Source organism: Brassica napus, chromosome C6, assembly GCF_020379485.1.
Source record: "Brassica napus cultivar Da-Ae chromosome C6, Da-Ae, whole genome shotgun sequence".
Classification (NCBI taxonomy): Eukaryota; Viridiplantae; Streptophyta; class Magnoliopsida; order Brassicales; family Brassicaceae; genus Brassica; species Brassica napus.
The window spans coordinates 24,889,448-24,940,535 of NC_063449.1; the positions used below are offsets into that span (position 1 = coordinate 24,889,448).

General features: G+C 34.1%; 2 protein-coding genes and 1 pseudogene across 3 annotated transcripts; 1 reads left to right on the plus strand and 2 right to left on the minus strand.

The window, feature by feature from the left end:
- Positions 1-26,638: 26,638 nt before the first annotated feature.
- On the minus strand, positions 26,639-28,893 carry LOC106406975 (uridine 5'-monophosphate synthase). The gene is made up of 6 exons (XM_013847741.3): positions 28,040-28,893; positions 27,863-27,946; positions 27,516-27,598; positions 27,349-27,436; positions 27,012-27,266; positions 26,639-26,919 (listed from the first exon to the last, which is right to left on the minus strand). The coding sequence occupies exons 1-6, from the start codon at positions 28,808-28,810 to the stop codon at positions 26,788-26,790; spliced, it is 1,413 nt and encodes a 470-aa protein (XP_013703195.2). The 5' UTR covers positions 28,811-28,893; the 3' UTR covers positions 26,639-26,787.
- Positions 28,894-29,658: 765 nt separating this feature from the next.
- Positions 29,659-33,431, minus strand: LOC106410622 (protein LNK2). Of its 2 annotated transcripts, XM_013851166.3 has the most exons (9): positions 33,319-33,431; positions 33,088-33,181; positions 32,557-32,836; positions 32,328-32,457; positions 31,941-32,217; positions 30,926-31,576; positions 30,667-30,818; positions 30,082-30,321; positions 29,659-29,895 (listed from the first exon to the last, which is right to left on the minus strand). In XM_013851166.3, exons 2-9 carry the CDS (start codon positions 33,109-33,111, stop codon positions 29,877-29,879), a joined length of 1,773 nt encoding a protein of 590 aa, XP_013706620.2. In that variant the 5' UTR covers positions 33,112-33,181; positions 33,319-33,431; the 3' UTR covers positions 29,659-29,876. The 2 variants fall into 2 exon arrangements, with proteins under 2 accessions (XP_013706620.2, XP_048616599.1); XM_048760642.1 differs by having other exon boundaries at positions 29,659-30,321.
- Positions 33,432-39,161: 5,730 nt separating this feature from the next.
- LOC125588807 lies at positions 39,162-40,988 on the plus strand (annotated as a pseudogene).
- Positions 40,989-51,088: the final 10,100 nt, after the last annotated feature.

Below are 51,088 nucleotides of genomic sequence, written 5' to 3' on the forward strand. Positions count from 1 at the left end.
TTCCGAGGAAGATAGGAATTCCGAGGAAGATAAGGGTTTCCTCGGAATTCCCTCGTATTATTCCGAGGAAATTCCGAGGAACTAGGGGTTTTTAACCGAAAACAACGTTTTGCGGATTGAATAACACGTATATAACCTTCATTAAGTGTCTTAACCAGATTATGAAGTCAAACTTCGGTGTTTTACCCAATAACAAACACTTTTACGATCATGAACGAAAACCACACAACATAAGAGAAACACTTATACACTTTAATAAACGGTAGAAGGAATACTTACAATTATTTTTGAAATTTTGTTATTTCATGGTTTATGATCATCTATACAAAGAATCCTCAATGGTATGCATTACAATTGTATAAGAAATGAAATACGGCAAAAAAATCGATGTTTTGAAACCCCAAACCCTTTTTCCTCGGAATTTCCTCGGAATATTCCGATGGAATTCCGAGGAAGATAAGGATTTCCTCGGAATTCCCTCGGAATATTCCGAGGAAATTTCGAGGAACTAGGGGTTTTTCACCGGGTAAACCAAGCCGCCAAATATTTTGTGAAAATTGAATTAATGATTTCCGAGGAAATTCCGACGGAAATATTTAACTAGTCCGAGGAAATTCCGACGGACATTTTCCGTCGGACGCCTCCATTTATTAGGTCGAACAAGATCTTCTTCCCCATTTCTCTCTTCCTCTCTCCGCCGAACGCCGAAGCTCTCTCGCGATTTCCAGCGAAATCTCTCTTCTCTCTCGCGATTTCCGCCCTAATCCTCCTCAATTTCAGTCACTGATCATGTATGAACCCTATCCCACTCTCTTAGGTTAGATTTGTTAGGTTTTTAAGTAGATTTGATGATTTTGGAATTATATTTATAGATTTTTGTTAGGGTGAATGGTAGGATTGTGTAAAATCGAGTTTGATTATGGTATTCACTTGATTTGGAATTTTTTTTTGTTTTTATTAATTTTGTGGTTATAAAAATCTAATTGATAATTATGTATATATAATATGAAAACATTTTTTGTATATAAAATCTATTTTTTGCATTATAAAATCATTTATATATTTATTAAACATTTTTAATGTCTATAAAACTTTTTTTGTGATTAAAATATATTATTTGGGATTTTTTTTTTTTTTTTAAAAATATATATATATATATATAATATAAATTTCTATATTTATTTAACATTTTCAATATTATTAAAACTATTTTTTTGTAATTATTAAACTATTTTTTATTTATTAAAACTATTTTTTGTAATTATTAAACATTTTTCATATTATTGAAACTATTTTTTGTAATTATTAAACTATTTTTTATTCATTAAAACTATTTTTTTTGTAATTATTAAACTATTTTTTATTTATTAAAACTAGTTTTTGTAAAACTATTTATTTATTTGTGATTAAAAACTATTTTTTTAAATATGTTTTTTTTATTTATTAAAATTATTAGAACTAATTTTTTAATATATATTTTTTTTTAATTTAGAGGTCTAATGATGATCAGACCCGGCCTCGACATCGTCGTGGTCGTGGTGGTACGGGGAGCCAGTCTCGGGATTCCGCTTTGCCCCACAGCTCCTACCATACATCTCCCTCTCCATTTCCCGCTTCTACTCCTCTCGCTCCCCCTGCTGCACCCGCTCCTGCTCCTCCGGGTCCTCCGGGAGTGATGAGTGTTGCGGAGTTGGTTCGACAGCCCGGTCGTGACCATCTTCCCTATCTCACTCCGTATCCACATGGACGGGGTCAAACATGGTAATTAAACGTATTTTTTTCATTAAAATTTAATTCATTATTAATAATTTGTTCTTTTTATTAGGTTCAACCGATCCGGGAACGGGATCAGCGTATGGATCAACCGTATGATGTACTCGGCCCTCAACAAGGGACATCCGACTTTCACTGACTTCCCTACCGAGAAGCAGCATCTGTGGTTTCGTCAGTTTGCGGTAAGTATTCTAATTTTTTACTTATATTTTTAATCTTTAATATAAATTTTCAACTAATTGTGTTTTTTTTTCAGCAAGAATACAACTGGAATTCCGATGAGACGCTCTTTATCTATCACCACTTTGTCCATAAAGTTATGGACAACTATGGGAAGCAGATCCACGAGTGGAAGAAGAAGTGGGAAATCAACAAGGTTGTTTTTAATTTATTAAAAAAAAATTTAATTTATCAAACTATTTTTTAATTTATTAAACTATTTTCTTTTTTTTTATTAAAAGGTCCCAAAGTCGATAAACAACACGGTCTGGACGGAGTTGTGTGCGCATTGGGATAATGAAGAGACGAAATAAACTTCTTCCACCAACTCCACCAACCGCAGGAGCGACCGTAAAGGGAAGGGCATCTTCAAGCATAACTTGAGTGCTCAATCTTTTGCCACTCTGGGGGATTGCATGGTAAGTTCAGCCGTTTTTTTCTTCAATTATTTAAGTTTTGAAGTTTTATTTTTTGTGCATTTCTTCTAATTTCTAATGTTTGTTTAATTTATGTTTTTTTCATGGCAGAAGAAAATGATGGCTAGCCGGTTGATGATCTCGCCCTAATGAAGAGGGCGTATACCAACAAGAAGACCGGTTAGATTGATGACGGTCTTGTGAGGGAAGTGGTCACCCTGGTCCAAACTCAGGTGCAAGACGAAGTGTCTCAGCTTCAAACCGAGGATGACGATTCGACGGCTTCGTCCAACTTGTCCCGGTTTCGAATCAACGAAATCGTTGAATCGGTAAGTTCTTTTTTTAAAGTTCAATTCATTTAAATTTGGCTATTTTCTATTTCAGTCGGTTCCAAAGAAGAAGGGACGTTTGGTCGGTTTGGGTCGTCGCACCCGGTCGGTTCCTCCTTCTTCTGCACCACCGCCCTTTGTTGATCCAGAAGTACTTACGGCTCAGTTGAAGGACAAGGATGATCGCATATCTTTGTTGGAGACCCAGATGGCGGCTCAACAGGCGGGCTATGAGGCACAGAAGAGGCTGAACCAGCAAATTATGGAGATGATGCAGAGGATGTACCCGAACGAGGTGTTCCCGAATGTGCAAGACCCGTAGTTTTTTTTTTTCAAAAACTCGGAATGTTTTATTTTTATTTGTACAACTTCGAATATTATCTAATATGTTTTCAATTTTAATTTTAATTTTATATTTTCGAATTTAAATTTCAAAAATTTTATTTTTTTTTAAATTTTTTTTTTTTTTTTGAAATTCCGAGGAAATGAACCCTCGGAAATTTCCGATGAACATTTCCTCGGAATATACAGAGGGACTCCTTCCTCGGAATATACCGAGACTCATTCCTCGGAATTTTCCGAGGGCTCCGTTCCTCGGAAATTCCCGATGAAAATTCCGAGGAACATTTCGTCGGAACTTCCGAGGATTGGACCATCGGAAAGTCCATCGAAATATCCCGAGGAAGTTCTCCCTCGGTATATTCCGAGGACCTTACCGACGAACTGGTGGTCCTCGGAGTTTCCTCGGAAATTCATTTCCTCGGAATTCCGTCGGAAATTTCCGAGGGATTTCCGAGGAAAAATGAATTTCCGATGAGTTATTTCCGAGGACTTGTTTCGTCGGTATGTCATCGGAATAACGTTATTCCGACGACATACCGACGATTTTTTCCCTCGGTATGCCGCTGTTTTCTTGTAGTGACTCCTATTGCTATAAAGAAAGCAAATACATTTGAGATAAGGTTCTTAAGTCTGTTTAGAATATCCTAAGTCGGTTAGGATATCCCTAATTATCCCTTCCGCCTCAAGTTGGAGCGTATATATCAAGAACGCCCAACTTGTAGAGGAAAATGTCAAATTCTTTTCGTCCTAACGCCTTTGTTAGTATGTTCGCAGTTGTAAGTATCCGTTGATGATGTAAACGCGAATGAAATGGCACTCTACTTCTACATGTTTTGTTCTTTCGTGAAAGACGGTATTGGAGTTGAGATATATTGCTGATTGCTTGTCACACCGTAGTGTCATGGGAGTCGTATGTTTGATGCCGAAATATAGTAGCAATCCCTTAATCCACAAAAGTTCTTTTAGAACTTAAGTCATTGCTCTATATTCTGTTTTCGTTGAGGATAAAGAGACTGTCTCTTGTTTCTGGGATTTCCATGAGACCATGGAGGTGCCAATTTGTACGAGCCAACCCGTGACTGATCGGCGAGACACAGAGCAGCTAGCCCAGTCTGAGTCCGACCATCCAGTAATGTGTATAGGAGAAGCAGCGTGGAGCATGATTTCTTGTCCAAGTGTACCTTTCAAATATCGTAGTATGTACAGCAGCGTCCCAATGGTGAGTTCGTGGTGCATGCATGAATTGTGTAAGCACATAAGTGGAGTAAGCGAGATCATGTATTTTTATATGGTCTATAATTTTAACGTGAGATTTTTAATGCAAATTTCAAAATTAATATATTAAGATCACAATATTTTTTCAATGAAAAATTTTAAATTAACATATTTATGTATTTTTATATGGTCTATAATATAAATATCTATTAAATGAGACTTCTTATTCATATGATTTATGATCATTTGTATTTTGCTTAAACAAAAAAAGTTAAACCATTGATCACAAAATTTTCAATGTGAGACTTTTTTCATTTTTAATAATTTATTGTCATTTTAAAAAATTCAAAATATAACATATGGATTGAAGATTATTACAACATGTTTTTGGATCCAAATCGACTTTATGTATTTACAACATTTGATTACCAAAACATGTTATAATGTTCCTCAATTAATATATAAATGATTTTACATATTCATATTATAAACGTAAAAAAAATAAAAGACCAAGATTATTTCATTTGTTATACATAAAATCTATTTGGACCCAAAAGAAAACAATCGATTTTAATCTGGTCGGCATATTTTTTTAACTTTACGAACATAATAAAAAAAGGAAGGTCCATCAAATTTCAAATCAAAGCTCCGCTCCACTCATGATGTTCTTGTCTTGGACTCATCCACCTGTACTCTTTCTTACTTGGGTATCTTCACGTTTCTTCTTGTTTAATAATAACTTGATTAAGATATGCGCCTTGCGCGGAATAAACATTATATATAAATTATTTTATATATTATATGTTCTTACATATTATGAAATAATAAATATATTGAATAATTAAAAATCAGTAACTATTACATATATAATTAAATTGGTGAACATTTTTTTTTAAAAAAATTGATAGGATATGTAATTAAATTTAAATGATATTAACATACATAGTATATTTTTAATATTAATGTCTATTTTTTTAAAATGATGCTTTCTACTCATATGTTTTTTTTATCATATGTATTTTTAATAGCAAAAAATTTAAATTATTGATAACAAAATTTTCATTGTGGGATTAATAATTTTAGTAATTAATTATTTAAAAAAATTTATCAATGTTAGTTCAAAACTTTTATCAAAAAAAATTATTCAAAGTAAATTTTGAAGCTAAAATATTTATTTATTCAATATGGTTTATTGTTTAATTTAGAATGATATATATACATATATATTTTAAATCTTAATGATTAATTAAATTAGACTTTTATTTATATGTTTTTGTAATCATTTGTATTTTGTCATAACAAAAATTTTAAACCATGGATCGCAAAATTTGAATGTTAGACTTTTAAAAGTTTTAGTAATTTATAGTCATTTTTTTAAAATTCAAAATATAAAATATACAGAAAAATCTAAAATTTTATAATATAGTTATTGTGTTTTTTAAAAAATTATTTTAATAGTTTTAAATTAAACAAATTTGGTAGAAGATACATTTTTTATCAGATCTTTATTATTCAAAATCATTAATTGTCATATATATTTTACCCACATTAGGCAATTCCGTAATCTTTATTTAAGGAAATAATAAATGACATTAATAATGAATTTATGGTTAGTTTAATAAAAAGCTTATTATATAATTAGATAGATCAACCTAGTTCTCTAATAATTCTAAGAATCATCCTAATGATGACATGTGGCTACAAAAAGAAATTGTAATGTTTCACAAATAATATATAGGGGATAACAACGAATAACAAACATAAACAATATAAGCTAAGTACTAATATAATCAATCGTATTATTGCTAAAAAGTTTGAACTCTTACAAGAATTCTCTTCCCTTCAATTAGGTTTTAATTAGTTCATTTGGAAGAATATAACTTTTTTACGGAAAAAGATTCTCTGCTTCAAATCAGTTGAGATGATCAAAGAAATGTCCACATAGTTCCTAACCCAAAATGTGCAACGTAATTTGAAGTCTTCAATTTTAGTTAACGGAGAGAATAAAAAATCAAATAGAAGCAACCACCAGATCAGCTGTGGTTAAAATATAGCATTGACCATTGCTAGATAGGTCTGAACTCTTAGCAAAATTATCTTCACTCAGGTTTCGATAAAAGATCATTTTTGCTAGCTTTCAACAATTTGCTAGTCATGACATAAAGGTGTGGTATTTTGCTAGATTTAGGCTTCGAATGGTAAGGACAACTGCGGGATAAGTACGGTACGGTTTAAATAGTAACAAGTATGTATAGATATATAGGTATATGTAGAGATTTTTATTACTATTGAGGAGCGGTTGGTTACCATTCAGAGCCTTAGAGTTTCTGAAATGTTGTGGGTTTTGGACTATGGTTTGGATTAGAAAGTAGAGTTGGAACTACTCATTTCAAACAAAAAGATTTATCTTATTGTACAAAGTGTAACAGTGGAAGACAAAAATTAATCTATGTAACAGTAAATAATTTACGAGACTACAAGATCTCTTTGGTGTTGAGAGAATGTTTCCTTGGCTCTTTTACGATGCTACTAGTGGTTTGTTCGTGCTTCGCGCTAATGTGGTTTGACTGCGGGTTGTATTTTTATATATGGATACTTTAATTGTTAAGTAAATATGCTAAATGTGTTCTATTAGATTTATGGAAATTTGTATTTACATGAACGCATTTCAAAACTTAATTACATCATAACAACAAACATTAATAGCTTTTGTTGATGATATATAAAGACACTATCGAGTTGGTGCCACTGTTGAATATGCAGTTGAACATCTCAAAGTATAAACACGTGGCTATCGTTTTTACGATTTGCACTTAGATTTAATTAATAAACTAGAGATAGATCTGCGCTGTGCGCGGATATTGTTCTTCTAATTATTATATATATTTAGTGGTATATAATATATGTATATAATAATTTTATGATATTGACTTCTATATAATATATGTCCGTACATATATTGAATTGTGATGGTGTTATAAATATGTTGTACATGGTGGGTTTTTTTAAATGCAAAAGGTTAAAGTGCTGTACATGTACATGGTATTTTTTTTTCTTTTAGTTTTAGATGTTTTGTTTATAAATTATATTTTTAAAACTCGATAAATTTCAATTTTATTTTATTTAATATAAATTATTATTTTTTATTTATAGTATTTAATTAAACTATGTAAAGAAATACATATGACATATTCATAGTTATTTTAGTTGTTAAAAAGATCAAATATATATGACCCAAGATTTTATGGATTTACTTAGAAGATAAAAAGGATTGGGCTAACTCATTAGTTTATGGATTAAGCCCAATTCTTAACAGAATAAAATTTAACATATAAACATATAGTTTTAAGCCCAAAGTGTAACGGAATTTATTTCGGGAAAAAACGTGTAAAGTGAACAGCTTTTGTTTAACTAATTATTGTCAATGTAAAGTTTCAAATCTTCAATTTCTTCGTGTCTCTCTCTCTTCTTCGATGGTCCGATCTAAAATTTCTCTCATCTAGACAGATACAATCTACGAATAAATCCATCTTCTCATCTACAATTTATTTGTTTATAAAGACATGCATGAGGTTTAATCTATCAATTGGCAAAAAAACAAAGGTTATAATCTTCACCCTTACTTTTAAACTTAATTGGATATGAAACGTTTTAAGAGTAGGGTTTGTTCATCTTTTTGTGGATATAGATATACAAACCATGAGGTACACAAAAAAAAAGATATACAAACCGTGTAGATCAGAAGGAGAATTGATAGATCGAGTATGGGATATTAAAACGTTTGGATCAGAGGGAGAATTGAGAAAATGAGTTTTAGATAAGGAAAACTCATATTTCAAAAATACCAGAAGCAAAATCAATCTCATATATCCGCAACATGTTTATTTCAATTGTGGAAGAATCAAAGGCATTTGTAGTCTGAACTTGTCCTGAAAAAAAAAACAAATTATAAAGTGAATCAAAATTACATTATAATATATATATATACTAATCAATTAGTAGACAACATGCCCTTGTAAACTTGATCAACTTTGTATGCATACAACATTTGTTCAGCAAACCGATTCCAAAGACAACGTGTGCTAATTGATAATAGCTGTATAAAAAGATTAACATATTAAAACACACGCCTATATAATATATGAAATATATATTTGCAAAAGGTAATATATAACTTATTCCGTATCTGTCAAAGTTAGTTCAAGTTTCTTTGTTTCTTTACCTTGCACAGACACAACCTGGATATCCCCAATATTTATAGCTTAACCAATAACATCTACAACCATATTATTAAAAAATAATAAGATTAGTTCATATAACCCGAAGCATAAAACGTTATAAGGAAAACATTTATGAGTTACCAATCAAAAATTTTGAATCAATATTTCCGTTAATGATATCTGTGGAAGAGGTTAGTGATAAAAAAAGTTATCATCAGTTTTCAGGGAGGAATTGGTGATGTTGGAGTTACTTATGATGGCCATTTTATACTTATGACTCGTCGGTTGGTACTTTCCGGCAGCTGCGGTCAGTGTGAAATTTTCAATGAACCTCCATTGTCCAACCTGAAGTTTCTGAACACGAGCTAAGAAAAGTCTCTTGCAGGTACAATGTATGATCTTAACACCCTAAATTCACAGAGGATATAAATCTCAGTTTAGATATTCATTTAAACCAGTACCGAAATGATAAAATAGAAAAACTTACTGTCTTATTTGTGATTATGAACGGTCTTATCTTCGAGTATGAACTGCAGCTAAGAAGAGTATCCATGAATGCAAGAATTTTACTTCAACCTTCCAAGTTGGTTTGTATGGTTTGACATCGTTTAGCAAAGTGATCGTGTCTGAGGTAACCATAGCCATATGAGTCTAAGTTTTTTTGTATCGCGGGTGTAGAAAGAATAAATTGATGGAAGCTTATTTATAGTGATGTGCAAACGATTAGGTATAATGAATGTTCTGAGTATATTACAATTTCCATTTTTAAAAGAATGGATATCATACTCTGATTTTCATATTTTGTTGGGGTTGTTATACGGAGTTAAGATATGCAAGATTATGAATGTATATATGGAAAATTGAGTAATAGGGAGTAGTCATGGGCATTCGGGCGGTTCGGGTCGGTTCGGTTTATTCGGTTTTTGGGTTATTCGGGTTGGGAACCGTTTAGGAACCGGTCATTTTTTGGATCGGTTTGGTTCGCATAATGTCGGGTTCGGGTCGGATTTCTATTTTCTTATAAAATTCGAAGTGGGACCGCATTAAAAATAATTTGGGTTTGGTTTGGGTTTAAAGCCCAAAAATCCCGAAACCCCGAGTTAAACCCGAAAAAATACTCAGGTTATTCGGGTAGTTCATATTTTTTATATATATTTTATTTATAAATTAAATTTTATATATATTAAATTTTAAATTTTCAAAATATTCGGATGCCCGTTCGGTTCTCGGTTTGGTCTCGGTTCGGTTTCGGTTTTTTGGATTTAGAAATATAGGAACCATTTGGTTTTTTGTAACTTTCAGTCCGGTTTCGGTCTTGTTTTTTTTGGTTCGGTTTTCGGGTTTCAGATAATATGACCATGACTAATACGGAGGTCGTAATAAGGAGGTAAATCTTGTTGAAAATTTAATATTAAATTTTTTCGAATATACAGTTTGAATCAAATCCTATCAAGTTGTTATCGATTATTTGGTGTGAAAGTCAAGTTAGTGTAGATTTGATCAAATCTTTTCTCAATGATATATTTCAAATGTTCTTTAAGGTAAGGATTATATTTACAGAATTGGTAGATATGAATATTATATATTTAAATTCAAAAATACATATGATATCTAAGTTCTAATCTTATTAGAAGAAGACTTGTTAAAACGTAAAATAGTGAACATGAGATGATTGAAGTTTATATACTGACAATATTGTGTTCATAATGCCAGGTTTCTCTAAGTCTAAGAAAGAATCAGCCAACTTGGAGCCAACTATTATCTATACGAAAATGAGATCGAATAAGAGTTATTGCATTGATAATCTAATTATGAGGCAAAGAGAATAAAAAATATTTATGTCTTCGTATGATAATGATGTTCGTAAGATATCAGAATCAATCAACTTAGAAGCAAAGAGTATAAAAGGCGCCAAGTATCATCTATACGATAAGAGGTCCAATGAGAGTTATTGTATAGATACCTAAATTGTATATAACACTCGGTCTCGATTTAAATTAATTCGTGTCAATATATTGGTTTACTTTTAATAGATAACGGTTTAATTTTAGTTATCCGGTTTTATTTGTAATAGCAGCGTGTCATATAATAATTAAATTGTAACAAACTTGAAATGATCCATAAATAAAGCAGTTTTCTAACAGACTTCAAAGAGTCCAAAATTTAATGACAACTTTTGTGGTAGATAAATTTAGGACTCTATTTTAATAAAGTAGATACGAAAATTACTTATCTTTTAACTAGTTATCATAATAGATTCTAACGCTTTTCGATTGTGCCAAACTGTGTTTTGAAAAGTATTGTGATGACAGTCAGAGTAAAATATCATTTTCAATGTAGAACGGAGTTTGTCTTTCCTCTCTTTCTGCAGAGCCTGCACACATTTCCCATCCATATTTTCATGTCGAAAAGGTAAAAATTATTTCTTCTTTAAGCATTTGCTTTCTGATTTCAGGCTTTGTATAATTCAAAATCAGCTTCAATTCATGCCAAATAAGTAAGTGCAAGCTTCCCAACGTGTTCTTCAGACTTCGCTTCCGAAGAGTAAACCAATACAGTTGCACAATCAACCTTTGCATCCCTCAAAAACCAAAATTGAACCAGTTTAATCACTACATTCTGAACTGAAATGGTAGATAAAAATGTTGTAAAAAAAGACCAAAAGCTTGATGTTTAACACTTTTACCATAAGCTGTTTGCTCCGGGTTGCTCAAAACCTGAAAAATCTCTCCTAGCCCATTTCATCACAAAAGGAGACAAAATAATGCAAGAGAGAATCCTCAGCATTACATCCATGAGAGATTCAGTAAACAATAGAATAAACCTCAAGAAACAGTAGCGTTTTAACAAAAACACCTTCTCATCAGCTGAAAGTTTTTAACAGTTTAAGAATAGCCAAAGTTCTTGAGCCTGAATTAGATTCCAAGCAGGAAAAGTTTCAATTTTTTTTTAACTCATACTATATTTTTTAAGTAGCAATCTTTTTATTCTCAACTTCTAAAGCATCAAATTTGAGGTACACAATCTCACAGCGCATTCCACTCACAATTTGCAATCTTAAGTTTATAAGGTAAAAATGCAAAAGTGCTTAGAAGCTTTTCATATACTATTTTACATCTCGAGCTTCCTTCAGCTAAAAACTGATATCAAAACATGACTTTCATATGCTGTATACACAGAGAAAAGTTTACTGTTGTGTGGATGCCAATATATCTTTTGCCCATCTCTTCTAATATAATCCTACCTGATTAACCATCTTAAACATGGTAGCTGAGGACCTGCTCAATCGTGTTAGCTAAATTGCATTGAAATTTAGATAATCAAAAAATTAATCAAAGTAAGAGTCTTAAAAATGTAAGGGTTCATGAGACTAATAATTTGTCGATAGTGAACTATTAGGATATATTCTATATATCGGAAAGTAAATATTTGTATATCTTCCATTATAGATTTGGGATTGCCTAGCAACCGACTTTGTACGTGTATATAAACAAGGTCGTTGACCTAATGAATGATATCAGAAATTCCCTACTCTAATTTTTCATGGTATCAGAGCTCAAGATCTGAAGACCTAAAATTCATATAAACGGTTCTTGCTTCTCAAATAAGTAACCGCTTCTTTTAACCTTATCCTATACTCTGTTCTCTTTCAACTAGAAAACAGAGATGTCGATTGTTTCATCTGATCAAAACACAAGACAATTTCACCTTATGATCTCACATCGAACGATAACCCAGGAGCCGTAATCTCACAGCCCCAACTCAATGGTTTGAACTACGACGAATGGGCTATCAACTTCCGTATGGCTCTCAGCTCTCGGAAGAAGTTTGGGTTCCTTGATGGGAGTATTCCTAGACCAGAAACAGGATCTCCTCATCTCGAAGATTGGGTAGCGAATAATCATCTACTGGTCGGATGGATTAAACTGACGATCGAACCAAAGATACGTTCTACGATCTCCACACGAGAGATTGCTAAAGATTTGTGGGATATCATAAAGAAGCGGTTCTCGATCAAAAGTGGCGCTCGCCTACAACAACTTCGGAACTCGCTAGCAACCTGCAAGCAGAATGGGTCCACGGTAGATGACTATTTCGGACGTCTAACAAGGATTTGGGATGGCATTGCAGAGTGCATGGAAACAAAACAATGTGTATGTGGAAAGTGTGAATGTGACCTCAACACAGCACACGACAAGGAAAGAGAGACTTTGAAGGTTCATGACTTTCTGGCGGGTATGGACGATTCCGTTCATGGGGTTATTAGATCCCAACTGTGCGCTATCACACCTCTGCCAGACCTTGATAGTGTCTATCAGACGATAGTACAGAATGAAACAATACGTGCGGCTGTATCTCCTGATGTCCCTGTTATGGGATTTGCAGCTCAAGCGTCTGGAGCTAGAACCGCAGCTCCTGTTTGGACAAAAGACATCTCGCGACAGGGAGGAGCACATGGAGACTTCTCTCGTAGTGGACCGGGAAATCGTGATCTTGCGCGAACCTGCACGGTTTGTGGTAAGAAGGGACATGAAGCTAGCTCTTGCTTCAGAGTAATTGGTTATCCGGAGTGGTGGCCTGACAAACCTCGAAATCAAGTTGGTGGTAAGAATTCTCAAGTAACTTCAACAGGACGTGGTAGGGGTATGAATCCTCAAGCAAATATCACACAGATACCTGCCGCAAAATCAGCCGCGATGAGCTCGAATGTGGGGATTACAGACAGTGACAGACTGGGCTTGCTAGGCCTAACAGATGAGCAATGGAGTGTTGTTCAGAAGATGATCAACTCTGGCCAGTCAACTTTGCCGTTTGTGGGTAAGAAAAATGACGAATTATGGATTCTAGATACAGGTGCAACACACCATATGACGGGACGCATTGAGTTGATCGAGGATGCTAGAGATATTGCTCCTCTTTCAGTTCTCTTACCGGCCGGCAAAGATTCACATGCATCAAAGCAAGGGACAGTGAGACTGACATCGACATTGTCCCTGCAGAATGTTTTTTTCGTTGAGGGATTTCACAAGAATCTCATATCCTTTGGACAACTCATCACTGAAACTCTCTGGTTGGACAGGTCACTGATAAATTGATGATTTTGCAGGACCGCAATACGAGGATGCTGATTGGAGCGGGTGAACGAGAGAGAGAGAGACTGTACCGGTTTCGTGGGTTTGAGCAAATGACATCTTTTCAGGCGACTGTCCAAGCAGATTCAGTTTTGTGGCATCATCGATTGGGTCATCCATCATCTCAGATTACCGGGGTTGTCTCAGGAGTTAGTAGTAGTAGTAATGATTTTTTACTTAAAGATTGTGACGTATGTCTTCGAGCTAAACAGACTAGACAGTGTTTTCCTACCAGTTCTAATAATGCAAAAGAAGTTTTTGATTTGATACATATTGATTTATGGGGACCATATCGTACAACTGCTTTCTGTGGATCAAAATATTTTTTGACTATTGTTGACGATCACTCGCGGGCTGTCTGGCTTTATCTTCTGCCTGATAAGCAGCTTGTATCTCAGCAGATTCGTAACTTTCTGGTCATGATTGAGGACCAGTTCTCGAAGAAGGTTAAAATTATACGAAGTGATAATGGTACGGAATTTACATGTCTATCACGATTCTTTAGAGAAGAAGGAGTTATTCATGAGACATCGTGTGTATACACGCCGCAGCAGAACGGTAGGGTTGAGAGAAAGCATCGACACATTCTCAAGGTTGCTCGAGCACTCCGTTTTCAAGCTAATCTATTGATTGAGTACTGGGGTGAGTGCGTTCTTATAGCAGGCTATCTCATTAATAGGACGCCCTCAGCTTTACTTGGGAATAAGACCCCATTCGAGAAACTCTATGGTCATGCTCCAGGATACAAACACTTGAAGGTTTTTGGGTGTTTGGCGTATGCTCATAACCTAGATCATAAAGGTGACAAGTTTGAATCTAGAAGTCGGAGGTGCATCTTTCTAGGCTATCCATACGGGAAGAAAGGGTGGAAACTGTTTGATTTAGAACGACAACGTGTTTTCACATCTCGTGATGTTGTCTTTCACGAGAAGACATTTCCGTTTGCGAGTAATGTACACTCCCCATTGTTGAACGAACAACCTTTATTGCCTCCGGTGATGGCAGAGACTGAAGGTGTATTGGACTCTGCAGACGTTACCTATGACTCTGACTCAGCGAATGAGAATACTAAGACAGTTGAAGTAGATGTCACACATGATACGGAGCAGGTAGCTCCAGTTACTGAGACAAACATGCCCCCAATAACAGACAATGCTGAGAATGTGGAAGTAGCTCCCGCAGATGAATCACTTGGTCGTGGTCGTCGAACTAAGACTCGGAATGTGAAGCTCCGTGATTTTATTGTTGATACTATTCCATCTTCTCCTCCCTCTTCCTCTCTCGTCTCACTCTCACCTGCTCCTCAGCCTACCTCAGGTAAACCTTATCCCATATCGCTAACTATGTTTCTTGTGATAGATTCTCACACAACAGTTTTTGATGGCTTTATCGACCAATATTGAACCAAAGACGTTTTTCGAAGCCATGAAAGACAAGCGTTGGGTGAAGGCGGTTGATATAGAATACGACTCACTGGTTGTTAATCATACTTGGACTCTTGAGGATTTACCACCTAATAAACGAGCTCTCGGGTGCAAATGGGTGTTTACAATCAAATATCGAGCCGACGGTACAATCGAGAGATTTAAAGCTCGTTTGGTTGTGCTTGGAAATCATCAAAAGGAAGGGATCGACTATGAGGAAACTTTTGCTCCTGTGGCAAAGATGAAAACAGTGAGACTATTCTTGGATCTTGCTGCGAAAATGAATCATGAGGTTCACCAAATGGACGTTCATAACGCGTTCCTCCACGGTGATTTACATGAAGAGGTATACATGAAACTTCCACCAGGCTTCTGTCCTCCAGGCGAAACGCGTGTATGTCGTCTTCGAAAATCTCTCTATGGTTTGAAACAAGCTCCCCGGTGTTGGTTTGCCAAGCTGGAACAGTCTCTTCGTGCTTATGGTTTTCGCCAAACACGATCTGATTATTCGTTGTTTGTCTACGTAAAGAATGGCGTTACACTACGGATCTTGGTGTATGTTGATGACCTTATTATTTCTGGAAACTCCTCCGATGCGATTAAGACATTTAAGGATTATTTGTCTATGTGCTTTCATATGAAAGATCTGGGTGCAGTTAAATATTTTCTTGGTTTGGAAGTTGCTCGTAATCCCTCTGGTATTTATCTCTGCCAGAGAAAATATGCTACAGACATCGTTTCAGAATTGGGACTTCTTGGCTGTAAACCGGCTGGTTCACCTATTGATCAGAATCATAAGTTGAGTCTTGCAGATGGACCTTTACTAGCTGACCCTGAGAGATATCGCAGGCTGGTGGGGCGTCTTATCTACTTGGCAGCCACGAGACCTGATCTGACATATGCGATTCATGCATTATCTCAGTTTATGCAGAAACCACAGACGGATCATTGGCTTGCTGCATTAAAGGTCGTCCGCTATCTTAAAGGGACACTTGGGCAGGGAGTTCTTCTTCGTGCAGAGTCATCAACTCATGCGAGTGGATGGAGTGATTCAGACTGGGGCGCGTGCCCGGTAACACGGCGGTCACTTTCGGGATGGTTTGTTCAGCTTGGATCTTCCCCCATCGTGTGGAAAACAAAGAAGCAGGATACTGTTTCTAGGTCCTCCGCGGAGGCGGAATATAGGGCTATGGCTGAAGTTACCGCTGAACTTCGTTGGCTGCGAATGATACTTCGTGAGCTTGGGATCGAATACAAAGAACCTATGTCTTTGCTGTGTGATAGCAAGCCAGCTATACACATTAGCTCTAGTCCGGTGTTTCATGAACGTACAAAACATGTGGAACTTGATTGTCACTTTGTTCGGGATGACATTGTTCGTGGATTTACCAGACCTATTCATGTTTCAACCAAGAATCAGCTTGCAGACATTCTTACTAAAGCATTGGGAAAGAAGGAGTTTGATGCATTTTTAATCAAGTTGGGCATAGCAAATTTGTTTGCTCCAATTTAAGGGGGGTATTAGGATATATTCTATATATCGGAAAGTAAATATTTGTATATCTTCCATTATAGATTTGGGATTGCCTAGCAACCGACTTTGTACGTCTATATAAACAAGATCGTTGACCTAATGAATGATATCAGAAATTCCCTACTCTAATTTCAGAGTAATTTCTCATGAACCTTGTAGAAACAGACATTTTGCAAACACTATCTCAGCCAAATATATATATAGAAGTTTGTTGGTAAATATAAGCAATTTTAGATTTCACGGGTTTATATTGGGATAAATGAAGATGGTGTAAAATAGAAATCCATATTAACTTGATACAATTTTTACATCAAGGAGGCAGGAGCTCTAAAAGCCAATAACTATCATAAGTAACCTTTACATAAATAACCATTAATCATACATTTTACGGCAGTCATACCTATCATACTGAAGGTTCAAATAAATGAGTTATTCCATCCAAGGCACTGAAGAATAACCAAAGAAAGAAAAAGAAGAAAATTAAGCAGCTGAGTAGAGGGTACATTAGACCAGCTAACTTTATCCACTGACGTTCTTGGTGCTTTCTTATGCGTATAATACAATTTTCTTAGTGATCCAGACCACACCCCAAAAGTAAAATTGTGAGACCGAGTTTCATCCACAAGACTGACAGTAAAAGAAACAAACAATAGTAAGTTAAGAAGCACCTTATAGCAAATAGTTCACGGCTTGATAGAGGAAGAGCAACACTTCTCATTCTTTTCGAGGGTCCACTTGGTAGCACACCAAAACGACTTTCAATTATGGCATGCAAGGAGCTCCTACCTATACGGGTTATCAACTCATCCTCTCCATTGAGCTTAAAAAAAAACAATAGATTCAGATGCCGAATTGTTAGAAGAATTTATTACGGTCATTCACAATACCTTGTGAAAACAAAAACAAAAACACAAAACACAAAACACAAAACTAAACTAAACTTGTTAAAAATCTAATCCCAATTATAAGAAAAAACATGCGACATCAATCTACGACTAGATTGTGAGGCAGAGCGTCTTTCTCCGGGATTGTTCCCTCGATTTTAAATCAGGTTCACATCTCTAAAATCTTTTGCTGGACATCGCATGCGGAGGTTACGATTGAACTGAGGGATTTGTTCATCTATGATCACGAAGATTTGTCATCACCTATGAAGAGGAGCTCCAGTGAGACTTATTGTCCATAGACGCTGGAGAAACACCAAACTGTTTCGACGAAAGAGCGACTGGATGGAATCATCATCGTTGTCTTCTCGGTGGAGCTTGGCGGAAATATATGTAGAAGGCAGTAAAGATGAATTGAAGAGGAAGTAGTTGGATTGATTGCCATAATTAACATCAGTTACGTAATCGAACAAAGCGGAGCAGAAATGTTACCGCGACGGTTTCACATACGGCGGTCGTTGACGAAATCCATGGTAAGTGAAGATTTGTAACTAAATGGACACATGTCACCTTCAAGGTTTGAAACTGCTAAAATGTCAAAAGATGTGTCTTTCTATTTTATGAGTTTTTCATGCAATGGTTTTAAAATGTTTTTGAAAATGTGTAATAATGTGTCTTGTGATCCCTAAGAATGTATTTTTCAAAATATAAAATAAATATTTAGAGATGTGTCTTTTGATTCTGAAAGTTGAATAGTTTTTAAAAAGTTGTTAAAGTGTCTAATGATGTGTTTTTCATATTATTTTGCAAATATATATGTTAGAAAAATAATTAAACAATGTATATTTTCAGAATTTTAAAATATTTTTTAAATATGTATTAAAAATATATACGAAATAAACAAAAAGACAATTTCTTTAAAACCTATGCAATGTTTATGATGAAAGACGGATCATTATATATTCTCACAATCTCTTAAAAATCATGAAAAGACACTTTATTAGATGATAATATACTCTTTAAAAATGTTTGTATTTTTAGGATGAAAATTTACATCATTATAAAAATACATATCTATAGGTATCTTATAAACTCTTAAAAATAAATATAGTTTTTAGAACGAAAGACACATCTTTTAGATAATTTTTAGAATGAAACATTCTAAATGTCTGTGATACACCATTGCAATTTTTGGGGAGGAACTATTATTGTAACCGTCAGTGATTATAGCGTTTAGTGATGAACCATTGTAATTTTTAGTGTTAATCATTGAATGTTTGATTGTCAAACATTACAACCTTTAATCTTTTATATAAATAATTGTGACAAATGATAAATCACAACCAGAATAATAATAAAGAAAAACAAAACATCATAATACTCACTAATATATTAGAGAAAAAAAAGAAAGATTCTTTGTTCAAATATCAATAAATATGACTACTATTAATAGATTAGAAAGACACAAATTTAGTTGTTGTTTTGAAAATTTAGATGCAACTTTTGTTAATGCAAAAAACAAGAGCTTGATATGTATTTTAAGTGAGTAGCGAATGATTTTGTCCATAATTATATGTATATTATCTAATTTTGAGTAATAATCATTATTAATATAAATATTTTGAATAAAATGAGAGAAGTAAACTAGAAATATAGGGTTAAGTATACTTATGTTTGGTTATCTTCGGATATCCATTCGGGTTTGGATATTACCCGTTCGGATTCAGATATTACTTGAACTGGTCAAATAACTAATTTGTTTTGTTGTTCTTGAATTAGATGATTTTTATACCGAGCTGATGAATATATACTTGACAGACATTTATATTTCGAGTCTGCACTTATATTCAATAACAACTTGATATATTAGATTTGAACACTAATCTGTTAATATAGTTTTCCAGTGATTTTTTTTTCAAAATTTTAATTCTTAGATATGTATCTGGAATGAAACTAATTTTTACAGATGTCTATTTTTAAAATTGACATTTATGTAATTCACTGAATTTATAGAAGAAGTTAAAAAAACTTAACTCATATCAATGAAACAAAGACGGGAACGAAAACACAATTTTATAGAGATAGAAAATGAAATCACTTATGAAGAGTCAATAGTAAACAAATAGAGAGCAGAAAACCTAATCTCCTTTCGTCATTATATAATCGATGTTGCCTATTTGGTTTTGGGGATTTGTGTCAGCCGCAAAACTTAATTTTTTTTGTGTGCATGTGATGTCTTAAAAATAATTAAAATGACATGTAATACGTTAACTATTCAACAACGATGATATATTTAAGAGACCAACATTTGTATTCGTCATTATATAATCGATAAAAATTGTAGTATCGCAAAATGTTAAAACTATTTGATAAATAAACATTATTATAAAAATTCATCATGCGCATGCGAATGGATTATCACCTAGTAGGACTATTGTTATACTTGCAAAGTATTTATCAAATTAGATAATTTACATATAATTAAGGTCCATCTGCAACGCTGGTACGAGAAGATAGTATCTATAAAATTATAATGATAATAAGTTCAAAAAGTATGAGAGAAGCAAACATTTAGGAGACGATCGTTTCTAAACATAAGCGAACCTCTGAAGAACCCCACAAGCACTCCTGTTATTTTTTAACCTCTGAAGAACCCCACAAGCACTCCTGTTATTTTTTAAGTGGCTAATTTTGTTTAAAGAATTTAAATATAAATTTGTAAACAAACAGTATTAAAATTATTAATATTTTATTGCTAAAATACTGAGAGAGTATGTTTACCGTTGGGCATGCATGCTCTTATATATTGCAAAATTTTGTCCACAGCCTTATATTGTGTGTTGGGAAAAGATTGAAAACAAGTTCAATTGACATGAACCAAATGTTCAGTGTAAGATAAACATATTTTAATTATATATTATTCATTATAACTTGTCCAAAAAAATAAATTTATGATATACAATCCATTGTAACTTGTACACAAGCTTCTCCATGTGTTTTCCATCTATGTTTTCAGTCCTTGCCTTTTTCATCAATCCATGGCTACATTTTTCTATTCATGTATTTTCGATTACATGTCGATATTTGTCCTTTAACATTTTATGCCTATGTCCACACTTTTTGTATAAATACTAAAATATAATATATATATATATATATATATATATATATATATATATATTAAAATAGATTTTTATATAACTTATTGTAATAATTATATTTATTTTATACATCTTAAATTTTGAGAATAAATCAATTGAAAACAAAAGGTGAATAAACAATAATAGCATAAAATATAAAATAAGCAAAAACCTAAAACCATTCTGTTATATCACCACCCATATTCTGAGTCCTAGTTTTTTTTGTAGTGTTCCAAAAAAAAAAAAAAGCAAAAAACAAAAAACTAAATATATGATGTCAACGAAACCTTATTCATTAGTTACTTCCTAAGTATATTTCTCTATGCTCTTGTTTAAAGAAAGGACATTTTTACCAAGTAACCACATCGTTTTCTGTGAATGTGCTCTCCATGCGCATTGGGACTGAGTGTAAAGAAAGTGTAAAATGTGTCCTATTAGGTAAAGCACTCTATTATTAATAGATTACCACTACAACTAAATTGTCCATATCAAAACTATTATGTGGCTTTATCACATGAGCAGAGAGAGTCCCAGTTCCAAGTTCGACACCATCCCCGTGAATCCAGCTTTAACTCCAAATCTTCTGTTGTATGGAAAAAGTAAGCGTTTTGCTACCTGCAAATATAAAGTTAGAGCTGCATAGACAGAATTAACACCAAAACCAACAGAGGTGAAGTATATAGTTGTCTCCTCAACGTGCCCATTCGTCAAGGAAACCTTAATTGGTTGATAGGTCCTCTTGAGCAACACAGAGACATGATGCAATGCAAACAGAAGAAAATAGGTGCCATTTGAGACATGTTACATGGGCAAGTATCTAAAAAATGGGCAACAGATGTGATATGCTTTAAATTTAGGGCTTTTTGCTGAATTGACCTATAACTTAAAGTCAAACACAAAACTAACCTCTTTTTTTTTTTAATTGTTTTGCCCTATTCACCCCACAAGTTCATATAATTTACGAAAATGCCATCAATTTTTTTTTTTTTTTTTCGAAAATGACATTTTTACTCTCTCACCCTCATCATCTTCAAGTAATTACAAGATTGTCATTGTCATCAATACCACAACCACCATGAACAACCAATTTGAAGCTCTTAATGCTCCCAAAATCGATTTACCCTTCTTCTTTTTCCATTCTTGTGAACTAAACACAACATATCTCTCACTTTCTCTCCACAATGAGCTAAAAACCAAGATTTTGATTCTAAATTTTTTTATGGTTCATAGAGTCATAGAAGCTAACGATTCTGGGTGGGTTACTTTCGTTTGTGATTCTGTGTGCTTGGAGAAGCCTTATGTATGCTAAGGAACTTATCTCACCAATTTAAGGTATGACATCGAGTTTTTTTCCAGATCTGTTCGTCAGACGACTTACTTGGGAAGTCGTCTGGCTGTAGACAACTTACCTGGAAGTCGTCTGGTCAATGCAGAGGTTATTTTTGCAATTGACTTTGAAATCTGTAACCTGAGACGACTGAAAGTTAAGTCGTCTGTTTTTGTTTGGTTTCAAAAAAATTTCCAAAGAACCTAGACGACTTACATTTCAGTCGTCATAGGTTAGTTTTGCATTTGACTGGATAATTTCAGAAGTTTGACTTCCCCAGACGACTTACATTTCAGTCGTCTGGCGAAAATTAAAATAATAATATTTTTTTAAAAGTAGACGACTTACAGTTAAGTCGTCATAGGTTAGTTTTGCAATTGAAAAAAAAAACTTCAAAATTTAATTATACACAGACGACTTATACTTCGGTCGTCCACGAGACGACTTACTTGTAAGTCGTCCACGAGACGACTTACTTGTAAGTCGTCCAGGATTTTTTTCTGAGATTCTGGTCAAACCTCGTAAATCCTGGACGACTTACATTTCAGTCGTCTCGTGGACGACTGAATTATAAGTCGTCTGTATATAATTAAATCTTGAAGTTTTTTTTTCAATTGCAAAACTGACCTATGACGACTTAACTGTAAGTCGTCTACTTTTAAAAAAAATATTATTATTTTAATTTTCACTAGACGACTGAAATGTAAGTCGTCCAGAAAAGTCAAACTTCTGAAATTATCCAGTCAAATGCAAAACTAACCTATGACGACTGAAATGTAAGTCGTCTAGCTTTTTTGGAGTTTTTTTTTTAGCCAAACAATAGTAGACGACTTATTTTTCAGTCGTCCGAAATAACAGATTTCAAAGTCAATTGCAAAAATAACCTCTGTGTTGACCAGACGACGTATAGTTTAGTCGTCTGGACAACTTAGATTGAAGTCGTCCGCGTCTTCTCCGCTAGTTTTTAAGTCTTCTACGTTAGTTTTTGAATAACTTGTATTTTTAAGAGTGATAAGTAACTTCAAGATATGTAAACCTCATATTTACAAAATATGTTCTCTCCCTTAGTTTTACTAAATTTGACTAAGTTTTTCAACGCAAACTTATAATAAAATATGATATGCTTTGACTAGTTACTATTGTTTGTTTCCATCTCTTAAGTATTATTGTTATAGACAATAATGATGACTATTGTTATGAGTTGGAAGAAGGGTTAAAATACTTCTTAAAATGTTGTATCAATATAAAGCTACCAACATTCTTGTTTATTAAGATGAGAAAAAGGTCATTGGAGTTTATTATTGCATATGAGAGATCCAAAGATAAGAAAAAGGCTACTGAAGTCTATTATTTCATTGATTTGTAAATGTGTAAACACATTGTTAGCACATTTAATACATCTTGGAAAACATTATTACTGATTTTACAAAAAATTCACAACTAAAAGAGTAGACATGCAATTCACAAAACAGACCACAAACAAAACTATTATAGATCATTCCTCTACAAAGACAAGCTTGGATTCCACTTGAGTAGAGAAGACCACACGACTTTTAAGAAGTCCAGACGACTTCTAAGAAGTCCAGACGACTTCCAAGAAGTTCAGACGACTTTGTCAGAAGACTTTTAGGAAGTTCAGACGACTTCCAGACGACTTTACAGGAAGTCCAGACGACTTTACAGGAAGTCCAGACGACTTTACAGGAAGTCCAGATGACTTTGTCAGAAGACTTCCAAGAAGTCCAGACGACTTCCAGACGACTTCCAGACGACTAACAGGTAAGTCGTCCCAGAAGTCTTCCAGATCTGAAAAACCTGCATATTAAATCCAGATCTGAAAAACCTGCATATCCAAAAACGTTCAAATGGCTTAAAAACAGAAAAAATGGGTGAAAGATTAGATAAATCTACCTTTACAGAACACACAAAAATACATATCTAAAAATAATAGATCTACCTTTAAATTAGTGGAAGATGAGTATCATCTAATTAAAAACCTGCAAAAAAGATAGATTAGTAAGAAAGACATGAGACAAAACTGGAAAATTCATATAAAGTTTGGTGTTTTCAAGTCAAAGAGATTAGAGTGGGTTTGGAGAGTTTTAGTTTGGGAAAAAAGTAAGAACTTTATACAACAAGAAGTTACCAAATGAAGAAAAATCAGACATAAAAACTTACCAAAACGCTCAAATCTATTATGAAAGGGAGACTTCGTCAGAAGACTTCCATGAAGTTCAGACGACTTCCTGGAAGTCCAGACGACTTCCCTGAAGTCCAGACGACTTCCCTGAAGTCCAGACGACTTCCTGGAAGTCCAGACGACTTCCTGGAAGTCCAGACGACTTCCTGGAAGTCCAGACGACTTCCTGGAAGTCCAGACGACTTCCTGGAAGTCCAGACGACTTTGTCAGAAGACTTCCAAGAAGTCCAGACGACTTCCAGACGACTTCCAGACGACTAACAGGTAAGTCGTCCAAGAAGTCTTCCAGATCTGAAAAACATGCATATCAGATCCAGATCTGAAAAACCTGCATATCCAAAAACGTTCAAATGACTTAAAAATAGAGAAAATGAGTGGAAGATTAGATAAATCTACATTTATAGAACACACAAAAATACATATCTAAAATTAATAGATTTACCTTTAAATTAATGGAAGATGAGTACCATTTGATTAAAAACCTGTAAAAGAGATAGATTAGTAAGAAATACATGAGACAAAACAGAAAAATTCATATAAAGTTTGGTGTTTTCAAGTCAAAGAGATTAGAGAGAGGTTGGAGAGTTTTAGAATGATGAACATTACATTTTTGTTGCAGCCATTTGAGAGGGGGAGAGAGAATGTGTAAATTTTTCTTTATATAGGGAGACAAAAAATCCAATTAGATTAAATATTTTTTACTCAGACGACTTCCTGGACGACTTACATTTCAGTCGTCTGGTGAAGAAATTAAAACAGACGACTTACATGTAAGTCGTCCAGAAGGGTTTAATATTTTTAGCGGGAAATTAAATATTTTTAGCGGGAAACTAAAATAGAAGACTTTCCAGACGACTTACAAGTAAGTCGTCTGGTTTAAATTATTTAAGCGGGAAAATAATTTTTTTAAAAAAATTTAGGCGGGAATATTTGGACGACTTACATGTAAGTCATCTGTTTTAATTTCTTCACCAGACGACTGAAATGTAAGTCGTCCGAGTAAATTATTCAACAGACGACTAAAATATACGTCGTCCGAGTAAATTATTCAACAGACGACTGAAATATAAGTCGTCCACACCCTAAACATAACCCCTAAACTTAATTATCTAATTAAAGACTTCATAAAATCAAATCAAACTTGAAAAGTGTTTACTATACACATAAATAAACACATATAGGTGAAAACTAATTTTTGAAAAAAACATTTTAGTTTTCTAAAATCTAACCCTAACAATACATACAATACTACAACATATGTTTGCCAAACTCCTAAACCAAAGTATTTCATGATTCACTACTTCCACTCATCTATCTTCAAAACAAATCAATTTTATCATATCTTAATTTATATCACTTAAAACTGTTTATAATTACTTGATTTTTATTTTTCACGCATCAAAATATTTTTTTACAAGATTTATAAATTATTTTTAAAATAAACCGGTACCAGACGACTTACACTTTAGTCGTCCAGACGACTTCCAACATCTCAGACGACTCAGACGATTTACTACGGCTATATTCGTAAAAATGGCTTCTGTTTTTTTGTTTGGTCACAAGGGGCTGAGCTGTAATTTCACTAGGCTTTTAGGTTAGTTTTGCATTTGATTCAAGTTTGGGTATAAGTTTAGGGTTAAAATCAAGTTGTGGGTTAGTTTTGGCAAAAACCCATTAAATTTAAGTTCCTTTATTAAACTAGAATTTATATTTCTTGATTTAGGAAAATATTTAGCATTTAACTCTTTCCTTAGCGCTCTATATGTAGCATGATCAATCAAGTTTGTGGGACTCATCCACGCCAGAGAGATCGTTGGATGAGTTTCAGTTCTCTTTTGGTGTTAGAATTCTGATTTGCCTAAAGACATGACTACTAATCAAACAGAGGGATGTCTGGGTGAAAAGTTAGATGGTGTTCAAGCTGGTTTGAAGGGTGTTTTAGATCGAATTTTGAAGCAAACAGAAATGGTTGCTGCAACTCATGTGGAAGTAACTCAAGAAACGCCTACAGATTTTGTTGTGATTCCTATAAAAAGAAGCCATTGTTTCATAGAGAAGGTTGACGAATTCAAGGATCAAGAAACGGAGTTTCAAGACTTAGATACAGAGGGAGAAGTTGTCATTTTTAAGTTCCAATCCCAAGTTTCTGAGAAACAACAGCCCAAACTTGATTGTGCAAACCAACATGTTTTGACTGATACTCCACCTCATCTGGATTCGGACGAGGATGAGGATGATTTCATTGTTTTTGAAGGGCGTGCTTTGAAGTGAACTCCTTGTTTTATTTGGTCACCTTCCGAGTCCAGCATCGAGGTGTGTTTTAGTTTTATGTTCCTCAGGATATCTATATCTTTTATTAGTTTACTAGAGTGCTTTGCTTTAGTATCAGGATGGGATCTTGGCATCTTGCTTGGTTCTCATCCAAGCTTAGAGAGAAAAGGAGATCTGGAGGGATATTGGCAAGGTTATATTAAAGCCTACGGTTGTCATTTGTAACTTTATTATATTATTGAGATTTGAGATCAAGTGACAAATAACCAGACATGAGTTTTAAAATCCACCCTCGCACACAGCTTCCACAAACTTATAGCATCACAACACAAAAAAAGTCAACAACCTCTCAGGCTTTAACCTATTGAGAGCATTTCTCCAGGTATGCTTTCCAGCCTTCAAGTCGGTACTCGTGAGCCGTCTCTGCTGGGTTTTCCGCCTTTATGATTCCCCTTCCCACGATTATAATATCACTTCCCCTCTCATTAATCACCTGAAACAAGACAACAAGAGCAACCTCACTTTATATTCCCGAGATCACCACCTAAGCTACTAACAAAGGTTAGGGGGAGGGGAGAGACTCACAGAGTGTGGAGTGTTATACTGTTGACCAAGTGCATCACCACCTTTCACCATCTGAACACCAGGCGTTGCATGAATCATAGACGGATACACATACCCGCATTTCCAAGACGCAGGATTAACCGAGATGAATCCCATCACGAAATCCGAATGAGCCTCTGCGATCTTCACGGCTGCTGCAGTGTAGTCTCCTGTAGCAAGGTTACCAGCAGAGCTCATCTCAGCTAGCAAAAGTAGACCCTTACCACGAGGCATACCCTGAATGCCCCCAAAATGTTAGTAAAAACGAAATAATCAAATGAGAATCCAGTAACAAATGAATACATACATACATACTTACCTTTAACTTGAGGCCATCCACGATTCCTGGCCCTGATATTATGTGAGCGTTTATAATATCTGCCCACTCTAATATTTTAAAGACGCCTCTGCAAACAACCCGCAGCAGATAAACTATATGAAAATCATCAATGAAGAACAATAAGTGACATAACGTAGAAAACTTACCCTTCATACTGCATCGTGACGGTGTTACCAATGTCTGCAAACTTGCGATCCTCAAATATGAGAAACTTATGCTTGTCTGCGATCTGAAGTAACATCAACAATCGATCAACAACAGCCAAATCATAGCTAGTTGGATGATCTAGGGGAACTTAAAGAACTTCAGTAGTACTATAGCATACGACTTATGTTTCTATCGTAGAGAGAGATTACATCGGACTACTGTTTTAAGTAGTACTATCCCTCATATAACTTCACTATAGCATATGACTCATGCTTCTATCGTAGATAGATACAACATACTTTGTGCAAACAAACCTATCAAATAATCAAGATGTAACTAAACTTACCGCACGGAGTTTAGAGCCAAAGTCAGAGGTGAAATCAGGCAAAATGTCAACATGAGTCTTCAACATACATATCTCTGGTCCCACCTTCATCAACACAAACATTTCAAAGATCACTAACACATAAACCATATGATGCACATTCAGATAAAAAGAGTCAAAAGAAGAGAGATTCTTTACCTTGTCTGCAATGTCAAGCAACTCAGCAGCAGTTCCAACATCAGCAGCTAAGCAGAGATTAGTCTCTTTCTTCATCATAACCTCAAACAGCTTCTTCCCCATGGGATTCTTACAAAGCTCCGACCTTTCCTTAAACCCTAAAACCCTAGCCTCCTTCTCCACACTAACCCTACGATTCTCCTCCAAAAACTTAATCAAATTCGCCTCCACCCCTTCTTCAATCTTCCCCTTCTCCCTCAAAACCCTAACCATATCCGTCAACCTAATCATCGAATGAAGCTTAATCCCATTCTCCTCCAGATTCTCCCTCCCGCCCTGCTGCCTATCGATCAACACCACCGCGTCGCTAACCCTAAGCCCAACCCCGCGAAGAGGCGCCGCCGTCTCCAGCACGGACCCACCGCTCGTCACCAAATCCTCGATGATGAGGCAAGTCTGATCCTTCTCGAAGACTCCTTCGATGGCTTTGGAAGTGCCGTAGTCTTTGATCTCCTTGCGGCGCATGAGCATGGGGATGTTGTTGGAGACGGAGACGACGGTGGCGATGGGGAGGGCGGTGTAGGGGACGCCGCAGACGACGTCGAAGGAGGTGGTGGGAGGGAGGGAGGAGATTAGGGTTTGGGAGATTTGGGTGAGGAGGGAAGGGTAGGAGACGATGAGACGGAGGTCGATGTAGACGGGGGAGTAGATTCCGGATTTGAGTTTGAAGTTGCCGAATTTGACGGCGCCGATCTCGTGGAGCTGGAGGATTAGGGATTCCATGGCTGACATTGTTGTTGTTATCGGAGGGATTCTCTGAGGTTTTGAGAAATGAGAGGGGGACTTGGCAGTGACTGACTGCACAGTGGAGAGTCTGTGCGCTTTTTATACTTTCGGTTTTGTTTTTTTTTATGGGAATTTTTATCAATAATCACAAATTCTTTTTAACAAAATTTAAAATAATAATAAAAATCAAATTATAGAAAAAGATGAAATTCATACAATTAATTAAAAAAATTATATAAATTTGGAAAAACAAATTTTTATGCTTAAAACTATAAAAATATAAATTTTGTTTTTTTTTTGTTGAGTTTAACCTTTTTAAGCATGGATTTATGACATATCTGGTTCACATTTACATTTGATTTTATATGTTATTATAGAATAACTTATTTTCCAACTTACTTCTATTTCATACTCCGAAATATTAACTATTGTTTTTTTTCTTTAGATTTTAAAGAAATAACATATTTCTATTTTTTAAAGGCATAAGAAAATTCAAATCTCTATTAGAATTCTTCTATTTTGGAAACAAAACTGAAAAATACATTAAAAATGGTATAAAACAAGTAGGTCTGCTTCGACTATGCACAAAGCTTCCCACCTTTTGTATTCTTTGACTAACATTTTTGGTGTTCAGATTCCTTATCTGCAGGAGAACACGATGGGTTGAAAAAGAAACAGGTTGTGAAAGATCACATACAGTAAAGAGCCTCTTGGGTCTTTTGTCCCATGCATACCTGAAGAAAATATATTCTTGCAGTGTGAGACATTTTTACTTCTCCTGAAAATAGACTGATTGTTATGAGTCTAGTAGTTATGTTTGTCCTTGGTGATTTGCTTACAGAATACATATGTTATAAGAGATCAAATCTGGTTTTAAAAAGAAAATTGTAAGAGCAAACTACATGAGTTTTCCAAAATGTTTTCTCATGGAAATACGTGTAATAAGAAAGGATATTCAACAATTCAAAACAAAACAAAAAAACATCTAATTACATGAAAGGAGTAAACAGGAGATTGTTTCTAGCAATGCAGAGAGATGTTGCCTACGCTGCAGATTTCCTCAGGCTCCTCTCTAACACCGCAAACCTAAACTGATAGTTGACAAAAGCAACACCTGAACATTAGTTACCAATAAATCTGTATACAAGCCCATATATGAACGAATATGAAATGGCATGGGACAATATTATATACTTCACAACTTTCTTTTGTTTCCTTGGGATGCTTCAACAACCCTCTCAGCAACAGTGCTACTGGATCCTGAGTTGGATGCATACCCTAAAGCAAGTGAAACTGCAGGTACATCTTCCTCTTTTGCCTTCTGCTTAATCATGCGACTCTCTCTTGTGCTAGGAAAACTCCCTTTTACTTCAGCTCCCATCTTCGAAGAAGATGGTGATTCTAGTCCTTCCGTATGCTTTGCCGCATACATATCAAAAGGCCTATGAAAGAGCAAATAAGCCACAGTTCTGTCTGTGGGATTGGTTACTGTTTCTGTGTCTAGCATCCCTGCATATCTGTAAGAACAAAAACCAAGAGCTAGCTATGTAAACCGCATACTGTATTGGTTTTGATGATGAAGTTTTATCTAAAACGCAATCACCTAACAAAAAACTGTGACAGCACATGAAAAGAGTATTAATGCATATGCTTCCAGCATTCAGATGGTCTTTACTGCGTAAATTGATTCATTCAGAACAATGGACAATATGCTGCTAATAATGGATAAATAGTTTTTCCTATCTCACACTTTATCATACATAAAAGGCTACCCCACATTCACAAAACTGTATGTGTGTATGATCTAACTAAGAACCATATATATATATACCATATTGATTAATATGCATAGATTTGCTTACCTATATCTGGATTTTTCTTGAGGAATAACCTCCCGGTCATCTTGGCTAGTCTTATTACTGTGGGGTGTATCACTAGTGTGATGTCTCTGACCTGCGCTATCAGCCAAACGGAATAAGCTATCCCTTATACAAGTCCTTGTTTCCATATCTAACTGCAGGTCAATAAGTAGTATTAGTTACTACCAACATAAAGGCCAACTACAAAGTACTGTAGGATTATGGCTTCATCTTTTTATAATATAACAAACCAGTTGAGTACCTTTGCTACAACATCTTGAAGTCGATAAAGAACCGAGAATTCTGATGGATTATCAACAGCAGCAGCAAAGTTTCCAGAATCATCTAATTCCAGAGATGAATTGGGATCAAAGGAAGGTATTGCAGTTAGCCCTTGAAGACTAGTTTTGTCGACAAGCTGAGTAATGGACTGATCTGCTACAGGAACCTGGTGACGAAATTGCTGTTGTTGTCTCTGAATAGCAAGCATCGCCTGCATTTGCTGTCTGCGCCTAAGTTTTTCTAGTTTTTCCTGCGGCGTCATTGTTGAAGGTGGTGCACAGTCATCTGTTACCGTGTTTGCAGAGATAGCAGAAGCAGGGTTGTAGGAAGGATGCATCAGCTGATTCTTGTTAACATCAGGACATTGGAAGGCTGAAACTACATGCACAGCAGAATATGGATTACCAAAACCAGAAGTAGCCATGTATTGGTTTGGCATCTGTGGATAATGTGATGTCCCAGACCCTTGAGACTCACTCCGCAGATTGACACCCATCAAAGTTGATCGTGACGGTGCCAACTGGTTTACAAATTTTCCCCTTGACCTCTGACCGTATGGATCTTGAAACGATCCTGCCTCACAAGTCCCCAACATTTCCGAAAGCTTCATCATTTTGTGTTGTTGATATGGCTGAACAGAAAAGAAAATGAAAAGAGGTAAGACTTAATGGAACTGTAAAAATCACTATGCATAAATAAGAATCTAAGGGCATCCGCATTTGTGAGTTTCTCACCAATTATATTAATATTTAATTGGTGAGTCTCGTAGAAAAGCTGAGAGACTCATGTGAAAGTCTCTCATTACTATGCAATGAATCTCTCAGTTTTTTCTACGATACTCTCTAATTAAATATTAATATAATTAGTGAGAGACTCACTAATACAGATGGCCTTAAAAACAAACCGCATTGATGGAAACTATGCAACAATACTTTCTTTGATTCAATTTATTATAAACGTGTGGGCAATATCTCGAAGTCTGCAGTGCATAGTACCTGGTCATCAACTGAGGATTGACTCTTATGCTCATGATATTGCTCAGCTTTTGGGGTTACACGAACTCTAGGCGCACTTTGGGATGATGGACCACCATTGGTTTCTCCAGTCAATGGAAACTGCTGGTTCTCTTGTTGCTCAAACTGAGTTCTAATGTCCAATCCTAGATCTTGAGAGTCCAAAATGGATGGTAACGGCTTGGATACATCTTTAGAAGAAGACCATAATTCATCTGCACCGCTGAGACTGCCATCGCCAAATATAGGGACATCACTACTGCAAAATCACCACTTGTGAGGATATTGTGTTAGACAGAGAACCCATTAGTAGGCAATCCAGAGGTTGGTTACACCGCATAGCTCAAGCAGGATGAGAAAAAGACATACCTGAACATTCGATCAAGATCATCAAAGCTACCAATGTTAGCCCATCCATACTCATCAAAATCACCATGCTCTTTACTCTCATCAGTGCTATGAAAAATATCAGGGCCTTTCCCAAGTTCAGACGTTTTCTCTGGTAAAAAACAAGGCGACCACACACACAACTTTAAACATGATTAGAATTTGAAAGAAACGTACCCAAGTAAAAACAGCACTGTTTCAAGAAACGCACCACTTCTTGTTGAATCATATCTAGCTGGCTCACTCGAACCTGGTCCTGGATCAGCTTTTCTAGCATTAGATACTGATGAGTCAGGCCATGAGCTCATACACTCAATATTTTGCCCTGAACTGCTCCCCCCCAGCTTACTATCATGAAGGTGAGTTGTCTTCTGCTCAGCTGGCTTAACTGCCTTATTAGATTCATCGCCCTGTTCCTTCCTGTTTCTTACTTTAAAAGGCACAATATGGTCGCCTGTCTCTCCGTCGTCACCCCATATCATATTAGTAAGCTGAAAAAAACAGGTTAAACAACAAGGGATCAGAGACAAGCAAGTAATGACATCTACATGAATGTAGAACATGATGTAAGAACTCGAGACCAAGCTCAGATAACTTGTAAATATTCAGATCCTCCTTATTCAAAGCCTAAACCTTGCTCTTGCCTGTGAAATGGGGATATAAGGCTACATAGCCATGAAAGGTTTCATCTACATGCGACCAAAACTAAAACAGAGAGGAGAAGCGTGAAAATAGAATTTACCTCTTCGTCGTCCCAATCAAACATGACTAGAGAAACAGAGTCCAATCACAGACCCCAAATCACTCTCCTCTCTGATTCCTCCACACATCGCCGACTCCACCACGATAATAAAAAAAAAAAAACACCCACAAAAGAAAAAAAGTCGCTTAACGTAATTCTCAAGAGTTAAAAACCGATAAAAAATTAAATTAAAATTAAAATTAAACCGAAAAAGAGTAAGCCTGCAAAAACCTGGATTCAGAATCCTTCATGCTGTTGCTTCATCTAGATAATGGGAAAAAAATAAAAGGAAAAGGAGAGTTACTACATAAAGAGTTTTGGGAAAGTGTGGCCCATTTAGGAAGTGTGTCACGTGCCGAACGAGTGGCTGAGAGAGTATGGACGGAGTTAGGATGCCACGTCACACAAGAGTGCGTATCTAAACATGTGGCTGAGAGAGTGTGTCAATAACTACGACATTTCCACTACCCAGCTCACGACCACCACTCATTTTGACTTTCACTTGCTCAGGTCTATTTTATTTTCCCCGCTTTCAAAAATAATAGTAATATTAATAATAAGAGATATACACAAACTTATACTGTTATATTTTTCTTTAGTTTTTTAAATAATATATATTTTTCGTTAGTTAGTAAATAAAATAATTTCAGAACTTTTATTTTAAAGGCTGGAACCAGGGTTCGATTTTTTAGATTTGGTGGGGTAGAAGAAGTTAATAGAGACCACTAGTTTCGGTTCTCCTTTGTTGATATAGCCACGTTAATATTCTTTTAATAGAAACACTTTAATGTTTTTTAATAAACCGAAATATACTTGGATTGATTTACTTAGAAGAGAATGAATCAGAGAGAATTTGTAGAATATACAAAAGCTGAGTAAAATTAGGTGATTATGCATTATATAACCTAAAGGTATAAAGCTGTAAATGGTTGTGCGTAAAAGGATGATTTTGCCGTAGATATAGATTACTGTTTACTAACATGATTTTAATAATTTAAAGCACACAAAATCTCATCTATCTATGTAGAAAATTAGAATAAAGTACATCTATTTTATTTATAATGATTATGGTAATGTTCGTTTGGTGCTCCACAGCGTCAGCATCTAAACGTTGTTTGTTTTTCTGTTGCATGTTGCATGTTGCATGTCCTGCGACAGAGATCGCTGTGACCAGACACTAGTGTTCTACGTTTTAAAATTTTGAACGCCAAAAATTTCAGTGTTTCGATCTCTCCTCATGCCTCTCTTCGATCTCTCCTCACCGTTTCGTCAAAGTCATCATTCTCATCTCTCTTCGATTTGTTGCTTCACGGGAGTTAAGTTTTCTGGCAACAGAGAGTAAACTGAGTAACTGACCTCTCTCCCTCTCCCCTGCCTCTCTCTGTCTCTCTCCGTCTCTTTCTCTGATCAGCGTTTTGCATTAGGATTGTAGAACATCTAGATTAATTAAGTTGGCTGTTGGGTTTTATATTTTTTGACATGGCTTGTTTTTGGTTTATTTGCTTTTGAGTGATTGGAGTTTCACTTGCTTTAGCAGTGAGAGTGTTCTGTAATAAACGTATAAACATGAATGTCTTTTTTTTTTTTTTTTTTGAATGAATGTTAAATTTATTCATCAAAAAAACCCTTATTACATCAAGTGTAACCTCTATTCTCATAATTCATAAATCTAATTTTTAGACTTCAAAAAATTACATTCTAGTACTAAACCAAAATTGTAAACCTTCTTCCCAACCCTTCACTCCTTTAGTTCTTAACAGACTTAGTTTGTTCCTCATACATTTTTCTAGCAACTTCATCAGTATCTCAATATGCATTGGATTTTCCTCATGCTTGATTCTATTTCTCTCTCGCCACAGAGCATGCACTGTTGCTTGAAGAGCATATCTGAGACAAAACTTCTTCTTGTTCTCCATTCTCTCATCATTAATGAGTATCAATAACTCAGACCAAGCACTCGTATAATCATTACAAAGCACACCTTTCATGAGATACTCCCAAACCTGAGCCGAGTATGAGCATTCAAAAAACAAATGGCTTCTAGTCTCTGATGCATTCTTACAGAGCACACACATCTCCACAGCCCCCGGGTCCCACTTAACAATTCTGTCCATAGTAGACAATCTGTCCCTTACTGCTAGCCAAGTCACAAAAGCAAATTTAGGCGTTGCATTTGTGAACCAGATTCCACTTGACCAGTCACAAACCACCCCAGGAGAGCGTAATAACGACCAAGTTTCATAAGTAGAGAACTTTGGTTTGAACCCCGACTTCCTTCTCCAAATATTTGTATCAGAAACTTCACTTCTCAGCTTCTCTTTACCAAGATTAGATCAGCTTCAATATCATTTAGTAGAGAGGCTCTGTGTCTTCTTCTTCTCCTTACAATCTGTAATGCTTCCTCCACCGTAGCGCTTCTATTAATACCCATATCCACCATGCCACGCTCACCCAGAACATTAACAAGAACTCCTCGATCTAGCCAATTGTCAAACCAAAACGAGGTTTGTCTCCCATTACCCAAGTCTTTTTTATGAAAACTCCTTGCTACCTCTCTCATCTTTAACATCTTCTTCCACATCCAAGAACCAATCTGAGTCTTCTCATTTATTTCCCAGAAACTCTTTTGCTTCAGCAGGTTGCTAGTTACCCATTTCCCCCATAACGAAACTCCCGATAACGTTCTCCAAATAAGTTTTAACACATTGACTGCATTAACCTCCTTGAGATTCCTAATTCCCAGACCACCTTCCTTCTTTACTCGACAAACTTCTTTCCACGCAACCTTAGCGCCTGAACTTTTCAACTCTGGACCAGTCCATTTTCTTACTTGTTTCAGTTGATAGTCTTTGAGACTCCAAGGCTTTAAAATCATCATTAGGAATCTAAGTAGAGATTGAGTTTGTAGATGAAAGTGGAAACTGGGATTCAGTTTGTGGCTTTGATCGTTTATTGGAATCATCATAAAATTTGTTCCTTTACATACTCGTTTATGATTGGCTTAGATTTGTATTTATGTTTTCAGATTTGGACATAAATCACAAACGAATGTCAAAGAGGTATGGTGACTGAACCACTTAAATCCTTTTCATCAGTTTTTAACCTTTTCATCAGTTTTTATATATACTTTTACTAAGAGTTTTTCAGCATGTCCGTGCGGGTGTTAATTTTTTGTTTTTCAAGATTAGTATTTTTTTTATGTGTTATCATTTAATTAATTGTTTAGGTATTTGAATATTTTTAGGATCTTATTCATCAGAATCGAACCCGAATTAAATTTGGTAATATGGTTATTTTTGGTTATTTGATTATTTTTAGACTATTTTTAGTTTGGATTCAAAATACCCAAATCGAATTGGTTAATATTGTTATTTTTGGTGCAAATATCTGAATCTGTTTTAGATATATTGGTTTTGGATATTTTTAGGTTTCTACACATCAAAACTGAATCCATTCGGATTCGAGAGGACGTTATTTGAAATCCACCAAAAACTTATAATACGCGTATGTAGTTTAATTTCAAAACTCAAAAAACGATACTCAAAAGAAACAACTCGCAACTGAACGGATACCCGAATGTATATACTGATCTGTAAACAAATAAGAAATACTTTGTTAACCATTTTAAATTTTTGTCACAAATGGAGCAATTTCATTCAAACATGTCGAATTATTATGGTTAATATGTACATAAATGCTGTTGAAATATTATGGTAAGAAAATTAATGAAGTTGTTAAACAGAGTGAGAAAAGAAATGTAAAAATATAATAAAACACTTCAAAATAAGTAAGTTATGTTTAGTACTTCTGTAATAAACGATGTCAATTATTTAGAAAATGTAATAAATTAATTGATTAGAATAGTTAAAAATGAAATGAAAATATATAAGAAATCATTTTAAATAGATAAATATTAATTGTATTGTACTTCAGTTTTAATAGAATGGATAAAAACAAATATTAACAATACATAATTGCCTAATTAAGTTATAAATGTTCATTTTATTTAATAAAAATAATGTACAATATTATTAAAAATGGTATTACGAAATCTATATTAACTAACTGAATTTTCTGTTGTTACTAAATGTATTATAAATACCTTTAAAACATGTAATATATGTTTTAATATTTTCTTGTAAAAATTAATAACAATCATACAAAAACACAATTGAAAAGTTAATTATAACTTGGGCCATAGAAATACATAATTTAAGGTATAAGCCCATTAGGTTTCTGTAACTTTTTTGTAAGAGAATATACGTTTTGAATCATTTAATACACATTGTTATTCTGTGAACTATGAGTATGAGTTCAATTTTATGGTTACAGATTTTATGGTTATTGATATACAAATTAACTACACCTGGGCCAATAAAATGGGCTTTTCGAATTGGGTTGCAATATCGCGTGTCATGTTTAGTCAATATTCAGCGATTCTGTTTTTTTTTTTAAACCAGTGGCACTCAACCGTAAATAATGAGATAAAGTCAAAGTTATTTCTCATTCGTACTTCGCTTTTAATAGTTTAGATACAGTGATGGTGGCGTCTCATGTTTGCCTAAAGTCTAAGCACGTTGGATTCGAACCACAAGCCCACAATGAAGATAATAAACATAGAAAGAAAACATATATCTTTTGAAACATCTATGCTATTGCAAGATCATATCGTCCTTTTTACCTTAGTCTGCCTTTTTTTTTTCTAACATTACATGTTTCATTAAGGACAATCAAGTAATATTAATAACACATCTATATTGGGCCATTTTTTTCGGATTCAGCCCACTGTCCACATCAGATCTCTCTTAGACCATTTGGGCCGATTAAGAAATCAGATCCGATTCTCACTTTTTTTTCTTTTGGGCCTTTGAATCCAAGTTCAAATAATTTTTTTTTCAACCATTCTTAATTATTATTTTTTCTTTTTTTAATATAATTTAAGCATTCATAAAAAAATTAATTTTTTTCATTGAAAAGTATAAATCTTTATTAAAAGTATATAATTATTTTATTAAAAATATTAACCACATAATAAAATTAATTTATCAGAGTTATACCAACTTAATTCATTAAAAAATAAAGTTTAATTTTTTAAACATAAATAGTCATTTAAAATGAAATACAGTAAAAAACGATAAAAAGTTTAAGTCTTTTATAAAATAAAACACAAATATATGAAATATGTCATTTATTAAATATTTGTCAATTGAAAAAAAAAAAATGAACCCGCGCTTTCAAAGCGCGGATCAAAATCTAGTCTATACTATTAAAGGAGAATCCTATTGTGCTTTTTACCTTAGCCTACACTTTCTTTACTAACATTGCATGTTTCATTAAGGGTAATCAAGTAATATTAATAACACATCTATATTGAGCCATTTTTTTGGATCAACCCCACTGTCCACATCAGATCTCTCTTGGGCCATTTGGGCCGATTAAGAAATCAGATCCAATTCTCACATTTTTTTTTCCTTTGGGCCATTGAGTCTAAGTTCAAATAATTTTTTTCCAACCATTCTTAATTATTATTTTTTTTTTCTTAATATAATTTAAGCATTCATAAAAAAAATTTGATTTTTTCATTGAAAAGTATAAATCTTTATTAAAAGTATATAATTATTTTTATTAAAAATATTAACCACATAATAAAATTAATTTATCAGAGTTATACCAACTTAATTCATTAAAGAAATACAGTTTAATTTTTTAAACATAAATAGTCATTTAAAATGAAACACGATAAAGAAAGATAAAAAGTTTAAACATGACATTTACTAAATATTGTGACCATTGAAAAAATAAAAATAAAGGGCAATCAAGTAATATTAATAACACATCTATATTGGGCCATTTTTTTGGATCAAGCCCACTGTCCACATCAGATCTCTCTTGGGCCATTTGGGCCGATTAAGAAATCAGATCCAATTCTCACATTTTTTTTTTCCTTTGGGCCATTGAGTTCAAGTTCAAATAATTTTTTTCCAACCATTCTTAATTATTTTTTTTTCTTTTCTTAATATAATTTAAGCATTCATAAAAAAAATTGATTTTTTCATTGAAAAGTATAAATCTTTATTAAAAGTATATAATTATTTTTATTAAAAAATTAACCACATAATAAAATTAATTTATCAGAGTTATACTAACTTAATTCACTAAAGAAATACAGTTTAATTTTTTAAACATAAATAGTCATTTAAAATGAAACACGATAAAGAAAGATAAAAAGTTTAAACATGACATTTACTAAATATTTTGACCATTGAAAAAAAATAAAATTAAATCCGCGCTTTGAAAGCGCGGATCAAAATCTAGTAACTATTAAATGTTGAGTTTTATGAACTTATAAGATAAAGTTATTAATGAATAAACGTCTCATCAATTAATTATGCTTCCGCAAATCATCATGTTCATTGCCCTATAGAATCATCTCTCGTCCATTGATACCAATCAAACATCTACTATTATCAAAAGCAAATATGGCAAAGTTTCTTTACATAGCAATGTCTGTATTCATAGTATTGTTCTTCACGTTACATCAAACTTCTTCCCAAGAAATTGATCAATATTCACAAGAGGTACCAGAAGATGTGAAGATATCTCCCACATCTGATTTTGATATTTATGTCGAATCTCCTGATGAATCTTCATTTGAAGAAGCCGATTCACCCGGTATGCACTATGAGAAGTAGTTTGGACATCATTACATGGACAAACAGTTCGGTTTTCTTGAAGTTTGCGCTCAAAAGCTTAACTCATCACACTGTGGAGATGATTTGTTCACGAACATGGTAGGTGAGGGAAAGCCAGTATTGTTAGCTGAATGTTGTGGTGAGCTACTAAAGATTGGAAAAGATTGTTATCTAGGAATAGCTCAAATCATTTTATCGAGTTACGAGTATATAAATATTGCATCTAAGGCTATTCCAAAAAGCAAACAGACATGGAACGATTGTATTCATGTAATTGAGAATTGGAACTCTGGTGGGGATTTTGATCGTTATTGAGGAACTAGACTAATTGATATTTCATTGTGCTGATGTTTTATATATGTGATTATGTAACTCACGCGTTGGAGTAACATGCAAGAATCAACGATCAACATGGATGGTATTACAGTCTCTTATCCGCAATGGCTATACTTGTTACTTGTCTCCGGTAACTTCATGTTCCTCAGCAGCAAAAAACCATTTGCGTCGTGCCGCAGCTCAGTCTCTCACACAACCATTGAACACATCTACCAAAGCCAACGTAGTGGCATTCTTGGGAAGGAAAACTTTGATACAGTTACATGTCGGTGTCGTGCTAATGTGACAGTAAACCTTTTATTATCAGAATACTAATGAGGCATGGTTTGATTTTAATTTGCATAGTTTTTCTCTTGATCCTAATCTCCTAGATTATATATAGTTTTCAGAAGACAAGAAAATGTTATTTCCACATTCTATGACTTTTCACTTTTCAGCGTTTCATCAATTCATTTCAACAAACTATTGTTATTGGTATCAACCACGTAAATTTTACCAAAAGAAAAGAACTTAACGACGAAAGTTTAATTTCTCATGCAATGTTATGATGGTGCTAGTAAATGCATTCTTGATACTCTTTTTAGAAAGAAATGCATTTCTGATACGTTACCTTGAATGTCTTATGTCTTACAAAACTTTATAAGAATAAATAATAATAATAAACTATAAAATAAATATTTTAAATTCCAGAAATATTTATCAAATCACTCGATAAGAAACTCAAAATTATCTGCCTAGAAAAAAATAAACTCAAAAACTATATTCTTATTTTTTGTATCTATATTATCCCCTATATATTAATCATGGAGCATTACAACATGTTTTCATAGCCACATGTCATCACTAAAATGATTCTTAGAATCCTTAGAAAAATAAGTTTGTCCATATAAATATATATTATAATTTTTATTAAACTAACTATCAAATTGATTAGTAGTTTAGAAAAGAATGTTCTCAATTCTTTTCTTAAATAAAAACTACAAAATTACCTAATATGATTAACATATATGTCAATTAATGATTATGAATAATACATATTTGATAACAATTTTTGTATCCTCTCTCTCTTTTTTGTTTAATTTTATATTAATAAAAAAAATTAAACAATCACATTAAGCATATAATACAAAAAAAATATATTTTTTCTTATATGTTGTATTGTAAATATTTTAAAACGACTATAAATTACTAAAAATGGTAAAAGTTTCACACTGAAATTTTGTGATTAATGGTTTAACTCTTTTTGTTTAAACAAGATACAAATGATTATAAATCGTATGAATATAGTCTCATTAATACATATTCATATATATATATATAATTTAAATTAAATTATATACTATATAAAATATAAAAATATATTAATTTCAAAATTTGTATTAAATTTGCAATACCTTTTCAAAACTTAAATTAAATTTATTTTTTAATTTTATTTTATTTTGAGAATTTTTTCTTTACTTTGAATCTCTAACGAAACATAAACCAAATGAATATTATTTAAAAGGGTTTTTAGTGATAAATCCCCTCAACTAAAGATTTTTCCTAAAACATTCCCCCAACTTATTTTCTTATAATTTAACCCCTCAAGTTCTATTCCGTTAGATTTTGTTACACTCCGTCTATTGTTCTGTTATTTATGAACGGATACCGTTTACACACAAACGCAGAGTTTCATTTTAGTGATAAATCTCCCCAACTAAAGATTTTTCGTAGAAAATCCCCTCAACTTGCTATCTTGTAATTAACCCCTCAAGTTCTATTCTGTTAGATTTTGTGACCTCTGTCTATTGTTCTGTTATTTATGAACGGATACCGTTTACACACAGACGCACAGTTTCATTTAAACTATAAAACATGTTTTCTTTATTAAATGAAATAGAGCAGACAATGAAGCTCAAAATCCCAAATCAAAAGTTAGGTGTTCCAAAATAGCAATGAAAAGACCATAAAAGACCATAAAACATTGAAAAAGACCATAAAACAGAGCATTGAAAAAGACAACGCTAATTTAGACAAAAATCAGCGTTGTCTGCTCTTTATTTTTGGTCTTTTTCAATGCTCTGTTTTATTAGGGGTGGACAAAAAAAACCCGAACAGAACCGAATCAAGTCGAACGAACCAAAACGAAAACGGTTCAAACCAAACTAACTAAATATGGTTTACTTTGGTTGAAAAAAAATCTAGAAAAGAATTAACCAAACCAAACCGAATCTATAAAATAACCGAAGTGCCACTCCTACAACTTATAATATTTATATTAGGTCCAAAGATAATAATCTAAAATAAGAAAATTACATCTTTATGTTTGGTTTTACATTTAAATACAAAAAAAAAATGATTTAGTGTCAAACGATGATTTCTTCTATGTTTTACAAATTAAATTTTCATAACTTAACTAGAACAAAAATAAAAATCAACTCGACTAAACACATTTAAAAAAGAAAACATGTTTTTTAGGTTTAAATGAAACTTTGCGTTTGTGTGTAAACGGCAATGTTCTAAAAATCACTAGGCGGTAACTAGGCGCTTTATAGAGGACTAGCGACTAGGCGGATTATTTGGGGCCTAGGCGAGGCCTAGGCGTTAGAAAATTGTTGATTTATTTTATATATTTTATACATTTGTATAACATATTTTAGTTTTTAAGTTTAATTATAAAATTATTGTGATGAGTTATCAAAATTAGATATACAAAACAGAAGAATGTAGACAAATTTGTAGATTTGTAATAATATTATTGCTTTATTTAACATATATAGACAATTTTAGATCGATTTTAACCAATTTTAACTGATTTAGAACAGTTTAAACCCATTTGAATCATATAAATCGGTATAAATCGGATTTTAAGAAAATCGTTTCGAATAGGACCGAGTTGCTGCCTAGGCGGGGGCCTAGGCGCCGCCTAGACCGATTTTTAGAACCCTGGTAAACGGTATCCATTCATAAATAACGGAACAATAGACCGAGGTAACAAAATCTAACAAAATAGAACTTAAAGGGTTAAATTACAAGATCACAAGTTGAGGGGATTTTCTTCAAAAAAATCTTTAGTTGGGGGGATTTATCACTAAAATGAAACTCTGTGTAAACGATATCCGTCCATAAATAACGGAACAATAGACAGAGGATAACAAAATCTAACGGAATAGAACTTGAGGGGTTAAATTACAAGATAACAAGTTGAGGGGATTTTTTACGAAAAATCTTTAGTTGAGGGGATTTATCACTAAAAACCCAATTTAAAAATATAATCAGATATATAAGTGATCTAATATCTATACTATTATTTGAGAAGTGAATTTGCTGATTTGTCATCTTATCCATAATTTTAGGCAATTTTATTTATTTATCATGTTTTTATTAGGTTTTAGCTAAATCATTGATTTATTATTAGTTTTTAGTTGAGTTACTAATTTATTAATTTAAAAAATACCCTTATTGAATCTTATATATAATTTAAACGAATTTTATTTTAATAATATTAATTTATATGTTATATTAAATATTTAGTTAATTTTTCTTATTTGACATATTTTTATTAGGTTTTATACTTTTAGCTGGGTTATTGATTTATTATTAATTTCTAACTTATTCACTAATTTATTAATTTAAACAGTACCGTTAATGAGTTTTATATATAAGTAAAAGAGAAATACCCTAGGATAGCATTAAAAAAGTTTATGTCACAAATATATACTCTAAGGGTCAAAATGACCAAAATATATACTCTAAGGGTCAAAATGACCAAACCTTAAGGTTTAGAGTTAAGGGGTAGAGATTTGAGATTGAGATTTAAATTTTTATAAAATAAAAAATAAATATTAAAAATTTGAAAATAAAAATTTGAAAATAGTTTCAAAAAGTATTTTCGAATTACAAAAAATTTGAAAAAATATATTTATAAAAAGTTCAAATTTGAAAACATATAATCTAAAACTATAAAAAAAAAAAATTAATTTTTTTATATATCAAATGTATTAGGGTCTTTTTACCTATTAAATGAAACATTTTGGTCATTTTTCTCTTTGTGGTCTATTTTTGTGATCAAATTTTGAAAATGGTCTATTTAGGAGAATTGCCCTAGTTAAAAATGACTTTTATTTAATAATATTAAATTTATATGTTATATTAAATATTTTATTATAAAATAATATAATACAATTATAAAAAAATATTAAAAATAAGATAATTTATATATATATATTGTGTTTTTGTCTGGAAACAATATTTTTATAATAACAGTTACAAGATTAAGATACCAAATAATTTATAATTAAATACAGTATTAGTCAAGAAAACACATTTATATAAAAATATTTTCTAAAGTATTTCTAAGATATAAGTATTTTTTTAACATATATTTTGATGTTTGATCTATGATAAAATATTTAGCATATATCAATATTTTGATGTTTGATTTAACTATTTGAAAACATACATAAAAACTTATTATGTTGGTTTTAAATTAGTAAGACAAAAACTAATAAGAAGATTATGTCCGCATGTGCGGGCAAAACACCTAATACTTTAATATTAGTGCAACGGATGCGTTATAATCTAGAACATATAGTATAAAGCATTCTGTTGTGTTTGGACTGTGGTTGCCTTTCTCCATTGTTGTTACATGACGGTTCAACCGAAGCATCTTCCAAGACTTACACACATTGGCTAATTTCACAATAATCTTTGACACTGTGTAGTTCCAGAAGCCACTTGAGAGACCATCCCGGATGCTCCATGATAGAGCCTCCATCGTTTACAAATATATCAATCTCCTACCCTGTTCATTTTAATATAAATTGGTGACTGCAGCTGATCCATTGATACATTTTTCTGTATTGAATCTTCCTTTACTTAATTCTTCCTTTACTTAATTCTTCCTCCTTAATACCTTTTTCAAGTGATTCAACTGTTTCCAAAGCTTATGGTAAAGGGCATCACAAAGCTTCCATTGGAATAATCTCAGGAATTTGTTCCTTCTTATCAAGGGTTCTGATGAAGAAAAAATTCTGATGAGTGCCTCTTATTCAACATCCACAATAAATAAAACGCAGTGGACAAAGTTCTCATAAACAATCGTAGGAACTGGTGCATTCTTCAGGCTCTCTTCCGAAACAGATTGACTCTTGACCCGTTGCAAATCAAGTAAGGAATCTTCCCTTAATTCCAAAAAGTATAATTCACGGTTAGCCAATTCCACCTTTATACCAATTGAAACCATCTTCAGGCTCAACGATACCTAATTTGTCCTCTTAGGTGGATTTAGTAATTCAAAACCGCGTTAAGTCTCATTTAAATCTCATGTCTATGGAGTATTATTCATCACAGACTATGTGGACTTACACCTCTCACATAATTCTACATTCACGCACATATAGAAGAATTAGATACTTCACATCAATGAAACAAAACATGCTCCATACACTCTGAAGCAAATGACTTTGTGGCTCATCTGGCAATAAAAAATCAAAAATATCAACCATCATAGAATGTTTATGACATAAAAGATTCATAGAACAGAAATAAAAGAAGACACTCAATAAATTGTTTCCTATACCTTGGAAACGTCACTCATTTGCATGCAAAACCTTTGCAACCAACTCTTGATAGGGAGATTGACCGGAGATCCTGAGAGAAGAATCAAAAGGGTGAATTAAAGACCATTTAAGAACAAAATTCAGGAAAATAAGTTTTGATATATATAAACACCAGTCTATGTACATAAAACCGAACATGTGTACTTGTGTCTGTAAGGTCAAGGTTTTGCAGAAGAAATGCACCCGGAACCTTGGGAGCGGAGAAGGAGGCGCCTTTTTCTCAATTGCATTCTCATCCTGCTGCAAGAGAAACAGAAACATATATCAGTTTCTTGAATAATAAGATCATCATCTTATACTTGGCTAATACAAAAAAAGTTGGAAACAAATTCTATAAAATTGGTTCGGTCGGTGTATGACTCTGCATGTAAAATCATAGACAAACCTATTGTTAGCTAACAATCCAAGACTCATACAACAAAATTTTCCAAAGAAGTGAGAGAAGTATACCTTTAAATATACATTAATAACTCGCCAAAGCTTGATGAAAGATCATAGAGGACGTACGTTGTTCTGTTGACTGGTTGTCGTTGCCGTAACCTAATCATCAGAGAACGATAAAATTAAACAAAAATAGAACACACACAAACAAAAATAGCACAAGAAATTATCTCAGCAAGTTAAATGCGAATATAGAGTGAAAAACAAAGATGATATCTCATTTGCTCGACGGGACTCCCTGAGGGAAATAGAAGACTCAGTCAACTTGTCTAGGGAAATACCTATAAATTTTCAATTGGCACACTGCACCATCATCATCATCATCCTCACAATCTCATAATCATCATTTACACTGCATTATCATCATCATTAGGTAAACACATATTTTCTGAAAAATCCTTAATCGATATTCTATTGACCTAATGTGATGATCTCAACGATAACTTATGAACTCAAAGATTATAACTCACACTTTATTAGCTTAAGAAAATTTCTCAAAACTTAAACTCTCACAATAATCTCTAAACTCATAAGTTCATGGCACACCTCACCATCTTCTTATATAGAGACTTGTTTCCTAAACTCATTAGGAAACATTATTATTCTAAACATAATATAACTAGGATAAGGATAACTTGGATCCTAAGCTATCTTCAAGTTTATCTCCAACAATCACCCCCTTAAACTTGAAATCGTAACTTCTCAAATCTTTCACTCCAATCAGTTCTCTCATCTCCTTAAACTTGATGCGTCCCAAGGCTTTTGTCAAAATGTCAGCCTTTTGAAGTGTCCCTGCGACATGCTCTACCTCCATCTGATCATTGTCTATGCATTCCCTTACAAAGTGATATCGTTTATGGATATGCTTACTTCGTCCATGAAAAACCGGGTTCTTGGTTAACGCTATTGCTGATTTATTGTCGATCCGAACCACAACCTTTTCACACGGCTTCTCTACTATCTCAGCTAACAACTCTTTCAACCAAATTGCTTGTTTCGCTGCTTCAGTGGCCGCCATGAATTCAGCTTTACAGGATGAGAGTGCAACAGTTTCTTGCTTTTGGGAACACCAAGTGATGAGACAATCATTCAAATAGAACATATGGCCTGTTGTACTTCTTCCATCATCGACATCCACATTGTGACTACTATCACTGTATCCTATCAGCGTTGCATTCTCTTATCTCTTGAAGTCAAGCCCGTAAGAGTAAGTTCCTTTCACGTACCGGAGGACTTGTTTTAGCGCCGCAAAGTGTGACTCCTTAGGTGAATGCATATACCTGCTCAGCACACCAACAGAATAGGATAGGTCAGGTCTAGTGTGCAGCAAGTAACGCAAGCATCCTATAATCCTTCGGTAGTTCTTTTCTTCAACGCTTGATTCTTCTCCTGATTTCGAAAGAACCAGACCGGCATCCATGGGAAATTGCGTTGCGTTACACTCGATCATGTTTGTCTCTTCTAATATCTTTTTTGTATAACACTCTTGTCTTAGAGAGATTCCTCCATCATATTATAGTACCTCAATACCAAGATAATAAGTCAAAAGACCAAGGTCACTCATCTCAAATTTTGCTGACATATTCTTCTTGAAATCATTGATTAACTCGACCTGAGATCCTGTTATAAGCAAACCGTCGACATAGACTGCCACAAGCAAGAGGTTCCCGTCCTTCCTCAACTGGTAAAGTGATTAGTACACTTTTCGAATCTTAACTATCCAAGAGCTTTGTTTAACTTCCCATTCCACGCCCTTGGAGCTTGCTTCAAACCGTATAGAGCCTTCTTCAACTTATATACCTTACTCTCACTTCCTTTAACTTCATATCCTTCTGGTTGGCTTACATAAACGTTCTCCTTCAAATCCCCATGCAAGAAAGCGGTTTTGACATCAAGGTGATCCACTTGCCATCCATTAGAAGCTGCCAAAGATATGATTAGACGTACGGTTTCAATACGAGCTACAGGAGCGAAAACTTCTTCATAATCTATACCGTGACGTTAAATATAGCCTTTTGCTACTAGTCTTGACTTATGTTTGTTGATGGTTCCATCTGAGTTCCTTTTGATTTTGAAAATCCACTTCAAACCAATTGCCTTTTCTCCTGGTGGTAAGTCTACTAAATCCCATGTATTATTCTTAACTATACTCGATATCTCATCATCACATGCCTCTCTCCATACTTTCTCTTCTACGGCTTCAAGAAACTCGCTTGGTTCTTCATTCAGCAACAAAAGTAGTCTCTCACCTTCTATCTCTGCTAGTAACACATAATCTTCTAGATAATCAGGTCTTTTACTTACACGAGTTAATCTTCTCACTTTGGGCAGAGTATGCTCTGTATTAAAAGGCACCGTAGGTTCGTGTTGTTCCCTTTCATCATCGTCTGTCATTATATCATCATCATGAGTACTCTCTGCATCTTCATCTTCTTCTATGCCATTGTTTCCATATTCGCTAAACTGTATTTTGAAAGTACCCGAATCACTCATACCATCCTTCGCTGAAATGTTCCAGTTCCAGGTTTTGCTCTCATCAAACACGACGTTTCTGCTTACAACTATAGTTCGGTTCAGAGGATCAAATAACCTATAGGCTTTAGAGCCTGGTTCTGTTCCCAAGTGAACTAGAACTCTTGTTCTGTCATCAAGCTTTCGTAGATGTGGTGTGTCTGTTTTGGTATAACCTATGCAACCAAACACTCTAAGATGCTCAATGTTAGGCTTTCGTCCTCTTAGAGCTTCATAAGGTGTTTGCATTTTCAAAAATCTCGTTGCAACTCTATTAATAAGATAAGTCGCATGCCTTACTCCTTCACCCCATAAATAATTTGGAACTTTTGTATGCTTGAGAATACTCCTTGTCATCTCTAATAGGGTTTTGTTTCGTCGCTCCACTACCCCGTTTTGCTGAGGTGAGTACGGAGCAGTCAGATGTCTATTAATGCCTGCGGTTTCACAGAATGATCTGAACTCATTTGATGTGAATCCACCTCCTCTGTCTGTTCTCAGAGTTCTGATCGTCTCTTTTGTTTCTCTTTCAACCATAGTCTTGAATGTTTTGAACTTCTCAAATGCCTCGCTTTTCTCTTTCAAAAGTATTGACCACATGTATCTAGAATAATCATCAATAAGTACAAATATGTACCGATTTTGGCCGGCTGTTGGAGGTGAGATAGGTCCGCATAGGTCACCATGAATAAGCTCCAATGCTTTTTCTGCTCGGAATGAAGTTGAATTTGGGAAGGGTCGTCTGGCTTGTTTCCCTAACAGACACGATGAACATGTTCCATTTGCGATAGTTAGCTTTGGTAGTCCCAACACCAGTTGATCTTTAACCATTAATTTCATTGAGTTCTCTCCAATATGCCCTAAACGAGCATGCCATCTGATAGATTCGGTTTGAGCGGTCGAGAGAAAACACTTTGTCTCAACTATATCCACTAATACTTTATAGAGTCGATTCATTGATCTTTTGGCTTGTACAATGAGCTTTCGTTCTTTGTCATGGAGTGTAAGATACTCTTCTTTCATTCTGACTTCACACCCGGACTCGGTAGCTTGTCCTAGACTTATGATGTTGCTTTTGAGATCTGGTATGTAGTAGACATCGGCTAGTACCTTTTCTGCTCCATTCTGGCTTATGAATAGTATTGATCCTTTGCCTTTAATGTCTATCTTTGAGTCATCGCCAAATCTAACCTTCCCTGTTATCGTCTCATCAATAGTCTTGAAGTAACTTCGCTTTCCCGTCATATGGTTGCTCGCGCCATTATCTAAGTACCATATCCTATCGTTGTTGGATCCTGTCTCAAAATCCTTTGGTTTACGTTCTTCTCATTGAGATAAACGATTTCATTCATCAAGAGCCCATCTTCTTCCTGTGTGTCGTCGATCTTGTTGTTTTCATACGTCTCTTGCAGCTTAAGTAATCTATCGGGACACCCTGAAGCAAAGTGGCCATTCTTGTCGCAACGAAAACACGTTATCTTCGACATGTCAAACTTACGATAGTATCTTCCACGTCCTCGTCCTCTTCCATATGACCTTCCTCCGCGTCCTCTGTTTCGGTAATCTCCATTATAATCACGATTTGACTGAGAGCTTTGATTCTCCGAGTGAGCATACATTAGCTTGTTTTGCTCATCATTACCTTCTCCCTCATCTTCATTGATCCGTTCCTTATACGCCTTTAAACAACCGATTATATCCTCAAAGCTAGTGACGTTTAGATCAAGAACTTGCTCTAGAGATGCCACTATATGTATATACTTCTTCCTTGGCAAACTTGACAAGAACTTCTTAACAAGCTTGGGCTCTTCTAAAGTCACTCCCAACGCCGCAGATTTTGACGATATTTCTGATAGCTTGCCGACGAAGTCATCGATTGATTTGGTTTCTTTCATCTTCAAGCGATCGAATTCCGCCATTAGAGTTTGCAATCGAGCTTCTCTAACCCTATCTGCACCAAGATGGCGTGCCTTTATAGCGTCCCATACTTTCTTCGCGGTGTCTAATTCCCCAACTTGTAGTATAAGTGCTTCTGGAATGGATTGAAAGATAAGAGCTATAGCAAAATTATTCTTGTCGATCTCGTTTGTCTCAGTCTCCACAATCTCCCATACCTTATGAACCTTAAGAAGTATCTTCATCCGGATTGACCATACTGTGTAATTTGTCGTGCTTAACATCGGGCAATTTATGGATGAGAATCCCTCCTTGGGTTTTGTAACCACGGTCGTCGTTATATCACCCATAGCTCGAAGAATTTGATTTCAGAATTTGATTTAGCTCTGATACCAATTATTGACCTAATGTGATGATCTCAACGATAACTTATGAACTCAAAGATTATAACTCACACTTTATTAGCTTAAGAAAATCTCTCAAAACTTAAACTCTCACAATAATCTCTAAACTCATAAGTTCATG

What these genes read in the sequence shown, in the direction of transcription:
- LOC106406975 (XM_013847741.3), bottom strand. Translation starts at nt 28,810, where the DNA reads ATGTCAGCCATGGAATCCCTAATCCTCCAGCTCCACGAGATCGGCGCC. An exon ending in TGCTTGACATTGCAGACAAG is followed by an intron (nt 27,947 to 28,039) that starts GTAAAGAATCTC and finishes GTGTTGATGAAG; the next exon opens with GTGGGACCAGAGATATGTAT. An exon ending in AGTATAACACTCCACACTCT is followed by an intron (nt 26,920 to 27,011) that starts GTGAGTCTCTCC and finishes GTCTTGTTTCAG; the next exon opens with GTGATTAATGAGAGGGGAAG.
- LOC106410622 (XM_048760642.1), bottom strand. Translation starts at nt 33,111, where the DNA reads ATGTTTGATTGGGACGACGAAGAG. An exon ending in TTGATTGGGACGACGAAGAG is followed by an intron (nt 32,837 to 33,087) that starts GTAAATTCTATT and finishes TGTTTTTTTCAG; the next exon opens with CTTACTAATATGATATGGGG. An exon ending in CAAGAAAAATCCAGATATAG is followed by an intron (nt 30,322 to 30,666) that starts GTAAGCAAATCT and finishes TTGTTCTTACAG; the next exon opens with ATATGCAGGGATGCTAGACA.